The 63671-nt window shown below is 41.6% G+C and overlaps 2 protein-coding genes across 2 annotated transcripts; both read right to left on the bottom strand.

Annotated features, from left to right (window-relative positions):
- Positions 1 to 10870: 10870 nt before the first annotated feature.
- LOC142470920 (olfactory receptor 10A7-like) lies at positions 10871 to 11815 on the bottom strand. Its single transcript, XM_075577728.1, has one exon. The coding sequence runs from the start codon at positions 11813 to 11815 to the stop codon at positions 10871 to 10873; it is 945 nt and encodes a 314-aa protein (XP_075433843.1).
- An 11446-nt stretch (positions 11816 to 23261) lies between these two features.
- On the bottom strand, positions 23262 to 24203 carry LOC142470919 (olfactory receptor 11A1-like). Its single transcript, XM_075577726.1, has one exon. It carries the CDS (start codon positions 24201 to 24203, stop codon positions 23262 to 23264), a length of 942 nt encoding a protein of 313 aa, XP_075433841.1.
- Positions 24204 to 63671: the final 39468 nt, after the last annotated feature.

The following is a 63671-nucleotide window of genomic DNA, read 5'->3' as shown; positions in this document are numbered from 1 at the left end:
AGACGGGGGAAAACGGCAAGATGGCGCCCAGACTCCGGGCCCACGAGGCAAACAAGGCCTCTCAGACCCAACCAGCCCCGCCGAGTCCCCCCCTCCGCGGACGGAAGGATCACCAAGGAATACCTGGAGGAACTCCACGCCAAGCTCCAGCGCTCCTTACAAGCCTATATTAAGGAAGCGGTGACAGAAATCAGGCAAGACATTCACGGCCTACAGGAACGCACCACTACGTTGGAGACCAGACTAGACGAGGCCCTGCAATATCAATCAGAGGCTGACGACGAAATCATACGTCTGGGCCACGAAATAAATACCTTACGGGATGGCCTGGAAGACCAGGAAAACAGGGATCGCCGCCAGAACCTACGCATCTGCCGCATCCCCAAAGCGGTGCTACCTGCACACCTGCGGGCCTACCTGGTGGATTTCTTCCTATTCATATGTCCAGACCTCGAGCCGCGGGACCTGGAAATTGACAGAGCGCATAGAGCTCTGGGTCCACGCTCTGAGGACCCTAACCACTGGCGGGACGCGGTCGTGCGACTCCATAGCTACTCGACTAAAGATAAGCTGATCGGAGCTAGTAGGGGAGGGACACGATCGCGTTCCGAGGCGAGCCGCTTCAGGTCTACAATTACCTTTCTAAGCTGACTGTTGACCGCCGCAAGGCCTTCACCCCCTAACATTACTCCTACGTGAAAAAGGGATAAAGTACAAATTGGGATTTCCCTTCAAATTGGTTGTCTCCCACAAGGGCAAATTCCTAAAAATAAGGAACCCCGAGGATATGGAACATCTTGCTAAAGTCCTGGGCCTTCCTGTAGAACCCTTCCAGTCTGCCCACCCAGCTGGTGATCAGACCCGGGAGAAAGACGACCTACCTGTAAGGGCCTCGGAGCGGATCGCGGAACAAAGGCAATCCTGAGATAAATGGCACCGGGAGCGACCTTACCTCCCCACGTGACCTCCCTTCGATCCACGGTTCGTCGGTGACCTTCCCCAGTTACAGCTCACTGCCAGCCCCAGCCGCCTCACCGAAGACAAATCAGCTGTTGGACACTGAATAGCCGACTCCGGAGCCCCACAGCTGGTCACGGTTCCCGCCTGACTGAAAGTCGCCACTCGCTCCGCAGACCCCTCAAGATGGCGGCCGGAGCGTCCATATCTCTCCACGTGGATCTCCTCCGATCCGTGGTGGATCTGCTACCTCGACCATCAAAATGGCGCCTGGGGAGCCCTTACACCATCGAGAAGCTCCCCGCCGACCCCAGACGAGCTCCAACTGACGTCATCACGATGCGCGGCAGGCTTCCACCAGCGACGGCAGTATCACCTGAACATGGAGACGGCAACCCACTCAGATCACCAGGCTTCCCAAGCGGCTACCACCCGAAGGTCCCCTCTTCACTCCCTCTTCAATCCCGGTTCCAGTTTTTCCAGCTCTCCCCCCCGCGGCCGCGGGGGCTTAGCCAGTTTGTTCACCCCTGTGCATGGCATCCTGACCCCTTCCCCCCCCCCCCGTGAGAGTTTAAGCAGCATAAGTCTTGCCGGACACCCAACAGACAAGCGCCGAAAGACAGGGTTTGTAAAACTGTTGCACCTCCACACATGTCCCCACCACCTTCCCCCAATTGCCCCAAGTTCAGCAGTGTTCCCCCCTTCATCCCAAGGCTGCGCTACCCCCCAATATCAAGTTTATCAAGATGAGTTACCGAACCCTCCTCTCCCCCACCCCCGAACCCCCTCCCACCTCTTCCTCCCCTCCTCCCCCCCGCCCCCTTCACCCCCCTTCCCCCCTCCCCCTCTTCCCCCTCCTTCCCCCCCTCCCCCTCCTCCCCCCCTCCCCTCCCCACTCCCCCTCATCCCCCTTCCCTCAATCCCTCCCCCCACTCCTATAACCAACCCCCCCCACCCCTGCTCCCCTCTCCCCCAACCCTCTCCCCCTCCCCACATTTCCTGTAGCCCCCCCCTCCCATGTACAGCACCCAAACCAAACTCCCATAGAGCCTGCAACGTCCCTCCCCTTCCCAATACCCCCCCCTACTCTCTTCCACCCCTCCCCCCCCTCCCGCACCCCCGGCCCCCTTTCCCCCCCCTCTCCCTTTTTCTCCCCCCCACTCCCTTCATCACTCCCTCCCTACTCCCCCCCCTCCCCCCGCCAATAATCTACCCCTCTCCCCTACAAAAACTGATTCCAACTACACAGAGCAGAGAATGATGATTACCAGGCTAACTGCAGGGGGCAGCTGGTTTGACGGAAGCTTCAAAACTTTGTGAACTCCAACTGACTAACTGAATGCTCTCTATACACCCTGCCTGTGGTCTGATGTCTCTAACTAAACTCGTTCTTACCTTTCCCAGAGCCCACCCCCGACCCCCCCCTGCTACCCCCGCTGCCTCCACCTCCCTCTCCTTCCTCTTTTTACCAACATCTCCCCGCATCCACGGTTAAGAAACTGCCCCCGCAACAATATTGATCAATGCATGCAAAAAGGGAGAAGGATGGACTGTTATCATAACCCCACATCATACGCTAGGAAAGTGGCTCCGCAGCAACACCGATTGTATGATACATGCAGATTATAAGGGTCCAACCATCACATGATGTCCCCTAACCCTTATCTTGCCCATATACCCTCCCCCCCCTCCCCCTCCCCTCCACCACCAAAGAGAATAGCCTCCCAAGGATAACACAGAACACTTTCAACCTAACAGGTACCTAGAATCTACAGCCTTTCTTAAATGTTGCAAATGCCTAGCCTGACTGTGAAGGAATATGTATTGCATATCTTGTATGCTCCCTGCTACGCAAAAAGAACACTAAGTGGGAATGGTATGTGAAATTAATCCTCTCCCCCCATCCCCCCCCCTCCCCGTGTTGAAGACCCCCTTCCCCCACTTTCCTCCACACTCCCCCCCCTCTCCCTCCCTTTCCCCCCAAGGCTCATCACCTTTCTGAGATACCCCCTAACTCCACCACCCCAAAGGAGCCCAAGAGTCTACAGCTTTTCCTCAATGTTGTATTTATCAAATGTGACTGTCAATGAACACACACTGTATACTCGATATGCTTTCTATTGTTTATAAGGATTACTAGGCAGTATATGTATGCGAACTGTCCCCTCCCCCTCCCACCCCTGATCTCCTCCCCTCCCCCCCTCCCTTCTCCTGACCCCTCCTCCCCATCCCCCCTCCCCCCCTCCTCATTCACCTCTTCCCTTTAACACTCACCCTCAAACCTGCCACTCACCTTCCCCACTACTACCAATCCTCGCCCACTCCCCCTCTCCCTCCCTAACCCCCCACTACGCCTACACCTCACTGAAAGGGGAAACAAAGGAAGATCCCTACCCTTAAGCTCCTACACGCGAAGGGGAAAAAAGGGCCTGGGCCTCACAGACCCTACCAGCCCTGCCGGCATTAGGTGCCCTAGGAACCTCATCAACTATGACACCCCAGAGTAAGAAGGCTCGGGTGTAACTTTATATAGCTAAGGGTCTCCTCCTAGCCCGCCTCTACTGGAGACTGTTGTCGGACCCGCCCCCAAGGGTCTTAAACCACACCAACTGGCCTTTAGGCTAGACCGGTTTTAAACCTTTTAGACCCCATTAGGGTCTACCTTCCTCCCTTCTTCCTCTACCCGCTGTCTCTATCCCAGCGGTCCCCCACCCACCCTAACCTCCCTGCCCATTTTGCTGCCCACCTCTAGCCTTAGCTCAAAGACTACACGTAGCGAACATTAACACTAGACAAAATGTCCCATCAAAAAGCATTAAAGTTTGTTTCCCTAAATGTTAAAGGCCTGCACAACACTAGAAAGTGACGCCTGGCCCTACAGGAGATCAAGAAGTCGGGGGGTGATGTTGTTTTCCTCCAGGAGACACATTTCACGTCTCAGGAGCCGCCCAAAACATTCCAACATGCGTACCCGTTGAGCTATTTTTCATCATACAGTAGCAAACGTAGAGGGGTTGCCATTTTGATCCGTCAGGGCACCCCATTTAATCTAACAAAAATCCAGGCAGATCCAGAGGGAAGATTTATTGTGGTCTACGGCTCACTTTCAGGCACGACAATCGCCCTTATTAACCTATATGCCCCAAACGAGAACCAGACAGAATTCTTAAAAAAAGTTCTGGAAGAAATTGACCCACAATACCTATCATCGCTACTTATTGCAGGCGATCTAAATATGGCTCTCAACCCCAAAGAAGATAAATCGAGCCTCCCAGGACGACAACCCTCCACCCAGTCACAAAGACTGGGGAAAAAAATTAAAGACATTTTGGGAGACTTTTCCCTTTTGGACATTTGGAGAACACAACATCAGGGGCAAAGGGATTACACCTTTTACTCGGCTCCCCACCAGACCTATTCCCATATAGACTACTTCCTTGCTACCAAGAACATTCTAGAAGCCACCACAGACTCAGATATTGGCCCAATCACGTGGTCAGATCACGCTCCTATCACCATGACCCTATCCATTCCATTTGTGAAAACGATCTCATATTGCTGGAGACTTAACGATTCCTTACTGAATCACTCTGGGACAGTTTTGGAGCTCAAAAAATCCCTTAAGGAATATTTTCGAATAAATACAGGCTCCGTTTCCTCTCCGGCAGCCCTATGGGAAGCCCATAAGGCGACAATCAGAGGACATTTCATCTCGATTGCCTCCCATCGGAAAAAAACTAAACTCAAACTAACCAAAGAGCTAACAGACAAAATAATCAGCTTAGAACAGCAACACAAAAATAACCCTTCCCGGAGAATTTATAAACAGCTGACTTCTGCGAAGCGATTTAAGACTAATTCAATTGGAAAACATAGAAAAAGCTCTTAAATGGACGGGTCAAAGGTATTATGATAACGGGAACAAGGCTGATAGACTTCTAGCTAGCAAGTTACGAGGAATACAAAAAAGGTCACAAATAACGGCGATCCGGAATAGTGCTGGTGAACTCTTATACAACGAAACAAAAATAGCAGAGGAATTTACTAAATTTTATACTAAATTATACAACCTAAGGGCTCACTCTGTTAACCCAGACCCAAAGGAGCTTTCGGCAGCCACTGACTACCTAGCCGATTGCGACCTCCCGTCGCTAACAGAGGAGGAAAGCCTTATCCTGAACGCCACAATAACGGCGGAAGAATTAGAAACGGCCGTCAAGGCCTCAAAAATCTCCAAAGCACTAATGGTTTCACAAATGCCTATTACAAGAAATTTCTCCCCATCTTGTCCACTCACCTATTGAAATTGTTCAACTCATTTCTAGAAGGAAGTTCTATCCCATCTTCAATGTCGTCCACCAATCTGGCCATAATACTCAAAGAAGGGAAGGACCCCACCCAATGCGGAAGTTATAGACCAATCTCACTGTTGAACAATGATCTAAAACTATATAGTAAAATACTGGCGAACAGACTTAATCCTATCCTCCCGAGACTAGTACACATGGATCAGGTCGGGTTTGTCCTGGGCCGCCAGGCCTCAGACAACACCCGTAAAATCATTAATTTAGTTGACCACGCCCACCTTTCAGGTACAAAGGCAATGTTACTAAGTCTAGACGCAGAGAAGGCATTTGACAGAATTGACTGGCTATTTCTAGACCAAACATTGAAAAAATTTGGGTTCAGAGACTCGTTCTTGAAGGGTGTTCAAGCGCTTTATCAAAATCCGTCAGCCTCAGTAAGACTAGCAGGCGGAGGACCCGAACGAATCCACATTAGAAATGGAACCCGACAGGGTTGCCCTCTCTCCCCTCTCCTTTTTGCTCTCACGATTGAACCACTGGCGACTAAAATAAGACAAAACCCGAACATCCAGGGTATCCCCATTGCTAACGAACATTACAAAATCTCCTTATTCGCTGATGACATCATCCTGACCTTAACCAGGCCCCTAACTTCTCTCCCCAACCTCCAGATGGAACTGACGGAGTTTGGAAAGGTATCAGGATATAAAATAAACAGCGACAAATCAGAGGCCCTAAATCTCTGTCTCCCCGACCCCATAGTCAAACTCCTTAAACTAAATTTTAGCTATCGATGGTGTCCCTCATGCATTAAATATCTGGGAATTAATGTATCTAGGCACTACCGGGATCTATACCGGGATAACTACCCGAAACTGTGGGACCAGATCAAAAAAGATCTAGATCGGTGGGAAGGTTATCAGATCTCATGGATCGGGAGGATGATCTCTACTAAGATGAATATACTCCCAAGAATGTTGTACTTTTTTCAGACACTCCCGATCCAGGTTCCGGGCGCTGATCTAAAATATATACAGAACAGATTACTCCACTTCATTTGGCAGGGCAAGAGGCCCAGAGTCGCCAGATCGGTCCTGATGACCACTAGATCCAGAGGAGGGATGGGGGTTCCTGACCTATATAAATACTACCTAGCCGCACAGCTCAAGCAGGTAGTAATGTGGAACTCAGACCCGACCCTCTGTTGCTGGGTAAAAATGGAGACTCAATGTGCCAAATTGCCTTCTCTGCAAGCCTGCCTCTGGAGCCTGGACAGAGGAGATGGCCACTTACACAATCTTGAATTGCAGACCTCACGATTTACGTGGGACATCTGGTCAAGATGAAAATATAAATATAACCTCTCCTCTACAAGCTCCCAACTCACCCCACTCGTTAATAACCCCAAATTCCCTCCGGGATGTGGATCTAAACTGTTGCCCCACTTTAACACACGGGGTATAGAGGCAATTGTCGACCTACTGAGCCTAGGGAAGCTCCTGAGCTACCAAGAACTGAGGACCAAATTTAAAATTAGAGAATTGGACACCTTCAAATACCTCCAAATTAGAAACTTTGTAAGGACTACTTGCCCTCTTCCAGAATACCCCACTCTCACTACGTTCGAAAACCTGTGTGAGGTCAAGACCTATCAGAAGGGTCTAATCTCGGCCATATACAACGCACTAATGCACTCAACGACCCCCACACAGCATGATTATATGCTCAGATGGTCAGCTGACCTGAATGTTAATATAGAGAGAGAGACTTGGGAAGAAATCTGGCAGGCAGCCTCAGAGACTTCCCTATGCACCACAATTAAGGAGAACATTTATAAGATCATGTTTGGCTGGTATCTTACCCCAGCACGATTAAACCAGATCTACCCTCTGGCATCAGACCAATGTTGGAGAGGCTGTGGTAATAGAGGGGACATGGCTCACATCTGGTGGACCTGTCCAGAAATTGTGAAATACTGGGCCAAGGTCCAAATATTGATAAAAGAGGTCAGCGACCTAGAAGTTCCTATTGAACCACTGACCTACCTGTTGGCCGCACCTATGCCGGACATTGTCCGGCCCACCAGGAAATTAATATACTTCATTCTTACCGCGGCGAGATGCTGTGTTGCGGCATCCTGGAGGAAAACAACTACGCCAGCACTGAACACGATCAAAAAACGAATCAGCGAGGTAATGATTATGGAAAGGCTTACCGCCACCGTTAGACAAAAAATCCCCGCCTTCGAGGATATCTGGGAACCTTGGTTCCTCCTCACCAGGGAACGTCAGCCAAACCCAACAGGACAGAGGCCTATCTTCTCTCCATAAGGGACTCATAGACGACCCCAAACAGAGAATCACTCACTAGCCAAATGGGACACCCGCCTTGCCTTACCCCCACCCCTCCCCCCTCTCTCTCACACCCCCCCTCTCCCCCTCTCTGCCTTCACTCTCTGAAGGCACCCCCCCCCCTTTTTCTTCTGACAACTGCGGTTGCCACTCTGTTTCCCCCCCCCCCCCAAAAAAAGAAATGTTGCCTTGGAAATTGTTAGGCTATGTTACTTGTTTTGAAAGCTGTAATGTCTAACTGCCTAATAAAAACATTGGAAAAAAAAAAAAGATTGAATTCCTTACAGAGGGTAGAAGTTGTGAGTGCACCAAAGAATAAGGGGGAATGCTGTTTGGAAAAATAGGAAAGGGTAGAATTATATGTATCAACTGACAACCAGTATAGGGTTGTGGGTGCCCCAATTGTATATAAGGTTGGGGGGGAACTCTGAGAGTCCAAATTGAGTCCAAGGGAAAGTGTGTGGGGAATAAGGCAGATAGAAATAAAACAACAACATTTTTTCTTTTCTGTTCCCTGTCCTCCAAGACTCAGAAGTGTATTAAAAGACACTTTAATGTAATGTAATATACTTTTTACATTCAGAACCGATGTCCAAACAGGTTGCCCAAGCTAACTCATAGGTGCTGGTAAGTCTGCTGGACATCGGAGTTTAAAGCAGCCAGAGGATGCGCAGAGTTGTGAATAGCATTTGGTCAGCGGGGAAAAGCAGAGTACCAGGTCTGGAGATCAATGGCAGTCCTCCGGGATGCCATTTGTACAGACATACAGTACATGGGGGAGCCTGCCCAGCAGGAGGCATTAAGATAGCCAGGGAGAGAGGTGGCAGGCTTGCACATGTCTCTTTGCCTCTCCCCCCTACCCTGGTTTCTCTGCTCTTATAAGAAATGTATCAAACATAATAAAACATACTTTAATACATGGGGGACATTGGGGAGACTCATGACTGTAAGGGACATAGTGTAATGTTTGCGCTACCCACAAACAAAGAAAGACCCCGGCACTGAGGTGGGAAGGTACAAAGCCACACACCCACAGCAGTGGAAGCGTGCCTGGAAGGCGGATTGTCTAGTGTTGCCGGGTCGGAGAGAGAGGGTTAATTGCTATACTTGCAGGTCCTGGGATTGGAGAGAGTAAAATCATAGAAGTCCGTTAGCCGTGGTCTGGGATTATAGATGGTAGAATAGTTCAGGTCCGTTAGCCATGATCAGGGGTTGTAGAAGTCACTGTAGTCGAGGGTAAGCCGAGGTCAATATCAAGAGGGGTTCACTTACAAGCGGGTCGGTACATAAGAGGTAGATCTGAAAGACAAGACTGGAACAAGGCAAGGCACAACTGTAGGAAGCAGCGAGGCTACACTAAATTATGCTGAGCACTGACTGAGAGCATCAACAGGGTATATGTAGGCAGACAGAACCAATGGGACAGGGGGTGGGGCGGAGGCGCGGCCCCACAGAAGATGGGATAGGTTGGAGGAGACAAGAGGCACAATTGATGCTTGACACGCAGCTGGGGATCATTGCACGTCGAACATGGAAAGTGGAAAAGCAGGGGTCACTTTAACTTTTTATGTAAAGATACATGGCCCCTGGCTTATAGTGCTAGATAGCTGCCAGGGACCCATGGGATCCAAGGTCAACCAGAGGGCTTAACCGTTATTATAAAGCCTGGTTACCCTTACCCATCACAGGCATTACAAACTTTGACTTTGGCGAAAGTACAACACACTGTAACACCGAGGGATGTCCGTGCCTGTGGATCAGACCCTGCCCAACATTAATTCTCTGTTTACTGCAGCTTTCCCCAGCAGCAGGGAATATAAATCTGACTTCATCTGTGGTTTCTCCATTTTTGTAAATCCATACTGGTTGTACTGGTTCAGTATGTGATCAACTGCTAACTACATGGGTTATATACCCCTCAAGATTTGGGATGTCTGGGGTTTGAGTTTAATCCCCCCCCCCCCCCGTGTGTGTAAAGATGTCGGCGGGCCTATCATGGGGGAGCTTGGATTTAATGAGATTTTATCATATGTAATAACTCCAGCTATAACTCCACACTTAAATATAGCACTTGAAGATGTCATTACAAGCTGCGGCTCCAGATAAAGTACTGGACACTGCAACAAAGTGAGGCTGTGGGTAGGGGGGGCAATGCGGGGAGAGTTTCTGTATGGGATTCCCTTATCATTAATCCTTCACTGTTAGGGAAAACCAGCGTCACTTTCCTGCAGCTATCAACTGCAGCTGGGAATTTAAGTCTGTCTACATCTGTTGTCTCTACATGGCTTGAAGTACTGTACATTGTACTAGTTGAGTGTGCCATAAACTGTCCTCCTCCTGGGTTATAACTCCCTGCAGATTTGGAGTGGGTGATTGTTATACTGTTACACTATATATTTTTAACTCCCTGCTCCCCCTTTGCCCCATTCACTCACACAAAGAGTGCCTCAGACTGGGTGGCAAGGGGGAGATTGGAGTCAATGAGAAATGGATATAACTAGTCCTGGATTGATAACCAACAGGAAATCTGAGAGCAGACAAACAGGTCAACCTGGGCCCAGCACTACAGCTATTAGCCTGGGCACCGGAGAAATGCTGAGAGAGAGAAAGGAGTTTGTAGAGTGAAAAGGAAGGGAGGGGAATAAGATATTTCCTAGGTATAGGTGGGAGTGGAGGAGGTGGTAAGGGAAACAAAATTCTTGCAAATATTATGATCAAAAAATTGAATGAAAATAAAATCCTGTTATAAGAAACAGAATCCCAATTTAAAAAGCAAAAAAGATATGTTACAATTCAATGCCAACGTTTTTTTTTATACAGTTAGGCTTTAGATGATACCCTTAATGCAGAGGATGGTACTCTCTTGGGCATTGAGTTTTGGCTCTGAGTTCTTTGGTATCAGTGCTCAGTCTCTGTAAAAAGCAGTAGTAGTGCTCTATCGGTGCACCATTAAGGATCTTGCACCATTTTAAAAGCTACACCTCCTAATTGTATTTATGTTTAAACTTCTTGTTATACTTTCAGTTCTACAGCTCCCTATAACCACTGTCTAAATCGATCAATACTTTTAGAGGTGAATAAGAGTCTGAAAATTCCTTGACTGATGCATATTGTTCTTATTATCAAATACTATAACAGTAAGTAAAGTTCATAAAATTATTTTTTACTGCATCTGCAGTATTTTACAGTATGTTCATTAAGTTATTGTTACAGCTTTTAACACAGTCCTACATAATGGAGCTCATTTGCATCTCACTACTCAAAATAGGTTTGTAACCTTATACTGATACATTTCCACAGGGCTGCCCGGATCTCCTTGTTCCTCAGAGTATAGATGATGGGATTGAGTAACGGGGTGATGACTGTGTACAGAATAGTAGTGATTTTCTTTACATTCAATGACTGTCCTTTGGATGGAGCCACATAAAGAGCAATCAGTGTCCCATAATATGTGCACACAACAGCCAAGTGTGAGCTGCAGATGGAGAAAGCTTTCTTTTTCCCTGTGGTGGAGGATATTCTGAAGATGCTGAGAAAGATACAGAAATAAGTCACAATGATGAAGACGAATGGGAACATAGTTAAGGGGATGGTTATAATAAAAAATACCAATTCCACAATAAGTCTGTCAGAGCAACAATGTTCTAGGAGAGGTGTAATATCACAGAAGAAATGGTCAATAATATTGGGGTTACATAGTCGAAATGAACAAATCAAAATAACCATACTTAGCGTTGCCATAAAACCTAAGAACCAAGACCAGAAAACCATGTGGTAGCAAAGCTGGAAGTCCATAATAGCAGAGTACCGCAATGAGTTGCAGATGGCCAGGTATCTGTCATAAGACATCACTGTAAGAAGAAAACATTCAGCACTTGCTGAGACAGCAAATAGGAAATATTGAGCGATGCAGCCAACAAGAGAGATAATGGCCCCTTCTGCCATTATTACATACAGCATGTTAGGCACAATATCTGTGGTTAGCAAGATGTCAGACAGAGACAGGTGGCTGAGAAAGAAGTACATGGGTGTACGGAGCGGGTGATTGGTTGACACCAAGGCAATGATCAGGAAATTTCCAGCTAAGGTGAAAATGTAAAACAGAAGGAAGATAAAGAAGAGTAAGCTCTTGAAGTTGTTAAATGCTGGAAATCCAAGAAGCACAAATTCTGTAACTTTGGTCTGATTCTCCCGGAGCATTGTTGGATGATAGAGTAAAAGCAGATCTTCATAATAATTAACATGCTGAAAGAAGAAAGAGTTTAATTAGACAGATAATAAATATAAGACATAAGAACCCTGTGTCTTCTAATGGTACATAAAGTACAATATGCGTCATTGTATTTTTATAATTTTTTTATTATATATCTTTCATTGATTAAAAAAAAGCAGATTAGGGATATTGAGTTAAGGGTAAACAAAATGTGCTATAAAATATTAGAAATAATGTAAGGGGACTGGCAAGGAATCAAACTTCAAGACCAGTCTGAAAACTCACCTATACACTGAATAAAATAGTAATAATAGTACAATAATATAACCAAGACTTGCACATGAAGAACAAAAATAATTTATTTTGGACAATATTTTGTTTATTATCTTATAATTATATTATTTGATTCATTTTTTTTTTTACAAATCTTTAGAATAGCCATGGGGACCAGGTTCGCCCCCAGTTACATCAGCCTATTTATGGGTTGGTGGGAGGAAATTTCCACCTAGTCTCACAGTTCATATGGGTGGGGGTGCTTTTTATCTACTATTGCATTGCATATCTACTATTCTTTTTATTTGGGTTGGTGAGGATGTAGATTTATTACAATTTTTTTCTTATTTTAATTCCAATTAATTGGGCTTAGTTTTCAGTCCTTGTTGCTTAAGGAAAAAAAATATTTTTATTCTCCATGAATCATTCATTAAGGTTCCGTCTCTTGACATGACAACACATTTGTCAAATATAATGAAGAGTTCCAAGATAAAAGAAAAAGATAATTAGAATTAGAATCAAATTAAGAGAAGTCTCAAGCTAAATAATTCTTCGCATCTTTATATTACTACAGTAAATTGAATCAATCAGCGGGCTAAATAAAAAAAAGGTACTCAGTAAACATTGGAATATTCTCACATGTGATCCTGTTTAAAAAGGACAAATTTCAGCAATACTAAATGTCATTTGTAGAAAAGCCAAGAAGGTTAAAAACATATTGGCCCCTAGTAAACTCGAAGTTCTAAATCCACCGATAAATAGATTGGATGGGTTAATATTCAAAACTACAGGGAACTTTAAATGTGGAAGAGGAAGGTCGTTAACCTGTCAATTTATATCTACTACTAATAAACGTAATAATTCCACACAATATAGTTTCTCAGTTAGAGGGGACACATCACATGTAGAAATTCATGTTATTTATTTAATATCATGTGGTTGTGGCCTCTTTTATGTTGGGCACTCTATGCGGCCCCCCTATGTTCATTTTTTAGAACATAGGAGTAGTTTCCTGAATGGAGCACAAACTCATGGTGTTTCCAAACATTTTTTTCATTAACATAATAAAGATGTATCCACCCTTAGAATAATGGGTTTTGAACATATCCCTCCTTCTAATACTGGAGGTGATAGATTCAGGACTCTTTGCTGACAAGAAATGTATTGGATTGTTAGGTTAAACACTCTTGGGGGACCTAGTAGACTCAATGAAAGTTTAGAAATCCATATCATTTTTTGATTTATATAATATCATGAAACATTTTTTATTTACCGGTGTCTTTCCCTGAGTACATATCAAAACTCATCCACTTGTATTGTATATCTTTCAGTCATACAGTATATTGTGATTTACATGTATACACAGTACATACTATATATAAAAAATAAATAAATATATATATATATATATATATGCACAGCCGGCACACCATTTGCAAGTAAATAAGTTTTGGTGCTTATCCCATAAAGCAATAACAGACCATACGATACCGGTTGCAACACGACATCAAGGGACAGCACGCAGGTAAGTAAATCATACATTTTCTATATTTGATAGGTTTTGTGTCTTCTATCAAATATAGTAAATTTATGATTTACTTACCTGCGTGCTGTCCCTTGATGTCGTGTTGCAACCGGTATCGTATGGTCTATATATATATATATATATATATATATATATATATATATATATATATATATATATATATATATATATATATATATACACACTTAGTTAAGTTATGGTCGGTAAAAAAAAGTGTCAAAACCCCTCCACAGTAACAAATATAGCAAATGGAAATATTACTGTATGCTCATTTGCATGTCTTAGACAGGTTTGCAGCCCTGCCTTTCACCATTATCCCCCAGCTTACAGTGCTTCCACTGCAGCAAGGGATTCTGGGAAGTGACATGCAAATGAGCACACAGTGCCACCTTTTGCTTCAAAACAATGACAGGCAGCAACCATCAGCTTTAGGGGACCATGTTATATGTTTTTGAAGCAAAAGGTGGCACTGTGTGCTCATTTGCATGTCACTTGGAAGCACTGTAAGCTGGGTGATAATGGTGAAACGCAGGGCTGCAAACCTGTCTAAGACATGCAAATGAGCATACAGCAATATTTCCATTTGCTATATTTGTTACTGTGGAGGGGTTTTGTCACTTTTTTTTACCGACCATAACTTAACTAAGTGTATATATATATAGTATGTACTGTGTATACATGTAAATCACAATATACTGTATGACTGAAAGATATACAGTACAAGTGGATGAGTTTTTTTTTATATATATATATATATATATATATATATATATATATTTGTGAAATCTGTGTGTATATATGTGTATAAAACATCAAAATGTCTGTACAAACCCACATCAGATTTTCTTCTTTTTTCTGTTTTTGCTGTTTTTTATTTTATATTCGTGTATATTTGCTAATTTTTGTACATAAGTATACACATGTGTTTTAAATAATACAATGATTTAAAAATGTTTTGTAGTATTTATTCATTTTTACTAAAGGTGTTTTAAATGATTGCATGTGTAAAAATGTATATTATTAGTGTGTCCTGCAAGTTTTTTTTCTGCACTATTCTCAGCTGGCAATTTGCAATCATGATGTAACTCACAAAAATACTGATGAAGTTACAGTAGGACAGTAGTATTGGAGCGTTTCTAACCAATTGGCTGCCAGGAATTCTCTTGTCCAAAAACCACTCCTGCTTTTACAATGGAAAAACCAGCAGCTGTTTCAAATCACAAGTGAAGTCTGTGGAAAGCAGCTTGTCTGTCTCTCTTTAAGTACTCTCCTGCATCAACACTCTCACTGATTTCTAAGGAAACTCTGATATTCTGAGTTAGAACATGCTATGTTGTGTTTTCTGTATGGTTAATTCATTTTTCTGCTGAGGTCAGTTCTTACTCCACTACAATATTCTTTAGAGAAACACATTTTAACAATGGAGCATCACAAAGTTTTCCATGCTGCAAAACTATTTTCAAATTTGCAAACCTGGTGCCTTTTTTGAATGTTTTGCTCTAGTTTGTAAGCCCAGAAAAGCTATTAATGTTCAAGAGAATAATTTCTGGCTGCAACACAAGGAGCAAAACTGTTGCAACAAAAATACTGCTCTATTCCACAATGACATACTGTACTATTATTCAGCCAATCCTAAATTCCCTAAGTCTTACATCTTGGCTAATATTATTAATTGTATTATATAAATATTAAATATAATTAAATATCTGACTGAGACATTCAACATTAACCAGCTACAGTATGTACTGTAGCATAGTTACTCATTCGTATATGAGTACTTAACACCCAGCTCTGAAAAAGAATACTTACTACTGTATACTGTAGGTCTTTTATTCCACGTCCAGATAGTTTTATTTTGCTTCAAGTCATGTAAATAATATTTCTCATCTGAAAACTTTTAGAAGTTAAAGTCGGATGTTTGTAGGAAGAGAAGTTCATAGATAAAATGGGTTTTCTCCCCCACTGCAGTGCAGCCTTTCTCGGTATGAGCTTCTGTATTGAAACTATGCTGCTTCTCTGACCTTTTATCCATTTTTACAATAGGGAGGGGAGTCTTTGTGGAGCTGTAACATTATGGAGAATTCCACAATGGCTCATTAAGAAGTGGCTCCTGGTGAATAGCAAATTATGGCGTGTTACAAAGGGACACATTAAACAGATATGTATATATTTGTATGTACAGTATACTGTATGTTTAATTATATAGCAACACCAATGCATGCAGTACTTTACAGTTAGAGTTAAAATACAGAGAGCACAGGTAATAAATAAAGTTACACACGTGTTTGAAACAGGTTTTACAAAAGGAAGTATGGAGTCCCTGTGCCACAGAGCTTACAATCTATATGGAAAAATGGGAGACTTACAGAATACAGTCGAAGCAAGTGCAGTAAAAACATATTTGAGGGGACAAGTCAGTGCATGAAGAGTATGACGAATAGTCTAAGGCTTAAATGAATCAGGTACTTTAATGAAGAGATGAGATTTCAGGCATTATTGGCGAATATTGTGGGGGGGGGGAGAGAGAGTTACAGAGAGAGAGAGGGGATGACAGAGAGGGTGACAGAGAGAAAGAGAGGGGAAAAAAAACCTGGGGGCGTGGCTTTTAGACCAGGGGGCAAGAACGTTGTGTCTGAGTCGTCCCAGTTGTGCGTACTTCTCGCGACGTACTGCTCGGGTCGTAGTTGTCTATCACCCTCTACCTAGGTCTGTGTTATATTATTATGTATGCTTTTCTCTGTAAAATTTCAATAAATTTTTTTGAAAAAAAAAAAAAAGCCTATGTTATGGTCCCAAGTGCTATATACTGTATATAGTTCTCTCTCCTCTCTCTCCTCTCTCCTCTAGCCTCTCTCCTCCTTCCTCCTTCCTCCTCTCCAGCAAAACCATAGTTTAGGTTCAGGGCAAATCGAATGTAAAAATAGTGACCAGCAGCGGAAATTGATACATTTGTTCTGAATCAAATATATTAACAAAGCCCCACCCATAATTAGCGGGCCAAATATTTACACATTTGCCAATCTCTATTGGAGGGATAATGAGTGAACGAATTAGAGGTTTAGTTACTGGATGACATAGGAAAAGGGGAATTTGGGCAATATTGCAAAGAAAAATCGACTATATGTTAGTTTGAATGTGATTAGAGAAGGAAAGGTGGAAGTCAGTATTACACAGAGGCTGCATGCTGGGACACTGGATGGATGGTAGTGTTACTGTTTGTGACATAACATGGAGCAATTGGGCCTGGTTTAGGAGAGGTTATGGTGAGTTTAATTTTAGACATGTTAAGTCTCAGGCAACGGCGGCCGTCCAATCTGAAATAGCAGAGAGACAATCAGTGACTAGGGGCTGGATAGTTGTCTTTCATCTGCATAGAGGTGATATTTGAAACCAAAGGAGCTAGTTATATCACACAGTAAGTGTATATAGAGAGAAAAAGAGTGGACCCAGAACAGAGTTAGGCACACTAACAGAGAGGTTGATAGGAGAACAATGGATATATTGTAGAAGCGGTTACAGATACCATGAAGAGTTTGCAGGAGCAGAAGGTAGTCAACAGTGTCAAAAGCAGCAGAGAGGTCAAGCAAACGTTTACGGCAGTAGAAGCTTTGATATTTTGCAATGTGTTGAATAGATCATTAGCTACTTTGGTGTGGGAAGATTCAGTGGAATGAGCAGTTCAGAAGTTAGATTGCAACGGGTCTAAGAGACTGTTGAAAAAACTGAGTAAGCATGCATAGATGAGATGTTTGAGAAGCTTGGATTCAAAAGGCAGGAGATAGACAGGACGACAGTTAGAGGGGAAAGTAAAAATAGGTATCACTTATGCATTTGAACAGCAGAGGGATAGGTGCCCAAGATTAATTAGGAGTTGAAAATATACATAAGTATATGGAGCAGTGTGTGAATAAGAGGTTGATCAGGTGAGAGGCAATAGGGACAATGTTGCATGTAGTTGAAGGAGAGGAGAATAGTAGCTGAGACATTTCCCATTCTGTGACAGATGAGATGGGGTCTATGGTGGAGATAAGGGAGCTCAAATCCTCTATAAGTGTCATATTTAAGTGTGGCATTATATCTGGATTAGTTTTACAACCCCTGCTCTCTCATCTCATCAATCTACACCATCTAATGAAAGTAAACATTTGGTGCAACTGTACCACACTCACATTGACAACACCTATACATTGTACTGCCTTTTGTACTAACTGAAGCAGAACTGTGGGTATTGCACATAAAAGCCCATTGAAATCAATTGGGCTTTTCATGAGTTAGCTCCTGATTGGCACTACTCTATACCAGCTTAATGAAAAGGGGTCTTTATCCTTATATAGTAAAGTACCACTCTTACTTTCAAACTCCCAAAATTCTCCCCTACACCATCGTGCTTCTCTTCTTTCCTGTTCACTACCACTGCACTCGACTCAAACCTAGTTTATTCCATCCTCCTTCTTACCCTTATTTTTTTAATATTTCCCCTCACTCCATCTCTCTCCACTACTCCCTGCTCACAAACAATTCTGCTTCCCGTACTTATCCTGCACACATACCAATACAACCCGTAGAAAAGCTTGCACTTACAAATTCTCTCTCTCTCTCTCTCTCTTCTTCTTCTTTCTTCATCTCTCTCTCTCTCTCTCTCTCTCTCTCTCTCTCTCTCTCTCTCTCTCTCTCTCGCTATCTCTATCTCTCTCTCTCTCTCACACACACACACACATATAGAGGGTGATAGACAACTATGACCCCGAGCAATACGTCGCGAGAAGTACGCACAACTCGGACGACTCAGACACAACGTTCTTGCCCCCTAGTCTAAAAGCCGTGCCCCCAGGCATTTTTTTCTCTTTCTCTCTGTCACCTTCTCTCTCTGTCATCCTCTCTCTCTGTCATTCTCTCCCTCTCCTGAACTTTTAATGGACAAAAATGGTACTTTGTTACCATATCAAAGACAGTTAATCTTACAACATCTGTACATCTCTTGTTCTTTTAAAAGCCTTCTTGCTCCACAAATAATTCGAACATCGTTTTTCTGGTCTCTTAACCAATGACAAAGCTTGTGGTGTCTGACAGAAAAAGTGGGAGATTCATCTTTTTGGAAGAGTTTGAGACATTTGGCCCATGGATCAGGGGCAAGAGATAGCACTAACATATGATTTATAAGAGATTATGCATCAGATCAGAGCTTAATCCCAGAGGGACACCTCCCCTAGATATCAAGCATTGTCCTGTGACCAGAACCCCTGAAACAATTAGGTGAAACATTGTTATACATCTTGTGTAAACGATCGGGAGTGAAATACCATCTGTGCAGCATTCTAAATCCATTCTCTTTGATGAAAGTGTTAATTTTTCCATCTATCCCCTAATATTCCGTATCTAACGATTCACCTACATCTTCCTCCCATTGTTTCATATATTTGTCTTTATCATTCTGATTGGAATCTATTATGTTTTTATAACATCCTGAAATTAAGGATTTGCTCAAGGGGACAAAGGTCCAGATACTGTAGGCTCAAAATATGTATTTGAGCTCCAGATATGTGATAGGGAGAGGGAATTACCAACATTGCATTATTGAAGATAAGTGAAAAACACTTTTGGGGAAGTATTTAATTTGTCTCAGATTTCATCACAAGATTTTATTTGTGAATCTTAAATAAGATCACTATGCATGGGATCCAAGTAAAACCTGGGTGGGGGCGCGAGGGGGGGGGCGGCGTCATGTTAAAAATTCTTATTCCTGAACTTTCTGGAGTATTTAATAGAGTCACACATTTTAAGATTAAGATAATTCTAGATTATTTTTAGTGAACTGCAGGATGTATGTCTGTCTCTGTGTCTTATAAAGTCACGAGAGAGAGAGAGTCTCAGGGGCCTATTGTAGTGGCTCGGAAGTTTTCATTGCCATACCGCATGGTTTGGCATGTTCAGAAGTAGCGGAATGAAATGTGATAAAAACCCCTATTCTTCATTGCAAATCACATCTTCTAAACCACTTCAAAAATAAAAGTGACAAGCTGTATGGTTTAATAGCCAAAATGCATGAAATGCAAATGCATGCTTGTTTTAGAAGTGGAATGACCTGAGGTGGTGCAAACTCAATAACAAGTCTGATTTATGGATTTTTCTCTCTCAGCCACACCCATATTTCAGGTTCTGGATGTAACTCGTGTAACACACTTGCCCCCCCCCCCCCCCAATCGCAGATAGAGTGCATGTGAGGGGAATCTATATGTATTTATGTATTACCAGGTGTGTGGTGCTTTTACCTGTCAGGTTCACAGGAGGCCTGAACCTCCGCCAATGAGAGCCTGGGGTGTATCATCTGTAACGATCTTACATAAACAGCGCCTCCACCTGAGTAGGATTCTAAGGGTAGAATGACCCCTGACACAGGACCCACATATAGTAACCACATACAACGAGTATATATAAACTGTTTAGTATAGGGGCAGATAACACAATACAACATACATAAACAATATGACAGTGTCCTTCTATGACACTAATAGGCACAACTACTCGTCGTCTCACAAGCCTTAAGCCCACACCTTATTCCCATCCAGCACCGGGTACACAGAGTCCAAGAGTCCCACAACTATAGGCATGATCAAGGCCTGTGTAAACCGGTATGGTGGTGCACTTGGTGACTTGACTGTACCTGCCGGATGTGTCCACACCCGGGCATGCAGATGCTTTACTTGGAATCCCTTGCTCCAGGAAATGATCCAAGATGCCTCCACCTCAATGGTGGGTGGCTCCCACATGGAGTGATCCACCTTAAGTATGTCTCTGCCTCTGTTACTGCAGATGATGTTTTCCTTCAACACTGGCCAGGATATTCCTCTTCCTAGCTGGACCCTCACTTGGCTAGGTTCTACAGGACCCTGTCCCTATCTTAAGGGGAGTCCCTGTAGCAACCACAAGCTGAGGTGAGTTGGGGCCTAGCTGGGGCCTAAGGGGGATGTCTGGCCTAGTGTATGAGCCATTGGCTCCCTACACATACCCACCCTCCCCTGCCTGTGACACAGCTCCAACTGTTCTTCCTGTGCAGAGTGCAACAATGTATATCTCCCTCAGGGAAAGCTGTAATCCCTATTGGCTGCTGTGGCAACACATGTGCTCCAGCCCCTGGGGATGCTGGAAGTTGTAGTTCCCTACTGGCCTCTTTATCATTGGGGCAGCGTGCGCTATGTGTACTGCGCATGCGCGAGTCTGCTAGGGGTCCCTGCACTATGGAGCACCATCTAGGTCCTGCCTCCCTTTCTGTAATGACCGCCGCATCACATCTGCGCATGCGCAAGCCTCCGCGCATGCACAGACATAACAAAGATGGCTGCACCCTGCCTCCGACGTCGCCGGGAGCACCAGGCAATGCGTTCACCCCTGTAGATGCCTTCCCACTGGTGGAGGTAAGGGGGAAAGGAACGGGGAAGATGGCAAGCAGGGTGACTCTAGACATCCTGCAAGTGTAGGCTTGATCAGAATAGAAAGTAAAAAGAAATAAAGAGTGCGCAAAAATGCAAGTATACAATGTGATCAAATGCCTAATTTAGAATGTACAAAGAGTGTATAAAAGGTCACTTAAAACAGTGAATAAAGTGCAAAAGTTTAAAAAAATACAGTATATAGAGGTATATACACAACACCTTTGTTTGTGAATGTGCATTTTTTAGGTTTTGATCAACCTAATACATGTATTTAACGGTAATACAATATTGTATATGCGCTGCTGCTTTTTGGTACGTACGTACATATGTATGTATGTACAGTACGTATGTCTTTATTTATATAGCGCCATTAATGTACATAGTGCTTCACAGCAGTAATACACGTGACAATCATATAAATAACAAATAATACAAATAACAGATGATGGGAATAATGGCTTCAGACATAAAAGTAACATTTAGGAAAAGGAGTCCCTGCTCCGAAGAGCTTACAATCTAATTGGTTAGTAGGAAGAATGTACAGAGAAAGTAGAAGGGCATTTTGGTAAGTGCGTCTGGAAGGGGCCAAGATTTATGTATGAGATGTATAGTATCAGCCACGAAGCTTCTCATGTGCTTCGTTAAGCAGGTGTGTTTTAAGGTGGGTCTTAAAGGTGGATAGAAAGGGTGATAGTCTGATATCGAGGGAAAGGGCATTTCAGAGGTGTGGGGCAGTCAGCGAGAAAGATTTAAGGTGGGAGAGGGCTTTAGATACAAAGGGAGTAGTGAGAAGACATCCTTGAGCAGAACGCAGGAGTCAGTATGGTGCATAGCAAGAAATTAGGGCTGAGATGTAAGGAGGGACAGAAGAGTGTAAAGCTTTAAAACTGAGGAGGAGAATGGAGCATATGATGTGGGTTTTGATAGGAAGATAGGAGAGTGATTTCAACAGGGGAGACTCTGAGACAGATTTAAGAAAGAGTAGATTGATTCTGGCGGCAGTGTTTAGGATAGATTGTAAGGGAGACAGGTGAGAGGCAGGAAGGCAAGACAGCAGGATGTTACAGGCAATGAGACAGGAGAGAATGAGGGCCCGTGTCAGAGTTTTAGCAGTCGAACAACAGAGGAAAGGGCGTATCTTTGTAATAATGCAGAAGAAAAAGTGCCAGGTTTTAGATACTTTTGAATGCGAGAGGAAAATGTGAGAGGAGTCGGGTGTGACCCCTGTGCTACTGGGTGTATGACAGTACTTCCAACAGTAATGTGGAAGGAGGTAGTAGGGCCAGGTTTTGGATGAAATATGAGGAGTTCTGTTTTTGCCATGTGTAGTTTAAGTCAGTGGGGGGCCATCCAGGATGATCTAGCAGAGAGACATTCAGAAACTTTGGTCTGTGCAACAGGTGTAAGGTCAGGGGTTGAAAAGTAAATTTGTGTGTAGTCAGCATAGAGGTGATATTTGAACCCAAGAGATATGATTAGGTTACCTAGAGAGTGTGTAAAGAGAAAAGAGGAAAGTTCCCAGGACCTGGGGTACCCCCACAAAGAGATCGATAGAGGAGGAGGTGTTAGCAGAAGAGACACTGAAAGTATGATGGGAGAGGTAAGAGGAGATCCATGATAGAGCTTTGTTACAAATACCAAGAGTATGGAGAATGTGAAGGAGAAGAGGGTGGTCCACAGTATCAAACGCTGCAGCGAGTTTCTAGTAATATGAGCAGAGTGTAATAACCTCTGTCTTTGGCAGCATGGAGGTCATTAATTATTTTAGTGGGGGCTGTTTTAGTGAAGTGAGAAGTGCAGAAGCCAGTGTCTAGGAGAGAATAGGTGTTGAGAAAATAGAGCAATCGAGAGAATACAAGACGTTCAAGGAGTTTAGAGGCAAAAGGCAGGAGGGAGACAGGCCGATAGTTAGAAAGGCATGTGCGGTCTATATATAATAATTATCGATGTATAATTTCTGTTCTCTACCAGGCTTTATATACAGTATTCTCCACACCGGTGTTGTAATTTATGACTGTGCGGTCTTTTAGTAATTGTTTTTAAAAAATAAGTTAAAAACCTAGATTTGATTGTGCTCAACCTTATTCTTTTTGCATTTTCCATTTTAATTCCTACAGGTATTTATACAAATGATTGAACTTTAAAGGTTGCAGCTAAAATTGTGTTCTCTCTATTGAGTTGTATTTAAATAGAAAAACTGCTCCTTATATAAGGGCATTTCATCAGTGCTAACTTAATCTCCTGATTTCTAAGACTATATATAATTGGATTGAAAAAAGGAGTCCCCACAGTGTACAAAAGGGATATGACCTTGTTTACATTAAATGAGTGTCCTCTGGATGGTACTATGTAAACAGCTATTAGAGTCCCATAATATGTGCCCACAACAGTCAAGTGGGAGCTGCAGGTAGAGAAGGCTTTCTGTCTCCCAGTGGTGGATGGGATCCTGAGGATGGTGAGGGTGATCAAGACATATGATGAAGTGATGAAGACAAATGGGAAGAGGACAAAAGGGATTGCACAGACAAACTCTTCCAGTTTAACAATTGAGGTATCTGAACAAGAGAGCTGCAGAAGAGGATCAAAATCACAGAAGTAATGGTCAATGATATGAGGGCCACAGAACTGTAACTGGAAAATCAAAATAACCACAGATAGTATTACCATAAATGAAATCAACCAAGAACAGATAACCAAATGGAGACTAAGTCTGAGGTCCATGATGGAGGTGTATCGCAAAGGATTGCAGATTGCCAGGTATCGGTCATATGACATAATTGTGAGAAGAAGACACTCTACTGTTGTTAATGCACCATAGAAGTAAAATTGTATGATACAGTCAGTAACATATATGGTGCCCCCTCCATTCAATACAAGATGTAGCATGTTAGGGGTTATGTTGGTGGTAAGTAAGATGTCAGATAAGGACAGGTGACTGAGGAAAAAGTACATGGGAGATTCAAGTCTTTGACTGTTTGACACCAATATGATAATCAGCAGGTTTCCAGCTAATGTCATGATGTAGAGCATAAGAAACAGAATAAAGAGGGCAACCTTGAAGCATGGAAGGCTTTGAAATCCGAGAAGCAGGAATTCTGTGACTATTGTCTGGTTCTCCTGAAGCATATTCTGGAGAGAAGGGATGAGAAAAGAAGGGAAAATAATATTTAATAGTTGTTAACATCCCATAACATCTGTTTCAAAAGGTTATAGGTTGACATAAAACTAACCAAACATCTGGAGAAAATTTATATGTGGTCTAGAAAGTTAAGCAAGTTACACCCAGGAAGCTTCTTGGTCAATTGAAAGAATAATGTAAATTAAAACATCTACTTGTGCATTACAGTATATTATCACAACTGAATGATCTCCTAGTGCAGAACGCATCAATACTACAAGAAGTGACTCTTTTTATGGAGATATTTAGAAGTTACTGACCGGTGAATAACTTGTGTTAGTACAGGAAACGAAGAAAGGAAGGAAAGAACAAAAGGTAAAACTTCTCAAGTTGCTTCATTCACAATCAGAAAATCAGTGTTTCCAAGACTGTTTAAAGACGTCAAAAGATTTATCATAGAAAAAAAGACATTTTAGTGCAACTCCTTTTATTTTTTTAATCAGGTGCATTTTTTTATGATGGTTTTACTCTTGTTTTCATGTTGGAGACTTTGATAAATGGATATAACGGTCCCTTTAATAATATCTATAATAAGACAGGACTCCTACACTACTGTAAATGGTGTAGTCTTCTTGTATTGTAACTTTGATGTCTACAGTATGTATCAAAGATCCCTGGCTGTAAAACTGGTGCAAACAAATTGGAAAATAATTGCACAAATTTATTCAAAGGAGAAAATATCTTCAACAATCTTCTTTAATAAATCAGCTAGAGTTTTGCTGACAGAAGTCTTATAAATGGTTCCAGTGGTCTCCTTGATAATAAATACTGTATGCACGGTGTGGACAGATCTCCTACTGTAAATTATGTTGTCTGCTTGTACAGTAATCTTCTCTTTTCTGCTTCTGATCTACAGATGTAGCTTCTCCTATCTATCAGCAGCCGCAGCATATGTGCTGGTGAACCGCGGACCACAAGTCGAGCATTCGTGACCCAGTGCTTGACAGGGGGGAATGGCCCATCAAGATTAACACAGCAGGATCCCTGCTTCTGAATGGGACTCCCACTGTGTGAATCCTACTGGATCACATCAGTCTGTAAGAGACGCGCAGTGAGAGTACAACTCTGAACAGAACTGTAGCTGTATTTAACTTACCACTGGTCCAAGCTGTCATATCACACCAATATGCAGTTATTGGTAGGTTTTAGATTCAGCAAGATATCAAACCAATTGATGGTACAGTAGCTCTCTGCTAGATATGTTCAGAACGTCAGTAGTACTGTAGGTTAAAAATGTAAGATCAGAAGATATTTCTTGAGGATTCCCTGTGATTTAGTAAGAGTACAGATACAGGTAAAGTACAATAGAGCTTGAGCACAATGACTGAGGCTCTAACTGCTTCAGTGATTTTTATAACTTTCATGCAAATGAGACCTTGTGTGTATAACTGGATAATGAGGACATGTGGGACTGGTATTATATAGAGAATTCCATGACGTCCCTTTGTGGGCAATAAGAAATAGTATGCTGATCTGCTGAAAAACGATGCAATGTTCAATCAATATGTTATTCAATTGCAAGATTTTGTCAAAGACTTTTACTGTATGTCTGATTAACTTGTTCATTGGTTAAGAGATCAGCAAAATGCTATTTAATTTATTTGTGGAACAAGAAGCTCATTATAAAACTGGAGCTGTACTGCATTGTATATTTACTTATATAGGGTCAACCATGTATTCAGCACTTTAAATATATATACATACAGTATAAAAAATGAATAGACGAAACCGTTCTGTGGCTAATGAAATGCTTTTATTTGTGTGAACTTTCGAGATACACTGATCTCCTCTTCCGGTGGTGTTACAATGAATGAAGCCAAAAATGTTTTTTAACTTTAAAACAGTGCATATTGGAATATGATCTGTGATTGAAGCTTATCTCTTCCCCCTTTGCAGTATGCGTTTTATGACTTGAGGTTAAATGGTCCCTGAAAATAAGTATGTGTGTGTGTGTGTAAATATAAATTTGTAATGCGCCCACAGAGTATACGGCGCTTTACAAAAGGTGTGTGTGTAGTGGATGTGTATATAGTGGTGTTGGTAGGTGTAGAATTGTAGGAGGGTGTTGCATTACTATAAGTGTGTGTAGATATTATGTGGTCCCTAATTGTATATAGGGATGGAATTACATTGTGTATTTGTATGTACAGGAGACAGCAGTGTGTGCATTCATATAACGCAATATGTATAGACATGGCCTTTAGCACTCTTGGGAAGAGATTTCTCTTGTGTCAGTAGTGACTCGTGAAACTTTGGTCTCGGTTTAGGCAACCACTAACTGTCCCGAACAGTTGCATAAATTTGTATTCATGCAACCGTCTCTCTTTCGGTGTTCTAAGATTTCCTTTGAGTATGGCCATCTTCAGATCATTTATTTTATGGCCAGTCAGAGATATGTTCGCCGACAGGACTGTCTCTTGTTCCACGTGTAATGCTGTGGTGATGCAGATTCATTCTCTTGTTTAACCCCTGTCCCGTCTCACCTATGCAGTAGCAGCCGCCTGGGCATTTCATGCACATGATGAGGTACACGGCATTCCTGGAGGAATAGGTGAACCTTCCTCTGATTTTGTACTCCAGATTCCTGTGCGGTATGTGTATTGTGTCTGCTGTGTGGAGCATTATTATTATTATTATTATTATTATTATTATTATTATTATTATTATTATTATTATTATTATTATCAGCAATAATAATATTATATTGCATTGTTTTATATATATATATATATATATATATATAGAAACCCTGTCTTCCCATAAGAAAAGGCACAAAAGCAGCAACACTCAGATAAAGCAAAAAGACATGTATTAGCAGTTACAAAACAGCACACTATAAACCCAACGTTTCGGTCCTAGGCAGGACCTTCCTCAGGGGGGTGCACCCCCCTGAGGAAGGTCCTGCCTAGGACCGAAACGTTGGGTTTATTGTGTGCTGTTTTGTAACTGCTAATACATGTCTTTTTGCTTTATCTGAGTGTTGCTGCTTTTGTGCCTTTTCTTATGGGAAGACAGGGTTTCTATATTGATTTCTATGGAGCATGCACCTTGACTTTACATTTGTTGCTTGGAGTCCTGGCTGCTGCTTTTTGTTATATATATATATATATATATATATATATATATATATATATATATATATAAAAAAATATATATATATATATATATATATATATATATATATATATATATAAATAAAGATAACAGCAGGCACTTCAAAGGCTTCTAAGAAATAGGTGCTTGTTCAACAAAAATAACCGGAAACCAGGTGTCCCACCAAGGAGACAAAAAACAGCACTCAAGGTATATTGCAAAAGTGTATTTGAAAAAAAGCAGGCACATATAAATCCAACGTTTCGGTCCTGTATAGGACCTTCCTCAGGGGCGTGCTGGAGAACACTGCCCAAGGAAAACATATATACCCATCACCCACCTGTGTGCATAATCAAGAACCAGCTGATTGTAATTAAAAACGGGAGTACTGTAGGCGCATGGGAGCCCTGTCATCACTGCGCAGCAGCTCAGCCTCACCACTCCTCTGTTTACACTTAGCTATCAATGCCAGACACACCGCACATGTGCGCCTGCGGGTGGAGCCAGTGAGCACACCAGTCATTCTAAGGCATCCCCCGTTGCCATGGCGACGCAACTAAAGCGTCTGTAACCATGGGAGTGTAGGCAGAAGCAGACTGCAATAGGGAGCAGGGGCACTGAGCCATTTAAACATGATGACGTCACATCACCAGCAGCAACAGGTCCTGTAACCAAAATGAAAGTGCAGTATTAAAAACACATGAAGAGGTGAAAATATATACTCCAGATGCACAGTATTACTAAAAATCACTATCAATAGTGCAACAACAATAAATATACTAATATCACTCTAACATGCTACCAAGAGAAATGAATAGTGAATGCAGATTTGCTTGTAAGAGTTTGAAAAAGCAGACATAAAGGAAAGGAAGGAACAGGAAGGGGGAGTGGAGGAAAAGGGGAGAGGGAAAGGGGGATGGGAGGGAAAGGGGGGAGGGGAAAGGGGAAGATGGAGGGAGGGAAAGGGGGGGAAGGGGGGGAGGAGCGGAAGGGGTGCTAAGGAGCAAAAATGGGGTCACATAATAAGGCAAAAATAAGCCCAAAGATGAATACAGAAACGGATAATTCTAACTACACAGAGGTGAAAGATGGCAGTGGGATCCCCAACTTTAACTCATAAATGTATCTCCCTACAGTGATACTACTGTTGCTACAAAAAGCAACCCAGTTTAAAATCCTCATTAAGTCCTCTGGGTGCCATAGTATCAAGTTCATAGATGAGCCTTGTTTCCAATTGCAGTAATAATTTTCCTCTGTCACCACCACGAATGGACGTGTGCGTTTGCATAATAGGCATGCACCTCAGTGTTGCAAGGCTATGCTTAAAGTTTTTAAAGTGCCTCGCAACTGGTTACAATTTATGGTCCTCCAATCCAGTGTTGTCGGCCAATGCCTTCCTAATAGATGATCTATGCAGACTAATCCGCTCCTTTAGCATGCGCGTCGTTTTACCGACATAATATAGTCCGAAAGGGCACCGGATGAAGTAGACAACATATCTACTTTCACAGTTCATATAGTCCTGAATTAGGCGTGGTTTGCCACTATGGGGATGTGAATACTGCGTGCCAAGAATAAGGTATTGGCACTATGCCATGGATGCACCAACTGCCCCCCTTCCACCCCATTCCCTCCCTCCATCTTCCCCTTTCCCTCCCCCCTTTCCCTCCCATCACCCCTTTCCCTCCCATCCCCCTTTCCCTCTCCCCTTTTCCTCCACTCCCCCTTCCTGTTCCTTCCTTTCCTTTATGTCTGCTTTTTCAAACTCTTACAAGCAAATCTGCATTCACTATTCATTTCTCTTGGTAGCATGTTAGAGTGATATTAGTATATTTATTGTTGTTGCACTATTGATAGTGATTTTTAGAAATACTGTGCATCTGGAGTATATATTTTCACCTCTTCATGTGTTTTTAATACTGCACTTTCATTTTGGTTACAGGACCTGTTGCTGCTGGTGATGTGACGTCATCATGTTCAAACGGCTCAGTGCCCCTGCTCCCTATTGCAGTGTGCTTCTGCCTACACTCCCATGGTTACAGACGCTTTAGTTGCGTCGCCATGGCAACGGGGGATGCCTTAGAATGACTGGTGTGCTCACTGGCTCCACCCGCAGGCGCACATGTGCGGTGTGTCTGGCATTGATAGCTAAGTGTAAACAAAGGAGTGGTGAGGCTGAGCTGCTGCACAGTGATGACAGGGCTCCCATGCGCCTACAGTACTCCCGTTTTTAATTACAATCAGCTGGTTCTTGATTATGCACACAGGTGGGTGATGGGTATATATGTTTTCCTTGGGCAGTGTTCTCCAGCACGCCCCTGAGGAAGGTCCTATACAGGACCGAAACGTTGGATTTATATGTGCCTGCTTTTTTTCAAATACACTTTTGCAATATACCTTGAGTGCTGTTTTTTGTCTCCTTGGTGGGACACCTGGTTTCCTATATATATATATATATATATATATATATTTAAAGCACGGCATACATGGTTGACTCTATATAAATAAATATTCAATGCAGTAAAATTCCAGTTTTATTTATTTATTTATAAAATGTTTTCTCAGGAAGTAATACATTGAGAGTTACCTCTCGTTTTCAATTTTGTCCTGGGCACAGAGTTTTGCCGACATTGCGCAGCACCGTAACAAGTACATGCACTCCATTGCAGGTGCCCATAATGGGCGCAATGGCAATGGGTGATGTAACGCGGTTGCGAACGCTGGAAGTCAGAGGATTTTTACTTCAACAACAATTTTTGTGTGACGTTTGCGGCACGTGAGCGGTTCAGTTAATGAGGGTGAACCGCTCACTATCACGCCTCTGCCATGCCCCTTAGTTGCAATCTCTGGTCTCCTGCACCAGAGCGCAGGAATCGCCGTACGGATGATGACGGCTGATGTCACACAATCGCCGTACCCCCTACTATAAACTAGGCCTTATGATGACAAATATATTGTTACAAATACATGGTTACATTAAGTGAACAGGGTTGCACATTATGTATAAAGACATTGTGAGACCAGGTTTATTGTACACCTTGTACCAAGATTACCGATTGAGCAAAACAAGATAATGAAATAAATTGAAGTTTATTCACAGAAATGGGCATACACACAGTGGAACACAAAATACAGGTGCAAAGACACACTTGCGTGGGGACTGGGGTCAAAAACTAGACTTTCCAACTGTAGGGCACTCTAAATAAGAGGTTTTCCTTGACCGGGACTTAGCACCAAACGTCTTGGAACTAAAATCGGCTTGAAATTCCAACCGCGATCGCTACGTTCGTTTCTGAGAACTTGGCCACAAAAAGCTGGACTCGCTTCGCCCAAGAGCACTTTTGGTGCTCAGAATCTCACCGGTGATTGGCTTAGGGTTTTCTGATAGTATTTTGGAGTTCATTCACAAAATACTACAGGCAATCAGAGCGTGGAAAATTTCTCAATAGCCAATTAGAGCGAAGCTATTCAGATGCCACCCACTGGGTCAGGCTCCTCCATGTCTGGTAGGACAAATGGCAGCATAGACGACTGCCATTCATCCCAGGATGTGGGTATTTGAGCCCTTCCCTGTTACCCAAATGGTCTTCACACACCTGGCATTCTCTGGTGGCTTTCATCTCCGATGTCCAGCAGACTTACTGGCACCAACTTGGTAGCCCTGGTAGCCTCCCTGAACATTGTTCCGAAAGTCCCAGCTCAAATACAGTGCACAACAGTACATACAGTATTAAAAACAATGTTAATAAAATATTCTTTTAATACATCCAAAGTCTCTGGGTATGGGGAATAGAATAGAAAGCTGCACTTTATTTTCTACTAGCCTTTATTCCTCACACACTATCTCAGAGACTTGGACTGGACTCTAAGAGTCCCCTCACAACCTTATATTTATGGTTGGTGTGCCCAAGAACCCCAATACAGGCTCTGGGCATTAACTGGGTATCCCCCTTAATCTAGGGAACCCTCATAGTTACAGGGACAATTTGCATCCCTTGGCTCAATTTATCTTTCTGGGCTATGCTGAAGCAGGGAACCCTAGCGGTGAGTTGCGCAAGCATTTTCGAGGTAAGATATTGCCAGGACAATGTGACTTCATTTATCCGAGAACCAAGCATGATTCTCAAGTACATTTTTAGGAGAACCGATAACTCCAGACCCCAACTACCTAGGCATTTTCTGACAACAATTTCTCTGCAAACCCCCCCTGGAAACTCATACCCTAGCAATCCCTGCTCGCTGGCATCCCTGAAAAGGTAAAAACACACAACATCTTTATTGTTGCACATTTACACATTATGACTGTACAGTGGATGGGCGCAAGAGCTAACAATCTTGAACCCTAATATTTGGATCAGAGGTAACCAAAACAGGGCTTGACCTATATTAAGGGCCTGGTTATCGCCTCACCATCACACTTGTATGAATAGTTTAACATATTTTATCTTTTAGGCGTATCAATCAGTTACAGACCAGATTAAAATGTGAACCAAAGACGCAAACGATGAGGGAGTGTGTCCTAGACTGACCAATGGTGTTCTGCAGCAGCTTCAAGTGGTGAACTGCCTGATAACCAAGCTAGAGGTGGTGGGGAAGAAAATGGGAAGGGGGGGGGGGAAGGAGACAAGGAAGGGGCTGATGGTGTAGTAGTACAAAACACCTTTAATAAACAACACATAAAAAAGCCCCCCTGAGGGCGTACTCACACTCTGTACTGCCACTCAGAGCACATAAAGGTATCTTTACAGCCAATGCTGTCTGGTGTGCATTTCCTCCATCTCTAACAGTCTCTGACGATACCCACAAGCGGCCGCTGGGGTTCTCGTACAGCTTGAATGGAGTCGGCGTCTGACGTCACGATCAACTGGGAACGGATTGCCTCCTCCTCCACCGTTTCGCAAGATAGGGTTAACGTGCTTCATCAGGAGTGACCATCAGCCCCTTCCTTGTCTCCTTTTCCCCCCCTTCCCCTTTTCTTCCCCACCAGCTCTAGCTTGGCTACCAGGCAGTTCACCACTTGAAGCTGCTGCAGAACACCATTGATCAGTCTAGGACACACTCCCTCATCGTTTGCGTTTTTGGTTCTCTAGAGGATTTCCCCTTATGAGGTTGAAGGGTCCTTTGATTTTATACTTTATTGTCGTTATTTTTATTTATATTGCTTATTTTCCTTTTTTGCATTTGCTTGATTAATTTATCCACCACTGGGCGGTGCTGTGGTACTGTACCAAGGAAGCACCGGGCAGTCAATTTCAGTTTCTTATTCCAGATTAAAATGTGAGACAGCTTTAGTTTTGAAAGACCTTAGACTGGTGGCAGCTGTGAGAGTTTTGGGTAGATTGTTACGGTTGTGAGGTGCACAGTAAGAGAAGGAGGTGCGGCCGGATGTTTTGTTGAACCTTGGGATTGTGAACAATCGTTTGGAGTCAGATCTCAGGTGATACGTGCTGTGTGTGGTAGGTGTGAGGGGCTTTTTAAGATAGACAGCTAGCTTGCCCAGAAAATATTTGAAGAGAAGACAGATTAACTTTGCGCCTAGGCTCAAGTGATGATCAATGTAGTTCATTGAGCATTTCACAGTGATGTGTGTTGTCGTTACATTGGAGGACAATGCGGCATATTGAATTGTAGAGGGGTCTAGTTTTCTAAGATGAGTTTGGGGTGCTGTGCCATATACTGTGTCCCCGTGTCTATAATTGGCATTAGCTTCTGCCGTGCGTTGCGCTTTCTGACCAGCGAGCTTAGGGAGGAATTGTTCCTATAAAGTACACATACAGACGAGCCAAAGAGCATTCTAAAACTTGCCTTAAACTAGCCAGGTACATGCTGGGTACATGCTGGGTACATTTCAATGACATTTCTGCAGAGGCTAATCGCCCATCAGATTAACACAGCAGGGGTTCCTGGCAGTCCCATTCAGTTTGAATGGGACTGCCAGGGACCCCCGCTCTTAATCCGATGGGCCATTAGTCAGTCTGCAGAAATGTCACTGAAATGTACCCAGCATGTACCCAGCATATACCCAGCATGTACCTGGGTCTTTTTGGAGATTGTCCCAGGTTTGTTTTAGAATAATCGTCGGCACTACAGTAGTTTGGCATAGTTTTTGGATGTCAGGGTATCAATGCGCAACCCAAATTTTAAATGGGAGTCAAACCATATGCCCAGATATTTGAAACTACTTACAGGGGCTAGGATGAATTAGAGCTGGTTCTGATCTGAAGCTCTGGCATTGGTAGCTTTAGAAATTTAGCGCTGGTCCCAAATACCATTGTTACAGTCTTGTCAGTTATTAAAAACAGCTTGCTTGGGAAATCCAATTTGTAAGTCTCAAAATCAGATTGAAGTATGTGTTCAAGGTCAGAGAAGCAAGGGCTGTGTGCATATACAGAAGATTGTGTCATCAGCATACTGTACATCTGTATTGAAGCTCCCATACAAGCTGTAGGAAGATCAGAGATGAAGAATGAGAAGAGTCGGCACCCCAGAAAAGGGCTTGCGGGACACCACAGGTCATATCCAAGGGGTTGGAATTAGTGCACGAGAGAGACATGTTGGGATCTATCAGATAGGTAGGAATAAAACCAGTTTAAAGCATGCTTCCCCATTCCAGAGCACTAGAGCTTGTTTAGCAAGATAGCATGATCAACAGTATCAAACACATTTGCAAAATCTAGGAATATTGCACCAGTAAGTTGTCCCAGTTTCATTCCACACTGGATCTCATTGCAAACTTTTAGGGGGGTAATTACTGTGGAATATTTGGGGGGAAGCCAGATTGGAATTGGCTAGAGAAAGTTGTCTTGGTATAGTAATCGCTTAATTGGGAGTGAACACATTTTTCCATGACTTTAGATAGTATTGGGAGATGAGAGATTGGCCTGTAGTTTGAGAAAAATGTTTTTGTCCCCACTTTTGAAGATCGGGACAACTCTGGCAGTTTTCCAAGTCTTAGTGATATGGCTTGCCAACAAAATAGAGTTGATTAAGGAAGCAAGAGGTATGGCATTGGCTGGGGCACCAAGTCATAGGAACTTTGATTGCAGTAGGCCAGGTCCACATTGGCTGCTTAGTTTTAATTTGAGGACCGCTTCTATAATCTCCTCTTTAGATACAGGGACAAATTGAAAATTGTGGGCAGTGTTGGAAGAGGATGGGGCTATGTGGGTTCTCCGAGATTGAACTTAATGTTTATAGCTCGGGTTGCGTTTTGCTAAGAAATCAGTAGCACACCCACAAAGTATTAATTGAATGTATTTGCAATGTCAGTGGAATTTGCCAGAGTAATATCCTCCTTAATGATATGACATGGTTGTTGATGGCTAGAAGGTTGGAATATATTGTTTATGACCTTCCAGAAGTTAGCTGGATATGATGTATTCTGGTGAAGATTGTCAGAGAAATATTGGGCTTTTGTGTGTCTTGTTTGCCTTGTGCATATATTCCGCAGGCATCTGTAGTTACTGCACCGACACACTTTATTCGAGCAAAAACCCAGTATGTACCTGGCAGATACCTGGAATGCGCCGCTCCTCACCTCTGACAAGCCCCGTTGCGTTTGCCTTCCCAGCCTGGGTTCATGCCTGGCTGATGGGCGGCTGATCTGTTAAATGATAATGATTAGGATTTAATAGGCTGCAATGCTTCGCGTGTCTACCAGATGGCATAAATTCATGAATTATAATGCAGTATATATATATATACTGTGCAGTATTGCAGCCAGCGGGAATAAAATGCTTCAATCCCTGCCTGGAAAATAACCCAATGCACTCGGGCAGAAAACAGTCACAAACCTCAATACACCCGGGTATACCCGAATTCGTGGGACTAGCCGAGCTCGAATAAAGTGTGTCGCCAGTGTATTAAGGGCCTCATGCAGTAAGCTCCGATAAGGCTTTTATCGGCATTTTCCCACCAAAATGGGATCTGAGATTCAGTAAGCGCCGATAAGTGCTCAAAATCGGCAGTTTTTCTTGCCGATAAAAATTTATCGGCATGGGGCTGCCGATAACCCACTTATCAGCACTTATTGGCACTTTTTGAAATCGGCTGCATTCAAGTATCCCCGATCAGCTTATCGGTGCTGATCGACACTCAGAAATGGAGATTTCATTGGCAATTGGTCCCGCCAACTAAAGTTGGCAAGTTGGAGGGGAGAAGGATCGGCAAGGTTGCCGGGACGGCACTTAGAAAAAAAACCTCATCTCTACATCAATGGAGTCAATGGAGCGGGGACTTATAACATTATAGGACTGTTTACGTTCTATTGCTCATAATAAAAATGTGCTTGGCATTACAGTGTCGAGGTCATTCACTTCATCGTGTCAGCGCTTACGTTTATTATTGGCATAACATTGTACTTCATACATGTTATGATGATTTGATGTATGATTACATCATACATGTATGATTACATCATACATGTTATAATGATTTGCGTGTCACATTAGTCTTAATGTTATGATGTGTCAATGGAAAATCCTATACTCAACTCTTAAAGGAACAGGTCCCATAATATGAAAAATGTTACATAAGTGTGCTTCAATTTATTATATGATGTAACAGATTTCACACATCTAACATATCCAGCGTATAGTAATGTTGGTATACATTACAGAATGCTTTGAATGTGTAACGCATGATCAAATGTAAATGTAGCTGGTTTTTTTCATGTTTACATGTACTTTGTGACCTCCCTCTTTTGATGACGTCCGCAATTTGACACTCAATAACATTGTATGTTTACATTGTACACGATGCATTAGAATCACTTCATGCTAACTTATACACACATCTATAATAGTTACTCATTTTTACACGATTGAAACGGAATCAATAGCAAGTATCCTGATGGCAATAAATTATGTATATGCACTTTACAATTAGTTCATGTGAACAGGTGACAATAACATGCCAAATTAGACATGTTGCAACATACTTTTTCAACGTCAATGTCATGGTTGTATCCTAATTAGATGACTGAGTGTTGCGTTCTGAAGTGGTACATGCATTACATATTCCAGAAATACTTGCCAATAAATGGTTGTACAAAGCTTAACGTTACATCATTCTCAAATATCATGATTGCCTGGTGAACACACATAAATAATCATTTTAATTGGTACACTGGATACACGTTGGGAGTGAACAACTTGGATATGTTAATGTAACACCTTGGACTTCATCAAGTCACCTGACATCATCACATAGGTATTTAAAGGAGGGCAATTACCTGCGCATTGACAGCTACAGACCTGAAAAGGATGCAAATGTTTATGAGACGGAGGAAGATTCTACTGGACGAGAGGCTTGCTGATGGAGAGGATGTCACAGGCCAAGGAAGGGACAGGGACAGGGACAGAGACAGTGACAGGGACAGGCACGCGGACAGGAGAGGGAGAGGTAGAGGGAGAGGTCGAGGGAGAGGGAGAGGGCAAGGAGATGAGAAGAGAAGAGAGAGGAGAGAAGATGTGCCTCATCCTCGTTTGTACAGGGAGAGAACCATGTTAGATGGGATGAGTAAGGAGAAGATTGTAAGTCGCTATCATTTGAGTTCAGCAGCAATCTTAGCTCTTTATGAAGAGATACACGGAGATTTAGATTTTGTGACAGTCAGAGGTCATGCAGTCCTTGGGCTTGTTAAAATGCTGTGCTCATTACATTATCTTGCTTCCGTGTCATTCCAGACAACTGTGGACATAGTGGGCGGGGTCTCGCAATCTACATTCTCGCGGGCCTTTACCCAGTTTCTATGTGCACTGAATAGACGCGCTAGGAATTAAATTCATTTTCCTACAGAGCACACAGAGTGGCTGGAAGTCAGGAATGGCTTTTATACCATATCCTGGATACCATGTGTGATGGGTGCAATAGATTGCACCCATGTTGCTTTGATCCCGCCTAGTCAGAGTGAGCATGCTTACCGCAACTGTAAGCACTACCATTCCCTGAATGTACAGGTGGTATGCGATGCCACGATGAAGATTATGCATGTGGTAGCCAAATTCCCTGGTTCCAGTAACGATTCCTCTATCCTGAGAAACTCATCAATCTTCCATGCTTTCGAAGAAGGCTATTTTGGACCTGGTCGGCTGGTGGGTGAGTACATATTATGATGTGTTAACAAACAACTCTAGTTTTTATATGAACTGTTCAATGTAATAATGTTAACACAAATTGTTTCATTTTTTCGCACAATGGATTATAGGTGACTCAGGATACAGAATTAGGCCGTGGCTGTTGACCCCTGTGGCAAACCCCAATGTGAAGCAGAGGAGAGGTACAATGTTGCCCATATATCTACCCGATCTGTCATAGAGAGGATATTTGGGCTTCTGAAAACACGATTTCGGTGTTTAGATAGAACAGGGGGGGCATTGCAATATAAGCCTGATAAAGTGTCAGATATAGTCATTGCATGTTGCATTTTGCACAATCTGGCACTCCGCAATAATATACAAACCGACATACGTCAGGGCTTGGAGGAGGAGCATCCCTTAAATTTACCAGCTGACACTGAGCAAATAGCCGGTGGTGTGGAGACACGTCAGAATGTCATAAACACCTATTTTTCATGTAAGCAAATACATATATGTTCATATAACTACATAGATGTATTAATTCATTGTAATGATAAATACATTTGTACAAATACCATTCACTTAGGAAACAGATGAATATGGTTCTCACACCTTTCTCTTCTCTGCTGTGTGGACAATTGCATGTGGCACCGGTATGTCATTCATCAACAGGTTGTATTATACTTCTTACCAATAAAAGGTGTTGTGTGTACGTGAAGAAATAATGTGTACAAAATCTATATTTTATGTACATGCTATTTTTGGTTATGCATACACTATAAACCTACTATGTCGATAGTCAATAGCTAGTGCAGTATGGTTACATACAATGTTTCTTTTGGAGTGTGACATGTGTCACAATGATGTGTACACTATTGTGTATTTAAGATCATATTTGACGTATTATAGATTTTGTTTCATATCACATACAAAATTGTCACTTCTGTGTGTTGCTTACCTTAATGAACATGTCATGACAATGATTTATATTCATTCATGTTTTCTTTTTCAAGGTATATCACTCCAATTTCTGCTCATGGTATGTATTTGAATTCACATCTGTCATAAGATGTGCAAACCTCGATACAGGTATAGTACAGGATGTATAAACAGAACGTAATGAAAAAGATGTGACAATTGAAACATGTCGTTTCTGTATTGTGTCCGTGCGTTTATCTACACTTGGTGGTTATTGTGCAGTGTGTTTTCTTATCATTACGTACATTACATAACATGTAATTTTGGCAACGTCACAACATCCATTCATGGAATATAGGGGTGGGGGGAGAGAAGGAGATAAACCCTGCTCAGCTAGTGATGTTGCTTTTATCATCGGCCTCACTTAGCTATGTATGTGTTGAACGTTTACTAATAACACTAAACTATAGTTACTCGTGTGAATTAAATGTACACACAAAAGTTAATGGTTTAATGATCTTTACCTAACATTCATTAGCTCATGCATGTTAGGTTACCACTACAACTTAGGTGATAATATAACATTCACATGACTAAAAAGTTTCTATCACCTCACTATTGTTATTGTGTACGTTAAGATACAATGTCGACGAGGAGTTGTTATGTACCATTTACATTCTTTGACAAGTCACATGTGAGATTATAATATATAGTAGATTAATGTGTTTGCTGAGTGATAATGTTGGTTGCATATATCACATGGCAATACATATAATGTTAGTAGAAAATAAAAAAATATCAATAGAAGTTCTAACTTCAGTGCTTAGCAACATCATTATGATAATTAAGTGCATAGTAAATATTTGCACTATAGGATAACATTATGTAGTGATTGTTAATCTGCGCACCAATCATTTAAAGCATTGTTACATATTTATTATAATAGTTGTTCGCTAGTCGTCACAATCATCTAATATAACGATTGGGCCATCTGAAATCATACATTGGTCCCATGTATTCATCCTCGACATCTGTGAAATACAGCAAACACATGATGTTTAAAGATGGCACATTTATTTATGTCTCAGCATGACAACACTTAACACATCTCTATATGATTGTGGATATTCACGCATAAGTTACGTATATGTTTAAACTGCAAGGATAAAACTACAGATATAGAACTGTCTCATTTTTCAAATCGTGTTGCTGGCATTACTACTGATATGTTAGTTCCGGTGCCTGTATACATAATAATGTGCGCGCACAACGTCTGTTGCGCGCGCACGTCACAAATTTGTGGACTAAGTCTTAGCGCATGCGCAAAACAATGTGTACGCTGTGTGTTCAATACATGTCTCTCCATGGAGCTGTTAGCATTACGCATATCATGACTGAAAGTTATGATATGGAAGCGAAACAAATTCACTTGAACACACATATATCTTTACTTTTTAAACGGACGTGTGCCCACGGCCACATCGGCCGATCAGCCAATGAGCGAACAAAATACGTGTGACATCATGTTAAGGCACCGTGAAAAGCACGCAAACACCCCTCCCACTGAATGAACATTGGCCTCCAGTGCTGTGCACGCACCGCCCCACCGACGCGCGTGCATGACACACTGCACTGACCGTAACAATAAGCTACGGGCACAGCTAATACGGTTTCATGTGCGCACGTCGGTTGGGGGTGGGACTTGCATAGGTAACCTTTTTAAGGATGCCTTAGGACATGACCAGGTTCCCACGTCGTATGTGGGCGACACTTTGTTTTTATACAGTATGTTGAATGCTAAACAATGAGGTGTGTGTGTGTGTTACAGTTAGTGTAACATGTTGAAATGATACTTTAAAAGCGATAAGCATCTATGATTTAGGACTCCGTCACCAATGTGTACTAATGGTCCGTCATGTAGTATATTGTTATAGGAAATAATGTCTTTGTGCACGCTACATGTAAGGCTGTCTGCAATGTTAAGCTGTATACACTCATTTGGCTAACAAATGGTGTATATTATTAATGTACACATACATAATTTGAGTAAAGGCATAACGAAATTTGTATTTACTATTCTTGTAGAAGTCAAAACTGATTTGACTGCAACTGCTCGCTCCAGGAAAGCACAACAGTATCATCCATGGTTGAGGCAACCGTTTAATCCTGAATCACACACATCTCCATGAGGGCGTCATATGGATCTGCAGTGGCTTCTTCAAACAAGACGTCCGGAGGTACGTACAGTTGTTGGTTGTTTTCCCATCCACATTGGTATTGCCCATATAAGTTTGGATACATATCATAGTAGTTATGTCCATCTTGCATGTGGTCTTGATGAATGTAGGGTGCAGGTATATCAGCAGACGTGACAGTCGGTGCGGCTTCAGTGTCACTGGTATTAGGCAAAAATATGCTATTTAACAGAAGATATGTTCCATGTTCCATGGTAAGTTTAAATGATGGTGCAACATGCCAGCATCCATATTGTTGATCTAGCCAATCATGGACACGCTCAAAACATTAATTTGCGGATAAAGTGAATCGTACAGAAGTTTTAAAATTTCGGTGTTTGTCAGGTTCTTGGTAATATGGATATTTCTTTTGGATCAAGTCATAGATTTTGGCCACGTTTGCACTTTTCTCTGGCGTTGATTCGATTGCTTCATAAATCATAAATTTGTATGATTTACGTGGATGGCTGTGCAATGTGGAAGCTTCTGCCATTTCTTCTCTCCAAGTGTACGTTGTGTTAAGTTGAACGCATACGGATGTCTGCTGAATGTGTGAATAGTTACATGTTATCTTCGCGGTGTGTTCCAAGGTTATAATACAACCTAACTGTTATACGCCTAGGTTTTCTCCCACAAGAAATTTGTTACAATAATTGGCTGAAATTCTTTGTCTAAGATACACTCTTTTCACAGGAATCGAAACTTTACTTTCGGCTTAGGCAATCAACATGTGCAAAACAAGTTGACTAGTTTAATTAGAATAACAATGTGTGTGAAATCATCTACAGTGCTAGGATGAACAGATTTCTGCTTACACTTAGCTAAAATTAACCAGACACACATCTCTCTCTTTGTCTCTTTTTCTGCCTTTCTCTCTCTCTGTTTCTCTTTATTTCTCTCTCTTTCTTTCTCTGTTTCTCTCTCTCTTTGACTCTCTCTGTTAGTCTCACTTGATATATACATAGGTATAGATATATATATAAATAAATATATATATATATATATATATATATATATAGTTAGATATATATAAATATATCCACATATATATTTATCTATATATAATTAACTATATATTGTGTGTAGATATATATATATATATATATATATATATATATATATATATATATATATGTATATATATGTATATATATATAGTCATGGTATGGAGATTTGCACTCACGGTTTGGTTTAGGAGGCAGATGCTTGTCCCATATGTAGTATATAGACGTGTGGTAACCAGGGGATCCTGATGACCAAAGAAGACAGCACACTGCAAAGTTGATGTCAAAAAAGTGTATTATGAAACACAGGGCCGCCAACGTTTCGGTCCTCACAACGGGACCTTCCTCAGGGCGTTGCACAACAGACTAATACAAGCACCCATATATACCCCTAAAAACATACATAAATCACCTGAAAACAATCATAGAAAATCCAAATTACAATCCCAGGTACAACCCATAACACGTCACAGCCAATTGAACATACTGATACTGACCAGCACCAATGAAACAACTTGATCTGAACCCTAGTATGATTGGTCACCTGTTATACCAATTCTGTCCACATAGTGACGTCACTATGCAACCTGATAGCGCCTTGGTAACCATGGCTAAATATACATAGTGTGCAACAAAAGAGAACATGCATATACATCAAGATCTAAGTACATACATGTGCAATAATAAGAGAAGCTGCCCGTATTGACTGTACCAGATCGTGCTGTATTAACGGCTGTTTCGACATTTATGGGTCTCATCAGTGTGGGGTTGGTAAACTGGGTATGCAGAGAAGCTAAAGGATGGAGCTTACCATACTCAGTTAAGTTATAGTGAGTAAAAAAAGTGACAAAAACCCTCCACAGCAAAGCAAATATGCAAATGTAAATACAACTGTATGCTCATCTGCATGTCTTAGGCAGGTCTGCAACCCCGCCTTTCACCATTATCATCCAGCACACAGCACTTCCACTGCAGCAAGGGATTCTGGGGAATGACATGCAAATGAGCACACAGTGCCACTTTTTGCTTCAAAAACCATTTTTAACATGGTTCTCTATAGGCTTAAGCTTGCTGCATGGTCACAGCTTTGAGCACAGCCAGGGTTAAGGTGCATACCCAGAAAAGACAGACATGTATATATATATATATATATATATATATATATATATATATATATATATATATATATATATATATATATCTACATTGAAGGCCTTGTGTGCAAACAGGCCTTGTTGTAATTATCTTAACAGTTCTTTACAGTTTATAACATTACTGGGTGCGTATGTTTGAAGGCCTATTTGAGTCAGCAGTGTAGAAGTTGTATTTAACAGCAAACAAGGCCTCTTTTCAGCCATGAAGGACTGTAATGTTCATTCTGATTATATATATATATTATATATAGAGTGCTAAACTAAATCCATTGATATGTGTAAGTAGGCCTTGTTGTAATCATATTCAAAGTTAAATACAGCTCAGTGAATTAGGGGCTCAATCATACTGATACCATAATTTTAGCAAGTGTGTGTGTGTGTGTGTGTGTGTGTGTGTGTGTGTGTGTGTGTGTGTGTGTGTGTGTGTGTGTGTGTGTGTGTGTGTGTGTATACATATATCCATAGAGATACAGAGAGACTACAGATATATTCATACACACTTACAGATCTGTTATTCTAACCAAAAATCATACATGATCACATGCCAACATTATGAACTATGAAAGAAGATTAAGGTAAGTAATGTCTTACAGAGTTAAGACACCAGAAAACATAACATAAAAATGTATGCTGTTATATGGGTAGTTACTTAAAGTTGTATGTCAATAATATTAGCATGAAAGGACTATCTACATTATAAAAATAACCCATATACATCTCATTTTGAACAAGAGCTAAGTGAATGTCAGCTTCCATTAACATGGCAAGTGTGTAATAATGTTGTACCATTAATCAACTGATGATTAATACATATTCATATGTTATCAAATATGCCTTCATTCAGTCAGTGAGCATTTCTAAACATTCATGTGTACAAGGACATACTTGAATGTTATCAAGCATCTGTACATGATCATAAATACACTATGCATGAAATAGTCTGCAGTAAACACCACCAGGACACCAACAAATTTAGTGAATGTGATTATTTATTTTTGTTTATCCTTTTGAGAGCGAGTCATAGGCCTGCTTGTTGGCTTTTGTGTTTGCCTTTTCCCTTTGCCAAGTACTCTGGCCTTAACTGTTCGACTTGTACTGGCCTGTGGCAGTTCTGTGGCACTGGGTGTGGGCTGTTGCACTTCAGGGGCACTGGGTGTGGGTTGTGGCACTTCAGTGGCACTGGGTGTGGGCTGTTGCACTTCAGGGACACTTTGTGTGGGCTGTTGCACTTCAGTGGCACTAAGTGTGGGCTGTTGCACTTCAGGGGCACTGGGTGTGGTCTGTGGCACTTCAGGTGCACTGGGTGTGGGCTGTGGCAGTTATGAAGCAGTTGATAAACATTGCAAGAGTGATGGTGGAGCAGTTTCTTGTTTTGGTGTTTTAATCTTTTTCCAAAAGCTGGTTAGTAGTAATTGTTGCCCTAACTTTCTTTTTCGTGTCTCATTTGTAGGTGTCGGCTCCAGATTTTGAACAGATGTAAGCGGTTGGATGTTGAGAGGGAACTGCACAGAACTTGCACCTACTGTACCGGTATCATCCAGAACTGGGGAATGAAGAACTGATGACTCAGGAGAAAAAGTTGCAGCATGTAAATATCCATCCTCAGATGGGGTAAAGTGGAATTGTTGTTCTCTTGCTGTCATTCACAACTGATTTGCTTGGCTGACATTCAGAACTAGTGCTTGTAATGTCCTGTTTACATTTTGGATTTTTTTAGGAACTTGGATGATGACTTTTTGAATTTGTGACATTTGTGATATTGACCTTTCATGCATCCTTTCATGCAGTGATATCATCCTGTCAAGCACTGACATCATTTCTGAATGGCAACGATTTTCTTCACCTAAGATTCGTTCTTCAGAAGCTGCAATAGCTGAGTAGGTGTCACGAGCAGGAGGACTTGAATGCTGTGTTAATCCAGGAGTGTCAACAGCTTCATGGTCACTTGAGTGAATTTGTCCTTGAGCGGCAACATCTGGTTCTACAAATAAAGAAAGACATTATGAACTGCCATGGAACTTTCACTTGTTTTTCAATATAATGATAGTTGTTCTCATAGTGTAACACATACAGTACCGACACACTTTATTCGAGTGTGGTCGGTACCGCAAGCCGGGAAATCTCCCGGCTTGCTAGTGGCCGCCCCTCGGCGTGCCGCGCGTCATAGACGCGCGGTCACGCGTCTTCGGGAGCGTGCGCCCCCTGCACGCGCGTCCAGGGGCTCCCCGAGGGAGCCCTGGTGTCCCGCGATCGCGGGACAGCGGCAGGGGGTTCCGGGGGACCCGGCGGACCCGGCAGCGGTAGGGAGAGCGCCCCGATCGGAGGGCGCTCTTCCGCTGCTTCGGCGCGCGCCCGTCACTCTCGGGCGCGCGCCAGGCTACTGCTGCGGCAGAGAACGGGCAAATGCTCGAATAAACTCTGCCGCAGCAGTAACATGTTTCCATAATTTTTATTTTGTGTCCAATTAAAAGATGATGCTTGAAGTAACAATGATGTTTCGACTCAGTCTGAAAGAAGAATGAATGAAAGGTTGTTGTAACCTCACAACTCCTAGCTGATAGGTTACAACACACACAATACATGTTGTCAGGAAACACTACATCTTCTGTGACAATAACTGATGTGAAGTTAATTACATGTGAAAGGCATTTATTTTGCATGGCACATGAAATTCGACAAATGCACACATTAGATGTGCTTCACCTCAAACACTCAACTTCCATGCTTGATGATGACCTTGATGAGACAGGTGATGAGACATGTTCAGTGTCAGGTGTTCCAGGAGCTGCAGGAGCAACTATATAGAAGAATAACATCAGAATTTTATTGACATGTGTACATAATTAGCATGAAGTTTGTGTAGTGGGAGTATTTATGGCTAAATATCAGCATCACATAACGAAATGACAATGATATGTTTCAGGCAAGCTGTACATTATCCATCTTAACATAAATATACATGTGAACCTAATTGTCACATTTATTTTAAACACCATACAACATACAATGTTCATGCAGGAATGCTTTGTAAAATTAAGTGTTCTGTTGTACATACACTGCATATGTTGTGTAGTAATCTAACAATAATAATGTACATCACTACCATGACAGCAAAGTTGACTCTTCTTATAATTCTGTACCTAATTGTGGAAATGTGAATGAATGTTTTTAGTGATCTGTCTGAACATTTAAGAGAAGCAGGTGTAGCGCTTAATGTGGCTGACACTCATCAACACATGCAGTGTGTCGCTCACAGATGGTACTGTTGTGATAAGGTGGCGTATCTATAAGGTTAAAAGAAGATCTGAGTCAACGAATGACTAACGTACGTTTTCATATATAGTGGCCTGGTGGTTGAAAGTATTCAGATAATTACCATTTCTAATGAATGTGATTAACTTCTGTTCACCTTGTCAGCGTGTAACAACTGTAGTCCCTCCCCCAAGACGTGACACCACCCTGACCTTTTATTTGGTTCTACCCCCTGTAAGCTGTCCCACAAGACATGACCCTACCATGACCCTTTGATCTGGCTCTGTGCCCGACCCCACCCCCTCTGTTCACCTCTATGCTCTGATTACATATTAATTGCAGCTGGTTTCACACACCGGTACATGAGCGAAATAAAAATCTGAAGTGAGCTACATATGAACACAATAAAATACCATATGGTACATGTTCCTATTTATGCTTTCATTATACTACATGAAGCGAAAAAAGAGCTTTAATAAAATATAACCAAATGTGCTTGTGCAAATTATTAATGTTCGCCTTTCAATTTACAATCCTCCATGCAAGACTTGATTAGGCAGTAATGGCCTGTTTATAGGTGAAACATAGATTATCACTAATTATATATATATATATATATATATATATATATATATATATATATATATATATATATATATATATATATATATTATATGTATATATGTTAAAATCAGTCAAATGCCCACTCACAAAGGTACAAGGTTTTAAAGCAGGTATGAGATAGGCTCTCATAAGCCAGTACTGCCATCTGATATCAGCAATGGTGTCCTCTCCTGTCTGCTCTCCGCGTGGTCCGAGCAACTGGAAGTTACGTCCCTCCGGTTGGGTGCCCCGCACAGGAAGTCCCTCCGGGAACCAGCACCTCCAAATCCTTGCTTCTGGTCAGTGAGCCACCGGGGGAAAAGGATCCAGCATTTTTCTCAGCCTCACACAGCCTACAATGTCTCTCAACCAGCAATGATAGTGTTCGTGGGAAAGTGACAACCTCAGTCTAGCCACGCCCTACGCGTTTCGTCATCTATGATGAAGTCATCAGACGTTGCAGACTGTGTGAGGCTGAGAAAAACATTGGATCCTTTCCCCCCGGTGGCTCACTGACCAGAAGCAAGGATTTGGAGGTGCTGGTTCCCGGAGGGACTTCCTGTGCGGGGCACCCAACCGGAGGGACGTCACTTCCGATTGCTCGGACCACGCGGAGAGCAGACAGGAGAGGACGCCATTGCTGATATCGGATGGCAATACTGGCTTATGAGAGCCTATCTCATACCTGCTTTTAAACCTTGTACCTTTGTGAGTGGGCATTTGACTGATTTTAATGTTCTATAAACTATTTGTTATACGTTAATGAACTAGGTGTGCGCCTGTTTCTTTTCTTTTCTTTTTTCATAGGTATCATCAGGGAGTAGTGACCCCTTTGAAACGGGCTGCCTAATACCTGGATGCTATATTTTGGAACAGGACTTTGTGTTTTCTGAGGTTTTTTAGGTTTTTTAATTCACTTACATTTATATAATTTTTACATACATATTTATTTTATATAATTTTTTATATGTTTATATGCTTTTATTTTCAAATATTAAAGTATTAGGTTATTGCTTTTTAACATTTTACATATATCATATTCAAATATAGAACTCATCCTTGGTTAATACTGGTTTTAGTATATTTTACCTACACTTGCCACCCCACTGGATGTACTCATAGTTGGGTTAACTAAATCACAGTTTTGTTTAGGCTGTATTAGAGGAGCTACTTCGCTTTTTTGTTTTGATATGTATATATGTATCGACACATAAATGAAAAAGTGAATTAGGCATTTGTGTGCACAGACACAGTATAACGAAGTTATACATTACTGTGACAAACAATGAGTGCGGATGTGCTTTGCGGTTATGCATGTTAACCCATTGTTTGTACAAAGATTCACACATACATTCAGCTTTCAACTATAGGGCAAACATGTTGAATGCTTTATAAGGTAGAAGATTGCAGAGTGTGTTATTTGGAAGATCAGTACACATAATCCCTTCATGCAGGTCAAGTTGTGTATGTTTACTCATAATGATGTCATCCACGATAGCTGAGCCAATCATGTTTCCAAACACACACACATATATATATATATATATATATATATATATATATATATAACATTTTTCTTTTTTTAGGACAACTACTGCTGCGACACACTTTATTCGAGCAAATACCCAGTATGTACCTGGCAGATACCTGGAATGCGCAGCTCCTCACCTCTGACAAGCCCCGTTGCGTTTGCCTTCCCAGCCACGGTTCATGCCTGGCTGACGGGCGGCTGATCTGTTAAATGATAATGATTAGGATTTAATAGGCTGCAATGCATCGCGTGTCTACCAGATGGCATATACTGTGCAGTATTGCAGCCAGCGGGAATAAAATGCTTCAATCCTTGCCTGGAAAATAACGCAATGCACTCGGGCAGAAAACAGTCACAAACCTCAATACACCCGAGTATACCCGAATTCGTGGGACTAGCCGAGCTCGAATAAAGTGTGTCGCCAGTGTAGATATAAATATAGATAGATAGATAGATAGATAGATAGAGAGAGAGACATATATACAGATATATATGTAGGTATGCTTATATTGCAAAGAAAGTATAAGTAGCAGCGGAAATATAGATAAGAACTGTAACCTACGACACGCCTAGTACAGTAACATTTGTCACCTGGTGGAAATGGAGCCGAATAAATTCCGATATCTCTGTCCCCTGGCAAACCCTCCACGACGACAGGAAGACATTTTTCCCGCATCTGCTCCTCCAATGGAGTTAAGATAAAAGCTTGTGCTGGCGGCCCACCTCCAGTGCCAGAAGCATGCATCCGTTGTGCTTGTATTTTTTTCTTTAAGTTTGCCCTGATATCATCGAATCTCTTCTGACAATTCGCCCGGTCCCTGACATGATTCCCACATGCAGACACAGCCAATGTTATTTGCTCCCACATTTCTTTTTTTGATGCTGAACTTGTCCGCCCTTGAAATACATACAAAATATATGACGTTAATTAGTATTAGAAAAACGATCAGTTTCCTAAACTGCTACCTGTTCCAAGAGATACCAAACATGCTGGTTTAGGTGGAATATGTGTAGCACATGAGCATTTACGTGTAAACATACAAATGTAAGGAAGCTTGCATGAATATTGTATGAACTTTGTCAAACTTTTTAGACTGATTGTTATGGTCGTTATAAAGCATGAAGGAATGTGTGTGTAACAATTAACTTTAATTGATAGATATTAGATAATAATATTTTGATATTAAGACATCTCACATGACCTAGGATAACATGTCTTTGAACAATCAATGCAAAGATAGACTTACCTAGTAAATGGCCATAAAGAGAGTCATAGTGCTCCAATATCCCTGTGAAAAGAACTCTGTTTTCCTCTTCATTGAACCGAGGATTACGTGGCCGCTCCAGACATTTCCTCCGAACACGTGCAGGCCCAGAGCTTGGCTGCTGCTGACTGGACTCTCCTTCTTCCAATGGAAGAGACTCCAAAAGCGGGCAACCACCAACCACCCCACCACCAGACACACCAGCAGCACCAGCAGCAGACACCCCATCAGCACCAGCAACAGACACCACAGCCGCACCAGCAACAGAGCCACAAGCAGCACTCTCACTCCCAGCAACACCAGTCGCACTCACAGCAACAGCACTCCCCTGAATCCTACGTTCAGTCAGACGCGTACTCACATGACTACCAGTACCACTCACACCAGCATCACTCTTCCCACGCCTTGCGGCCATACCTCTAGCACTCACAAAGAACAGAAAAGAAATTTAAAGACAATCGCACTGAACACTTAAAAAGTGAAAACAAGACAAAGATGTTAACAAAACAACACAGGACAAACCTCTCACAATACACAACAACTCTCTCAGTCAATATGAAATATGTAAATCGCCCAGCTCTGTATGTGTCTCTCTCTCACTCCCAACAACACAGAGAATGAATAAAAATACACGCTGCCTTTAAATGGTCCGCTCAATCCAAAACATGCTTGCTTCGGCAGATTCAGAATGAAGTTTCATTGGCCAACCTAACACCACCCCGCCATGCACGCCGATACACCTGTGTGTGATCGACAAATCATCGGCAGAGTGGGAGCAAATGTTTTTGGCTTGATTCGGAAGGGATTCGGCACTTATTGCTTACGGAGAGGGAAAATCGGCAGGATCATGCCGATAAGGTACACTTGGCGATTGAGGGAAATGGCACTTTTTCGGCGCTTACTGCATAGAGCCCTAAGTTCCTTGTTAGTGCCAGTTACTTTGTAGCTTTTCCACAAGGCATCCCTAGAATGGTAGAGCACTATAAGGTTGGTTGTAACCCATGGAAGTTGGGCCCCCACACTCTTATTTTTAATAGTGAAGCATAGGTATCAAAGAGTATCAGGCATTAAGTCGTTTCTGTATTAAGGGCAGTTGGTAAGATCAGCCTGAAACTGTTGTGGGATAAAGTTTCTAAATGTTCTAGTGAGTAGAACTTTATGGCTTGATTCGGGTGGTCCGATTTCCTTACATAGTATACTATTGCATGGTCATTGAAAATCTCAGGTAGGATGCTCTAGAGGTGAAAATCCAGTCTAGCAAGGAACGATTGGGAGATTTCTGATTTGTCCATGTGTGTTGGGAAATTTGTTGAGCTAGGTTAAGTGACTTGAGTTGTATCTGGATTTTGTGTTTAAGGTCAAACCAATTGTAGTTAAAATTACCAAAAACTAACAGCTCACTCTTCTCGTTCAGAGAGGAAATTGAGCCAAGAAAAGTGGTTATATCAGTTAGGGATTATAGTAGGGCTTTAGGGGAGCGGTAGATGCCAGCAATAAGAACAGGCTTAGAAATGGGGAGGCAAATTTTCCCAACTAGGATTTCAAAAGTGCTTGGGAGGAAATTTAGCAGCATAAATTGCGATGGCGATATGAAGTTCCGTATCATCTACTAAAGAGAGTAACAGTATAAATAGAAATGTGAGTAGTTGTTTGCAAGTTGCAAATTTGTCATGTTTGCCATTAGAATGAATGGTGGTTGGTGTGCTGGTTTTCAGAGTTCTCTACCAACATTCAGTAGATAATGCAAGGCTTTTTTAGTAATCCAGGGTGTATGATGATATTGGGAGTGGGCCAGGAGGGAGGAGTGTGTATTGGATAGAGAGAGTAACATTTCCATGAGGTTGCAATAAAGAACAGAGGTGAGATAAGTAGCAGGTTCATTATCACAAAGGTAGATAACTTTGCAAGAAGCTGTTGTGAGCCAAGTGAGTGTGTGCATTGAGTAGACAGCAGAAATGTGCCTTTAACTTGCCACTGAAAGTGTGCTGCATTTGCAATGCTATGGTCTGTTCAGGAATTGTAGAGGGTTTTTTTGGGTGGGGGAGGGGGTGGAGAGGCAGTTGCATGCAGCCAAGTGTTGGGAGAGGCTGCAGTAAATAGTGCACAGAGGGGTTAAATGTGCAGACTAAGAGGTGTGGAATAATTGTGTTGTCTGAGCTCGCCCTTTTCTGCCTTGTGTAGAAAATTTGCAATAGAATCCATTTTCCAGTCCACCTGTAGTCCATCTACAGATTAACTACATATTCACTTAAAGATTCTAACTTTAAAATGCAACACTCTTAAAATGCAATACAAAACCCTGCAATGCTTCCCTTAACTGCTTGAGCTTCTTCCTCCACAAATAAATCGAATATAATTTTAATGATTTCTTACCCAATGAACAACTTAGTTAGACACATAGTAAAAGTCTTCTGCAAAGTTTTGTTATTGGCTAACATACTGTAGTAATGGCATTGTTACTAATGCATTTTTTTTGTTTAGCAAACTTTTTCTTATTGCCCACATGGGGACTTCATGGAATTCTCTATTCAATACCATCATCTTCCAGTTATGCACACAAGGTCTCATTTGCAAAACCTTTTTGTGAAAGGTATAAAAATCTCTGAAGCAGTTACTGCCTCAGTCATTGTGCTGAACTTCCACTGTACCTGTATCTCTACTCTGAATAAATCGCAGGAGTCCTCAAGAAAAATCTTCTGATATTACATTTTCAGTACTACTGACGGTCTGAACATTTCCAGCAGAGAGCTACTGTACCATCAATTGGTTTGATATCTTGTTGAATATAAAACCTAACTGCATATTGGTGCGATACAATAGCTTGGACCAGTGGTAAGTTAAATACAGCTATTGTCTTTCAGAGTTGTAGATCAGAAGGGGAAAAGAGAAGATGATACTGCTGTACAAGTAGACTGCATAATATACAGTAGGAGATCTGTCCACGCCTAGCATACAGTATATATTATCAAGGAGAACACTGGGTCCATTTATCAGAGCCTTAATGCTGCAAAACTCAGGCTGATTTATTACATAGTTACATAGTAGGTGAGGTTGAAAAGAGACGTCCATCAAGTTGAACCTAGGCTAAATTTAGGCTATTATTACGAAAGAAAAGTGTTGAAGATATTTTCTTTTTTTATGAAATGTGTGCAATTGTTTTCCAATTCATTTGCACCAGTTTTACAGCCAGGGATCCTTGATTTATAGACATCAAAGTTACAATACATCTAGACGACACCATGTAATGTTGAAGTCCTGTCATACTACAGTTTAGACATTATCAAATGGATCGTTATATCAATTTATCAAAGTATCCCAACCTGCAAACATAGTTAAACTAACACAAAAACGTTCACTAGCTTTATAAAATAAAAGGAGTTCCACTCAAATGTATATCTTCCTATGAGTATTTCAGTATTAGGTGATACTTTTTTTCATTGTACTAACAATTGATATTTTAAGACAAGCTTTTGAGAGTTCTCCCTCTTCCTCAGGTCAAGTAATACTGATTTACACAATATTCCATGAGTTTATCACAGATGTTATCCAAGATAACAATCTAAGGCAAATGTGGTAGAGAAGGAAAGGCAGAGGGGATAGTAAATAAACAGATAGGGCAATAAATGGTTGAAAGGGACCCTGAGAAATGGGGACAACATGTAGTGTCATAAATCCATCAGCAATGTGAAGGGCATGGGGGTGCAGCAGGGGAAAAGGGGAACATTGTAACATTAACAGATAATCAGGGAGAAACACTGTGAAAAATTCTGATAGTGTGTAAAAAAACCATATCAGTATTAAGTCCTCTTTTTTTTAGTGCCAAAGACTATTATCATTTTGAATTAAAATGTTTTCAATTCTTCATTGCTTAAAACCATTCTTTTGAGGATTTGGATTTTTAAATCATATCATAATAATAATAATAAGTTAACCATAACAATAATAATACTAGTAATAATACCAACTTTATTTATATAGCCCTTTTCTCCCAATGGAACTCAAAGCACTTCACAGTAACAAAAACAGAAAAAGAAGAAAACATTTAATGTTATAAACAAGACCAGACACAAGGAAAGATATAATACAGGGTGGGATGGGACTGTAGCTATTAAATGCCTGACATGTTGTGATTCATTAATTAGATGCCTGGGGAAACAGGTAGGTCTTGAGTCTGTTTTATAGATTTCCAAAGAGGGGGACTCTCAAACTGTATGAGGCAGATTGTTCCAAAGAGTGGGAGCAGAGTGGCTAAAAACTCAGATCCCAAAGGAAATTAAGGATATTATGTTAACTTCTAGGAGTGCTTCATCTGCAGATCGAAGTGAGTGAATGGGATTGTAGGGAAATAGAAGCTTTTTAAGATAGCTGGACCCTGGACATGTTATGCTTTGAATGCCCACAAGCCAATCTTTAAATAAATTCACCATTTTACAGGCGACCAGTGTAGAGAATGGAGAAAAGGAATCATCTGGCAATAAAGGGTCTGGTTAGTTAACAACCTGGCCACAGCATTCTGCAGCTCTTTTTCTGGACGATCCAGGTAGGGTGCATTACAGTGGTCTATGTGTGAAGACACAAAGGCATGGACAAGCATAGTAGAATTCGTTGGGGGGGTTCAAGTGCTTAATCCTGGCTATGTTCTTTAGGTGGAAGAAGGAAGATTTGATCATAACTGATACCGGATGTCTAAGGGTCAAGTCATAGTCAAGGACAAAACCAAAATTCCACACGCACAGAGTTTAGCAGCTAGAACACCCAAGCTTAATTCCAGTGTCTTGAAAAGCTGCAGTCTTGTTGTCTTCTGATGGTGGCATCCACCAGGAGCACTTCTGTCTTATCAGGCTTAAACCTCGGCCAACTGGAACTCATCCACTCTATGATCTCAGATAAGCATCTATTAAAATCACACACAAAATCACCAACACCCACCACATCATATCATATATATTTGTGTCAAAAGGACTGCTATTGGGTGTAATCAAATGTATACAACAAAAGACAAAAATACCCAATGCCACATCCATCCAATATGACAAAAAACATATAGTTAAATACTAACTGTTTGTCTTCTCATTTAAGTACAGTAAGTGTCATTTAGTTAAACTCTCTGGCGGAAGCGTTTTAAGCCTGCATCATGAAGGACCTGCATAATGGTCATCGCCATCAGGAGATCATTTAGCGCATGAAGCATAGCTATTTCAGTACTATGCTATCTTCTGATTCCTGACTGGAATGGGTCATACATTTCATGGCTTGTTAGACGGCTTTCCAGTTGGGTTGCCACCAATTTCTCAATAACCTTCCCTAGGAAGGGAAGGTTTTATACCAGCCTGTAATTCGCCATGCAATCTGCATCTAATGAAAGCTTTTTTAGAAGAGGTGTAATGACTGCTTTCCTCAGGGGTTCAGGAAAGATCCTTTTCTCCAAAAAGCACGTTGTGGAATGATCTGACCGTGAGAAGGGATTTTATTTCTCTGATATGGTACGTCTAGGGCAATATTTGAAAACCAGTTTTGCAGACAGAAGATTTTGATTAGATGCCCATGCATACAAAATTATATGTTTTTATTGTCATACACTGCTAACACAAACATTTATATTCTTTGCAAGGATCTCTTTTATTCCTCTATAGTCAGCTTGTGATCTGGACAGTATCAATAACATATTTTAGGAGGCAATGGATGTCATATTATAATAAGTTATAGCAACACAAACACAGAGAATGCCAGCAGCCACATTGGAGATCAGGCCCGGTCCTTGCAGCAGACCAGACAGCCCGAGGGAGAACGAAGCATCCGTAGCCCTGCAACCCCGCTGGTCACCTGAGTGCCTGAAGGGAATCCTTGCTTCTGGGAGAAGACGTCACTTCCAGTTCTGTGACCGGGACGCGGTGGAGGAGACAGAGAGCCAACATGGAGGGCAGGAACAACCCCTGTGGACAAACAGTGGCCGCCACTTGCACCGTCAAGCTCCCACTACCCTGACAAAACGGAAGTGCTCCCACATCCCAGAGGACCCGGACACACAGAAGGGGACTAAAAGTGGAGGGCAAGCAGCAGTTCTCTGGCATCCGGGTAAATAAGGACTCCAGCTGCAGGCAACTAAACAGCTATCACAACACCTATGTGAGTGAACATTCATATATTATGTTTTAATAAATTGATATTTATATTTTATCTTCTATGTCTGCGCCCCATATGTTTTTTCCTTTGCATGTGGCTGTATCTTTACCTAGTATTAGGACTTAGATTAAGATTTAATAATATTTTAGGTTTGAAATACTGTATGTGAAACATGTAAAAATCCTAAGTGGTTCACAAACTTTTTCTTGTCACTGTAGTTACACTAGGAAATTACCTGAAGCCCAAACACATGCCGAGGCATCTCCATATGAGGAAAGCCCCAATATTTCTTTTTTTGAGGATTGTGAACTTGAGAAAGAATGGAGACAGGTTTTGTATGAATGCTCGTTCAGATTGATGAATTTGATTATTCAGGATAAGACAAAAGAAAAAATAGTTGCAGTGAAAGAGGTTAAAGATTTGCAAGAAAAATTACAATAATTTCCAAACATTGAAGGTTATAAAGAGATGGACTCTAAACTTACGTTACGTATTAATAACTTCGAGAGGAACATTATTACCACCAAACAGAATACACTTGGGATCCCAAGTGATATTCTTTATTGGCTATATGGTAACGGTGCAGGTTTCTTGTTGACTTTTTCACCCACCATAACCTAAAATGTGTATGGTAAACCTTCCCAGCCTTGAAAATGGCAAAGCCAGTACAACCAACCTCACACTGATGAGACCCATTAAGGTTGAAACATGTTTGTGAGTGGTTTTACTGGCTTTGCATCTAATCCCATGCTGTACTTAAATGCTGTGTGAACAGCAGAGCATTTGCTTATATGGGTTCCATGTAAATGGAAAAGCAGGGTTGCAGACCTGTCTAAGATATGCGAATGTGCTCACAAGTGATATTCTTTATTGGCTATACTGCTGCGGCCGAGTTTATTCGAGCATTTGCCCGTTCTCGGCCGCAGCAGTTACCTGGCGCGCGCCGGAGGGTGCCGGGCGCGCGCCGTAGCAGCGGAGGAGAGGCCCGCCGATCGCGGCTTCCCCCTCTCCTCTCCGGGTCCTCCGGGTCCCCCGGAACCCCCTGCCGCCTTCCCCCACATCGCGGGACACCAGGGCTCCCTCGGGGAGCCCTGGACGTGCGTGCAGGGGGCACAGGCACCCGATGACGTGTGACCGCGCATCGGAGACGCGCGGCACGCCGAGGGGCTGCCACTTGCAAGCCGGGAAATCTCCCAGCTTGCGGAACTGGCCACACTTCAATAAAGTGTGTCGCCAGTGTATGCTAACGGTGGAGGTTTTTTGTCGCCTTGTTCACCCAACATAACTTAAAATGTGTATGAATGTGCTCACAAGGGATCTTTTAATTTGCTATATGAAATACCGTGGATGTTTCTTGTTGCCTTTTTCACCTAACATAACTTAAAATGTGATGGTAAATCCTACAGCCTTGAAAATTGCAAAGCCAGTATAACCAACCTCAAACTCATGAGAATCATTAAGGTTGAAACATGTCTGTGAGTGGTTTCTCTGTCTTTGCATCTGATTCCCATGCTGTGCTTAAAAGCTGTGTTAACAGCGAGCATTAGCTTATATTGGCTCCATGTAACAATGTTTTTTTCAGGCAAAAGATGACCCGGCGTACTCATTTTCATGTTATTTCCCAGAATCCCTTGCTGCAGGGTTAGCACTGTATGCTAGGTGATAATGGTGAAAGGCAGGGTTGCAGACCTGCCTAAAGACATGTAAATGTGCTCACAAGTGATCTTTTTATTTGCTATATATATTTGAATATACTGTATATTAACATCTCTACAAGTGATGAGATGCGGCATCCTAAAAATACGTATTGGAATCAAAGTATATTTAATACATCTCAACATAAGTCAAAAAACGAAGGAGAACGTAATGCAGCAACAAGAGGGGATTGTGGGTCGATGCCAACAAAGAGAAGAAAATACTAAGAATTGAAGATACAAATGTTATCAACATATCAGTTTTTAATATTTTTGAATGGTAATCCATATCTAAGTTTTTACTATCAATACCATTTTCACCAAATCCAGTTTTTGGAATTACATCTTAATGTAGATCTTGACAAAATAGTTCACTCTGATATCTATAGGAAAGAAAATTCTCACAGCTCTTTACTACAAGCAAAGACTTTCCATGCCCATACTCAGCATTCCTCATGGACAATTTCTGCGCTTCAGACTAAATTGTTCCACAGCCGATGATTTTTGTATTTGATCAGCAGACCTTTTTTAGTGCTTTGTTCATAGAGATTATGATCAATGTACATTGGATGAGGCATTTAAGCATGAATTGTCTAGAGACAGGAAAGATCTGATTGCATTTGATCCTGTCCTATGTAACAACAAGGGAAGGAATAATAGGAATCAAGTTAGAATGAATCATTCCGTTTCGGATTCCTCTTACATTTTTACGCAATATACTGTAGTAAAAAAACTAGAGCGGTAACATCTATACTTAGGAAAGATTGGTGTATGTTATCATTGTATCCTCTTGTTAAATATACTACATGTTAATATCCCACATTTGTCTTTAAAATATCTCAGACACTGGGCACCATTATTTCACCTACAGGTGCAACTGCCTGTTGTCGACCACTTGCCGTGCATGTTTTGCACGGCAACCTCTATCATGTTGTGAGGTTCCAGCGGCCAGACAAATGGCCCATCGGATTAACACCGTGGGGGTCCCTGCTGTGTGAATTTTACCTGGCTTCACCTGTCTGTATTTGATGCGCAGTAAGAGAGATTGAATCAGTCAGTCACTCTACCTGTTCGCCTCTAACAGGCGATGGCGGGGCTTTTATTGTATTTTAATAATACATTATTGTAGCAGGGTGTCTCCGGAGCTGAACCACATTGATTTCAGGTCTCGGACCCCCCTGCTTCCTGACTTACAGGCCCAATTATGGGGTTATGGTATCCCGGAAGCCGTGTTTAAATTCTCCCTCGTCATGGCCCATGTGAGAGAGGGATTTAACAAACCGCACCCTGATGCGGTCGACAACCAGCAGTTGCACCTGTAGAATATTTAAATCCCAGGTTAAGGACAGAAGTGGGAGTCCCTTTCCCACCTTGGTGAGATAATTGAGATGTGGCCACTGTAAACTGTGCTCCTATTTACAAACTATACTTATATTTGAATATCAAGATGAAACCAAGACTTTTGATTGTGTTACAGTATTTATCTTTAAATTTGTATGTAACTCTAAGCAGTATGTAGGACTAACTACTATACCTTAATAAATGTGTATCTCGACCCATGGGTATGTCTCCTAAACAATCCTCAGGAGAATTTGGATAGATACCAAAACAAAATTATTAGCCATATAATGACAGCAACATGTTGTGCTACAGAGCGGCGTGGGTGAGCCCAAGACTGCCGGTTCTCAACCAGATAAAAACAAGAATCCGGTATTCTCTTAAAATGGAAAGACTTACTGGGATCCTGAGAGACTCTTGCTAAAAATTTCAGAAAGTATGGCAGCCATGACTGATTTATGAGACTCTCCACACGCAGGGACACCCACCCGTAAACCAATCCAAAATTTTTCAGTGATGGCCTGTCCCATTTCCCAGGCCGCCCGGGGTGACAGCCAACCAAAAAAGTATAAGACCGAGGGTTATGATTTGAGGTATAACTTTGTATATTGTTATTTAATTTTGCTATCTGTCATTCATTGGGTAGTTTTATAATGTGCTCGTTGGTAATGTTGAACCATTCCCCCCTTCAACCTCTCCCATTTATTATTTCTGTATCCCCACCCCCCCTCAGAACTGTTGGAAAACTTAATAAAAAACCTTAAGTATTAAAAAAAAAAAATGTGCATCATGGAGCACATGAGACTTATTAAGAGGGGAGATCAAGTACATTCAGTGTCCAAACATTTTTCCAACTGTACCCTTGGAACCCTTAGGCCGAACTCATACACTCCGCTTGCTTGTGAGAGTGCGAGCACACCAGATCTGTGCTCATAGTATAGGAGGCTATTGGGGGGGGCATGGCGGGAGCATGCTGGGATGTGGCCATGATGTCACAGAGCTGGTTCGCCATGATTGGCCGAACCGCTCACTCAGAGGGTAACGTATAGGGTGCCTCCTATGTATATATATATATATATAGTAATATCACACAGGGACACAATTGTACACAATTTGTACTCCATATATATGCTGTAGCAGATGGTATATTAACCAGGTGGGATACATTGCTAAACAGTTATTGTGTGCGATCGAACCTACTGCAAGGGACATAACCGTACATAATTTGTACTCCATATATATGCTGTAGCAGATGGTATATTAACCAGGTGGGATACATTGCTAAACAGTTACTGTGTGCGATCGAGCCTATTGTAAGCCCTCACTAAGACAGGGCTGTTTACTATATACACTGGTTGACGCAGCAGGCTACTGACATCCGTTAGAATCGATCTTTTTTGCCAGCCATAGAGTGTACTAAGTGATACATATATACACACGTGTCACAGTGCACTGGTTGAGGAAATAGACTACCTATATAGACATTTGGGAGGCTTGTATAGTATCCGTGTCCATTGGTGCTAGATAAATACCTGTGTGATATTACTATATATATATATACATAGGAGGCACCCTATACGTTACCCTCTGTCCCCACCTACCCCCTGATCAATTTTTAACCATTAGTCGTTAAGTGTCTTTGCATAGATGTTGAATAAAATGTTTTATATGTATTATTAAATGGTGTATGGGCTCCACCCAAGGATTAAATTATTCCTAACCATTTATTTGAGATTAGCGAGTGCAAATAGGTTCTTGCGGGGTTACTCTCTCTGTACCCCATCCCCCTCTATATATGTATCTTCATATCCTGTATGCACCCTATCCTCTACACTATCCCTTATTGGTGGAGAGCGGCATCATATTTTGTTATATATTTACATTGAATACCCTGATACCCAAAGGGGTTCTTACTGAATGGGACCTCAGATATTTTCACTTAATAGTATGCCATTATATTATTTCTATGAATTCTAGTTCAACTCTAGCACACATCTTTAATTAAAAATAACAATACACTGAGTTATTTCTTTTTCGCCGTATATTATTGCTATATGTTCTGTATATCTGTAGAATGTCACCATTTTAATTATGCTAGATACATACAGTATGATACCGTACATATGCATTTATTAACTTGAATACCTTATGCTTACTCATTATCTTTACTTGTAGTATCTTCTATACTCTGTATATTCCTTTTGGGGTGCTATAATTACATATACAGTACAGGCATACCCCGCTTTAAGGACACTCACTTTAAGTACACTCGCGAGTAAGTACATATCGCCCAATAGGCAAACGGCAGCTCACGCATGCGCCTGTCAGCACGTCCTGAACAGCAATACCTGTACCGAAGCTGTGCGCAAGCAGGGAGACTATAGAGCCTGTTACAAATGCGTTATTTACATTAGTTAAGCGCGTATATGACGATTGCAGTACAGTACATGCATCGATAAGTGGGGAAAAGGCAGTGCTTCACTTTAAGTACATTTTCGCTTTACATACATGCTCCGGTCCCATTGCGTATGTTAATGCGGGGTATGCCTGTAGTCATATATCTCATTAACAATTAAGACACGTCTTAATTCTATATACATATGGTTTCTATTTAGACAATTTTCAGTATTTTCTTTAAGTGTGGCATCATTATTTTAATGTCTGATTGGATTCGAGAGCTTCAGATTATGATGTCATGAGCAGAGGTTATATAAAAAAAAAAGGCCTCAGACTCATTTCCAGAAATCACCGCTTAGGTGCAAAATGAGTGAGAGTTCTTTCCTGAACTTTTATAGGAATTATTTGTATGATTCAATAAATAACGTAATTTCTTTCAATGTTTTTGGGTTCCTGTGCTACTTCCTGTATCCTGTATACTAACATAATTCTACAATAATCCCTTTGCACCACGGAGGCTAGCTATTCACCAAGAAGTACCTACAGTATAAATCTTCACTTCTTGTAGGGTTGATGCAGTTCTACACTAGGAGACCTTTAAGTTTTAATAACATACTGTAACATACAAGTACATGTTTTGATTGGTATTATTGTTTCAATGGATCAACATGAGCGTTCTTCCTGGTTGTAGCGTGCTTAACTTTCTGGATCTCATATCAATTTTCTCCAGATGTTTAGTTCGTATTGTGTCAAACTATAACCTTTTGAAACAGATATTATGGGATCTGAATAGCTACTAAACAGTCACTTATTTTCTCATTCCTTATATTCCAGATACCTCTATTGTGAAACTAGAAGACTTTATCTTAACCATCCCTATAATCCTCTTCCCATTTATCTTCATCACTTCCACATATGTCTTCATCTCCCTCACCATCTTCAGGATCCCATCCACCTCTGGGAGACAGAAAGCCTTCTCTACCTGCAGCTCCCACTTGACAGTAGTGGGCACATATTATGGGTCCCTAATAACTGTTTACATGATACCATCTAGAGGACACTCATTTAATGCAAACAAGGTGATATCCCTTCCCTACACCGTGGTGGCTCCATTTTTTTAACCCAATTATATATAGTGTGAGAAATCAGGAGATCAAGGTAGCTTTGATGAAATTCCCATTTATTAGGAGAAGTTCTTCTATTTAAATAACATTCAATAGAGAGAACAACATTTGAGGTTGGACTGCTACATTTGAAGTTGAATAATTTGTATAAATACCTATGTAACAGGTTATCCCCACCCTGTGGGAGATTACGCTATTACAGGGTGTGTTATGCTGGTTACCTGCTGGCTCACAGAAGCACTGAGTTTCCGCCGGTGTAAATGGGGAAGACAGGACAGGCTTTTGGGGTGATGGTTGGGTCTCTCTCACTGGTGCAGCGCCTCTATCTCTTGAAGGCTCCAGGAGTGCTGGAGACAATCCCTGCAGGAGAACTCTCTTCTGCTACTCACCCTGATTAATTGCAGTCTTAGGCAGGGTATATCAAATAACAATAACACTTTATTCTTCAACAGCAATGAATACAGCATATAACTGGTTCAATTCTCATCCCTCCTCTGGATGGTCCCTGGAATCAACCCAGAAGGCTTGAGGCCCCAAGGGTCTATCCTCTGATCTTCCCTCACCCCCTCGTGGGATGAGTGGTAGCTGTCCCACTCCCCTAAGGAAGGTCAGAGTCCTGACTCCACACTCCCTGGAACTCTCTCTCTCAGGGGAGAGAACTCCCTTAATTTGGCTGTGCAGCCACTTATGTACCATGGGGGAGGGTCACAGTTCTGAGCCACTGATTGGGCAGAACACAGACCCTAGGCCCACCTCTTCCTTGTCACTCAAAGGAGCTGCTTGCTGCTTGGGAAAACCCAGATTAATCGTAACACTGCCTGCACTGGTACCAGGACTTATATGTTAAGCAAGGTAGATTAGTAGCCAAGAAGGATATCTGGCTACACCTGTAAGAATTGAAATGGAAAATCCAAAAAGAAGAAGGTTGAGCACAATAATTATAAAAAAAACTGGACTGTCATACATTACAACACCGGTGTGGGGAATACTGTATATAACGCTAGGTACAGACCAGAAACTATGCATAGAAGCTTATTATACTGTATCTTCTTATAGTATGTCCTATCAGCATTTGTTTAAATGGACTGCTTTTTTTTTTTAATCTGTCTTATTGATAGTGCTTTGTGCATTTTACAATGATTTTGAAAAAGTACTGACGAGACTTGCAGTTCTGCATATAGAGAACAATAGAAAACAACAATAGAAACTTTTTTATGTACACATGAAGCTCATCAAAACCATCGCATGCAAATTAAGCTTTGAATTGGAAAATAATTAGGAGAAATAGAATTACAGTGGATATAATGCCGGTGACATAAATAAAGTTAACTATTATTTAACAATACTGTAGTTAACTTTATTTATGTCACCGGCATTATATAAACTTTTATTATATAAACTTTATAGCAAAATAACATATTTATGAGAATTGCCTATATTAGCAATAACTTTGATTCTTCCCTATAGTAACCAAAATGTTGATAACAGGCACCTACTCACTGCATAGTATAAAGATGTTGTAAATTCTCCAATGTGTATGAACTGCTCTCTATGGGTTAGATCCTCAGAAGTCCGTTAAATATTTAAGTAATAATCCCCGAAGAACA

The sequence above is a fragment of the Ascaphus truei genome, chromosome 20 (assembly GCF_040206685.1).
Source record: "Ascaphus truei isolate aAscTru1 chromosome 20, aAscTru1.hap1, whole genome shotgun sequence".
In the NCBI taxonomy this organism is placed as follows: Eukaryota; Metazoa; Chordata; class Amphibia; order Anura; family Ascaphidae; genus Ascaphus; species Ascaphus truei.
Note: the sequence above shows the minus strand (reverse complement) of the source record. Positions and strands in the feature narration are given on the sequence as shown.

Excerpts from the sequence above, each read along its gene's own strand:
- LOC142470919 (XM_075577726.1), bottom strand. The coding sequence starts at position 24,203 with ATGCTTCAGGAGAACCAGACAATAGTCACAGAATTCCTGCTTCTCGGA.
- LOC142470920 (XM_075577728.1), bottom strand. The coding sequence starts at position 11,815 with ATGCTCCGGGAGAATCAGACCAAAGTTACAGAATTTGTGCTTCTTGGA.